This window comes from Equus przewalskii, chromosome 16, assembly GCF_037783145.1.
Source record: "Equus przewalskii isolate Varuska chromosome 16, EquPr2, whole genome shotgun sequence".
NCBI lineage: Eukaryota > Metazoa > Chordata > Mammalia > Perissodactyla > Equidae > Equus > Equus przewalskii.
The window spans coordinates 51252624-51324712 of record NC_091846.1 but is presented as its reverse complement, the minus strand read 5'-3'; the positions used below and the strand labels follow the sequence as shown (position 1 = coordinate 51324712).

Genomic DNA, 72089 nt, shown 5'->3' with positions numbered 1-72089 from the left:
CTTGAACCCAGTCTTTTCCCCCAAACATGCATTGTTCTTGTTGAGTTCCTATGTTTATGTGCACCTTGATGAAAACGAGCAATTGTAGATACCTGTTAAAAACATGAAGACGGCTGCACAACAAGCACGTTCCTTGTCTATATTTTGTCAGTCATCACCACTGTTTCCCACAGCATGCACAGTCGCCAAACGCTGAAAGCAGCTCTTTTATCTACTTGTAATATTTACTTTATTTTACCTCAAAACTCTTGCAAATAAGGATTAATTGTACCCAGACTACATAGATCATTTTTTAATTAGCAGAGTTCACTATGTTTAGAGAATATGGTGATTAAGCAGGACAGCAAAATGGCTAATTTATCATAAAATTTATAAGTTCCTCATCCCCCAAAATTTCAACTTCGGATGCTTTTATTCATTTGAACAATTCAGCCTTGCAGTAAAAGACAAGAAGGCAACTAATGTGAGCTAAAGCCTCACATTTGCATTAGCATCAGTCAATAGGAAAAAACAACAGAACCTATTTTTAATTATATTCAAGGTGTTCATCCTATTAATCTGAAAATTAAACATGCAAAAATGAATTCCATTGATGAAATATGACTTTCTAGCGTATTAGAAAAAGAAATAAAATCGTTCTGAATATAAAGCAATGTGTATTGAACCCTTCTTACAAACTCTTGCGTGGTGGTTTCCCAGGAAACCTAAACTCTGCAGATGTACAAACTAAAATGCAGATGTGTGCATTTCGAAGAACTAAATCCAGTTTTCATTCCTAGTGAAGCCAATTCATTTTCAGAGCTTTACACATAATGCCATGTCCCTCTAAACTGGAATAAAAATTTGATCTCCTAAGCATGAACACTGATGATATTTGAAAATTAACATTTATTCAATCAAATTTGATTTTTAAACCCATATAATATATGATCTCCATAGACTGGCAACTAGTGAACCATTAGGTAACCTTGTTCTTTGGTATCTCACCAGGGACCCTGCTGAATCATCGCCTTACAGGTTGTGTGCCAACTCTGGAACAAACTCAAATGTATATTTCCTTTCCAAATGTCCCACTTCTGCCAGGAAACTAACAGATGCACCAACAAATGTTGCAAGTCTGCCTATTAAACATGGAGCTCTTTGAATTTCTATTGCATTTCTCCAGCACAAGTGCATTTGGAGCAAAGAAAGAAATTAAAATGAAGTCAGGTGTCATTCAAGAAAATTACAGTACCATGGAGGATAGTTTTGACTTGCAGCTTTGAGTTGCCATGCTGTGCCTTTCACAGCTGCCTACAGTTCTCGTCATTAATAATCAGTAAATAAGATCTGCAGGTGGGCCTGGAAGGCACCCTGAGCCAAGAAGATGGTAGTTAAGGCTTCTGTCTCTAAGATGGGTGGCCAGGCTCATTTGCACAACCCAGCTTATGTTTCCACAAAAAAGTGCAACCCTACTTAGCATAGCTTCAGGGAAGCTGCCACAATATAAGGAGTGCTAATTACTGTAACCAACTGGCAACGATGCATCCAAAATTAAATGGCCTGTGACTGAGCAGATGAACAATTTTTATGGCCCAAAGATCAGGGAACATGGATAGTTTGTTAAATTAACTGACAGCCTCTTTGGTCTAAGTAGGTGAGTTGAAGTCAATTGAAAGCCGTGCTTGCATGCAGTTCCATACCAGAGTCTCTCCTGCCTAAGTACAGTTCCCCCTGCAGTTTTATGTGAGACTATGGCTACATTTAGTACATAAAATTCAAAAAGTTCCCCAGTTCAGTTCATAAATGACCAGGAGAAGCTATTCTGAATCCTTGTGGGATTGGTTTTTCTCACACAAAGGTTTGATCTTTTTAAATTCACCTGAAACTAATTCAAATAGTTGCATAGAGAGGTTTTTAGTAAACCTACAGAACCCTGCATGAACAACAGCTTTTAACTTCTAATTTCCAACATTGGTCACACTTAGAACCAAACCGTTTCACTAGCATATCACAAATTGCCATTTATTATAAGTTCATTCTTAACTGTTAATGCAAATCTAAAAGTCTTCCTGAAAAACAAATAACGTAGAGAGGAAAGCATAGCCTCTAAAATTTCCAATGCATTGCTTTTAGCAAACAACGCTTTTCCATATCACAATTTAAGCCAGGATTTCTCAGCTTAGGCACTCTTTACATTTTGAACTGGATAATTATTTGGTCCTGGAGTAGAGAGGTGGGAGGTGGTGCTGTCCTGTATGTTCTAAGATGTTTATCAGCATCCTTGATCTCCACCCACTAGGTGCCAGTAGTAATAACACCCCCTGCCTCCGCAACACACACAGAAGTTGTGACAACAAAAATATCTTCAGGCACTGCCAAATAAACTCTGGAGAATAATATCACCCCCACCCTCCAACACCCCTATTGAGAATCACTGGCCAACAGTTCAACAAACATTTATTGAATGCCTGTGATATTATACTAGACTCTGTGTGAGGCGAGGGATAGGGGATGGGTAAGGGTTAGGTTGAGAAATAACCCGTGTCCAAACATAACACGGCTGTGACCTGGAGGAGCATGTAGTTTAACAGGGAAGAGAGGCACATGAACAGAACATGTTAACAATATATGACAAGGGCTAAAATAGAAGCGTGAACAGGGTGCTCTGGAAATACAGAGGAGAGGCAAGTTAACTCCTGAAAGTTCTGATGGGATTTTCTAGAAAGAGGACTCTGAGCTTGGGCTTGAAGAATGAGTTAAAGTTGGCCAAGTAAAGAAAGAGGGAAAGGGCATTCCAAGCACAGGGCACTGCATAAGCAAAGACATAGAAGTGTGAAACAGCAGGGCATATGCAAAATACTACAACCAGTTCTAAACAGTTCTATTCATTGGTATTACAGTTTTTAAAAGCACATCAAAAAAAGAAAGAACACTGAGAGATGGGAGTGGAATATATCATGTTTTCTGATGTTACAAGAAAGTTCTTCCTAACCGTTAATTGAATAAATATTAATTCACTGTCACCTAAGAATTCAAAGATGTCTATGAGACTTCTTGCTGTCTAGATGCTCACCATCTGGTGAGATATGAGAAGTACAGGTATGACTCAGATATGTTCTAAACTGCAGATTAGAGTATAATTCTGTGTTACTCTAGTCTCTAGAATCTTCTTTTCATATATTGAATTTCACCAGGAAACATTAGAATTGCTAGATTTCTATGACAGCCTTCTAGGGGAATGTGAAGAAGTTGAAGACATATAGCCTACAAGAAACTTACAATTTGGGTGGGAAGATAAAACTCATGAAAAGATACAAATTATGAAATTACAAATTATGAAAAATGAAATTATAAATTATGAAAAATGCCAAAGAAGAGGTACAGACTCTTAGAGTAGCAGAAGAGGCAGAAATCGTGGTAGACTTCCATGGTTAGGCAAGAACTTGAGAAAGATGTGTGATTTATTCTAGTCTTAAAATAAGGTTAGTGTTCAAATAGTAGAAAGGGGAAAAACATTTTAGACAATGGGGAAAAAATGCCAAGTACAATGAAATGGACGCTGGCCTGTGCCTGGTATTGAAAGGACAGTGAGGAGACACCAGGGTAAAGCAATGAGTTCCCACAGGAAGGAGGAGTTGAAGGTAGACTGTAGCAAGATGTGGAAAAACTTCAAGGTGAATGAGAGTGGGGCGATGGGGATGAGATTAGATGGTCCTTGATATTTATGTCTATCATTGAAAGATGAATAGAATGTTGCTAAGAGTCAGGGTAAAATACATAGCCAATGGTGAGGGGGTGGGGAAGTACAGTGTCCATCCAACAGAGCTGCCAAGTTCTATTGGCTGTGGATGGTCTCACGTGGTGGATGAAGGCGAGGTCTTACATGCCCGTAGTTTTTTGTATTTCATGATAAATACCATTTCTTTTTCCAAATTGTGATAACATACTGATTACCACAAACAAGTACAAGAAGGTTTGTATTTTGTTCAAAAAAAATTAAAAAATCATTCTTTGACATGTGTTATACCTCTGCAGCCAGATGCCAAACCTCTAGGAAATGACTTCTGCCATTCTCCTCCACTTCTTCTGACATCAATAAAATGACATCCACTTTTCTCAGCCCCACAGAATAGGCAGTAAATAATGCCTCCCAACCACAGATGCCTCTGTCCCACACCCCTTAGGGACTCTGTTGCCTGCAGCCAACAGACTGAGGTGCATTCCTGCCTAGAGCAGGTAATAATCCAACCCTACTAGTTAGCATCCTGCAAGTTAACTCCTTCTCTCCCAGAGGCAGGTGTGGGAATCTATTCCTGTTTTCCTTACATTTTCTTTAGAAGCACATAATTTTGATTGTAAAAGACATGAGATTGGATATGAATTCTGCCCTCCTATGACCCTTTGACCCCAACACGGAGGGTAGCATCCCTGTTATATAATTGACCAAACATACAAGAAAAGACATTTCTGCTCATGGTTCTCAAATTTGTGTGCATGTAAGAACCACATGGAGACCCACAGCCTAGAAAATCTGATGCAGTAAGTATGCAGTTAGAAACAAATGGAAGCGGTTAGAAACAAAAATATGCTTTTACTTAGGTAGTTCTGATATAGGAACACAGTTTTAGAAACCGTTTTTAGAGGAACGTGAAGTATAGTTTTTTAAAGGATATTCTAGATATCTTTCTGGAAATTAAGGCAAGTTGTTCTTAGCCTTGACTTTCTGTCCTCTCCAAATAAATATATAAATTGTTTTAGGTAAAAAGCAGTCTTGTTGCCTCTGAAATGTCTGGGTCATGATGAAAATATATCAGGAGTATTCAATATTTTAAAGTCACTTGAGGTGTCCTTCAGGAAATCTACTACCATAAGTCACAAGGTTCAGAATCAAATCTTCTCTTCTTAAATAAGTCATATTTTTCGAGGGATGCAAGGGACTCCAAGAGGACATTTGTCAAGGAATCTGCCTTCATTGAATAGAAGAGAAACTTCCTCAAAATCCTTTGGCGCGAGATGAGTACCAGTCTTGGGTGAACTTAACATCTGATGATAGTTCCCATAAAACCTCCAATTTACCCAATCCTCCTTCACTCTATCCCTCTATTCTTTGCCAGAGAAACCATGGAATCACAAACATATAGAATGGAGAATGCTTGAACTAAACTTGGGAACAATTTGACATGGCCCTGCTCAAACATCTGATGGGTCTAAAGAATGCGCCTCTCTCCTGGACTTGAAAGAATCAAAGAGATAAGGGAAAGAGAAAGCAAAAACATCATCAAAATTAAAAACTTTCCCTCTTAAAACATACCGTTAAGAAAATAACAAGAGAAGACACAAACCGGGAAAAATATTTGCAAAGCATCTATCTGACCATAGACTTGTATCTAGAACGTATAAAGAACTCTTAAAACTAAAGAACAAGACAAGCATCCAATTTAAAAAGTGGGCCAAAAATTTGAGCAGACACTTCACCAAAGACAAGGTATGATGGTAAATAAGCACATGAAAAAATCCTTTAAGGAAATGCAAATTAATACCATAATAGACACCACTACATACCTACTAGAGTGACTAAATTTGTAAAAACCGGACCACATCAACTGTTAGGATAGGCTGTGAAGCAACTGGAATTGCCATACACTGCTGGTGGGAATGTAAAATAATAAACCACCTTGGACAAAATTTTGGCAATTTCTTAAACACACTAACAAACTAAAATCTGTCAATTGCAGGAGGGTTGCTACATAGATAGCAATGGCGTATAAAACCTAAGAAACTCAAAATGGAGCCCCTTGATCTCCTTTAGAAGCAAGAAGGATAATCTGCTGGCATTTTTCGTTCCTGGGAAAGTGAAATACAATAAAAGTCAACTAGTGGAAAGAGGCCTGCCTTCTAATGCGTGTCTCAGGCTTGGCCTGCAAGGCCTGATGCCCCAGTGCTTAGCCTTGCAGATTTCATGTCACTTCTCCTAGTACTGAGCACACCTCCCCTGCTGCTAGCAGCAGCGTGCCAGCAGGGGCTGTCAGTTGCATCTGTTTCCCAGCTGTTTACAGCAGAGCTACGTTGCTTCAGGCTGAGCTTCTGAGCTTTGTCCAGCCACCTGGTCTGATTTCTTTCACTTATCCTCTAAAAGTCTAATGATGATTGTTTAAGTTTTGATCCTACTTGGAATACCATAAAGTCTGATATTCTCCTTAAGAGTTGAATTACAGTTTTGTGGCCCCCAGAGTGGTGTTAGGCATTCCTTTTGGCCTAAACTTCCCTAAGATTAGGTCATACAGTCCAGCAGGCATATCTGGCCCCTAATTTTGCATCCTATGTTTATTCCAGAGCTTTTTGAACCCTTCAATTCACTCTGGCGGCACTCCTGTTTATTCACTTTGCTGTTCAAGAGCATATGTCTTTCTATTCCTAAAATGACCAGAACCCTGATGTGAGTGAATACTATAATCTTGCTCATCCTCATCCTTATTCACAAAGACCTCTTCTTAACAAATCCGACCATTTTTCTAAGCCCAGACCAAGTCATCCCTGCTCCAGGAAATCTTTCAATATTCTAGCCTGTAGAGATTCATCTCTCCTATTCCTGGCTGCATGCAGCATATATAATATTCTGCCTTTTTATTCCACAATCCAATCCATTTTATACACTGTTGATAGGCTGGATTTTCTGAAGCATCCTTTTTTTTAAAAAGATTTAATTTTTTTTCTTTTTCTCCCCAAAGCCCTCCAGTACATAGTTGTATATTCTTAGTTGTGGGTCCTTCTAGTTGTGGCATGTCTGTGGTCAGGATCCAAACCAGCGAAACCCTGGGCCGCCGCAGCGGAGCAAGGGAACTTAACCACTTGGCCACAGGGCCGGCCCTGAAGCACACTTCTGATCACACACTCCCTTGCTCAGAAATTTGTGTTGTCTCCCAAGAGCTTACAAAGTCAAGTGCAAAGTCCTTGGGACCTCCACCATTGGCCTCAGCTCATCTGACCAGCCTCTCTATTGCTGCCCCTAGCCAGCTTAGGCTCCAGCTAAACTGAACTGTGGGATGCTCCTAAATGCTTTCCTATTTTCATAACTTAGCTTATGCTATCACTTCCACCTAAAATACCCTTCCCCTACTCCATATATGACATGCTCAGATGGTGTTTTTATAAGAAGTCTATGCCCACTTAAAATAATCTTTCCCACCAATCAATTCCCATTGCCACATATTTGAATCTCTTAAAACCCTTGCTATCTTACTCCTTTTTAGGACTTATTTGTGTATAGGTATTCTCACTCTGCTGAACTACAAGTGCCTCAAGAACAGGTAGAGTCCATGTTCAATTTATCTTTGTTTATAGTGTCTAGAATATAGTATGAGCTTAATAAACAATTCTTTCCAAGATAAGCTCAATCTCGTCTTCCAAAATCAGAGAACAGGGCCAGAATTCCTGAAGAAAGAGGAATTTGAATCTTTGCCCCAATGTTTGTTACTTTTGTGTCCTAAGGTAAGCCACTTCGCCTGTCTTCTCAAATATAAAACTGAAATAATAGCATCTTTCCAATCTGTTCACCAGGTCCTTATGATGAGCTAATCAGATAATGTATTGAAAGTGCTTTGAAAACTGCACAATCCTACACAAGTCTTACATTCCTCAAAGTTAACATCTGGCATATGCTTTTGGAGTATATACATTTTTGACACTGCATCTAGAAGTTTTAGACACATAGAACCATCATAAAATTAGAGTAACTCAGTGACATTTCATCCAGTACCCATAAGGCCAGAGTAGCTTGGGAACTTGCTCCTACATAGGGTCAGAAACACAACTACAAGGATGCCTGACTCTCAGTCTTGTGTTATTTCCTTAAGCCATGTAGAATAGACACTCAGAAATACTTACTGAACCAAATAGATTCTATGACATTTTGACTTAAAGTCCAAAAGGCATTATAGATTGAGGTTCCCCTTGGAACTTACATGACCGAGAAAATAATATTGAGACAGTGGCTAGGAGCACACGATCTATGTCTCACCAAACAATAACTGTCCTATCTTTGGCAAGGTCTCAAAACCTCTCTGAGCCTCTTCCAGAATGTAAACTCTAAGACGGGGGGGACATTGTGTCTATTTTATTCATTGCTGTGTACCTAATCCTAGACCAATGCCTGGCACATAGTGTGTCTCCAATATTTATTTGTTAAATGAACAAATTAGCCTCAGTTTTCTCAAAAGTAAAATAGGAACAATCTCATAGGGTTGCATTGTGAATTAAATGAACAGAAGAACTTAAAGCTCTTAACAGTGACTGGAGTCTAGTTAGTGGAATCCTGTAAGCTGGCTATTATTATTATCCTGAAGATAAATCTCTCAACATTCCTTCAAGTTGGGGTTGAGTCAGGGGAGGGGACTCCAAAAGAATGGGTTCTCTAACCTGAACATCCAATCTGGGTTACTAGAGATCACAAATCTAGAGAGAATTAGAAAGCACATTCTGGCAAATGTTGATTGCCCAGAGATCCTTCTACCAAATCAAGCATTATCACTAAGATCAGAACTTGGAACAACTAGAGACAAACATAGCTAGAGAATTAAAACTAGAGAACAAAACACTAAAGAAGAAAAAGTGCCTGCTGATGCTGTTCTAAAATTATATGTTGAGTTTTTTCATAAACCAAAGAAACATCTTTATCCTATCAATGCCTCAAAAATTTAATGTGGAAGCAACATAAAAATAAGAGAGTAGTAGGGCATCTAAATTACATTCTTTTCTATTAAAGGGATGTCTTTTTAAATGCCACATTTACACCCACAACTGAAGACAAGTTATGAAGCCAAATGTGCATGTTAACTTACTTTTTCACAAACATTCACACATAGGAAATTAAAATATAGTTTATTAAATATTTAGGTCAAATGAAAGCAACAAAGTATTACACAGAGATAAGCAATATTCAAATAATATCATAAAATATAATTAATAATACTAACCTTGACATAATTTAATATACCCTTGAGGATTCCAAGGCATCTCAAATCCTTCAGAGTTGCAGAATTATCATTAAGAATTCCAGGGGCTGGCCCCGTGGCCGAGTGGTTAAGTTCGTGCACTCCGCTGCAGGCGGCCCAGTGTTTCGTTGGTTCGAATCCTGGGTGCGGACATGGCACTGCTCATCAAACCACGCTGAGGCAGCGTCCCACATGCCACAACTAGAAGGACCCACAATGAAGAATATACATCTATGTACCGGGGGGCTTTGGGGAGAAAAAGGAAAAAATAAAATCTTTAAAAAAAAAAAAAAAGAATTCCAATTACCCTCAACAAAATATTAGCAAATTGAATACAATACATTAAAAGGATCATACACCACAATCAAGTGGGATTTATTCCAGGAATGCAAGGATGGTTCAACATCTGCAAATCAATCAACGTGGTACACCACATTAACAAAATGAAGAATAAAACCCATATGATCATCTCAATAGATGCAGAGAAAGCATGTGACAAGATTCAGTGTCCATTTATGATAAAAACTCTTAATAAAGTGGGTATAGAAGGAAAATACCTCAACATAATAAAAGCCATCTATGACAAACCCATACATAACATTATACCCAATGGTAAAAAAGCTGAAAGGTATCCCTCTAAGAACAGGAACAAGATGAGGATGCACATTGTTGCCACTCTTATTCAATATGGTATCAGAAGTCCTAGCCAGAGCAATTAGGCAAGAAAAAGAAATAAAAGTTATCCAAATTGGAAAGGAAGAAGTAAAGCTGTCAGTATTTGCAGATGACATTTTATACATAAAAAACCCTAAAGAACCCATCAAAAAACTATTGGAAATAATTACCAAATACAGTAAAGTTGCACAGCATGAAATCAATATACAAAAATCAGTTGTGTTTCTATACACTAATGGTGAACTAGCAGAAAGAGAAATCAAAAATACAATCCCACTTACAATTACAACAAGAAGAATAAAATACCTAAGAATAAATTTAACCAAGGAAGTGAAAGACCTATACACTGAAAACTATAAGACATTGTTGAAAAAAATCGAAGATACAAAGAAGTGGAAAGATACTCTATGCTCACGGATTGAAAGAATTAACATAGTTAAAATGTCCATATCACCTAAAGCAATCTACAGATTGGATGCAATCCCTATCAAAATCCCAATGACACTTTTCACAGAAATAGAACAAAAAATTCTAAAATTTATATGTAACAACAAAAGACCCTGGATGGCCAAAGCAATTCCAATAAAAAAGAACAAGGCTGGAGGTATTATACTCCCTGTTCTCAAAGTATACTACAAAGCTATAATAATCAAAACAACACAGTACTGGTGGAAAAAGAGATTAAAAAATCAGTGGAACAGAATTGAGAGACCAGAAATAAACCCACATGTTTATGGACAGTTAATTTTTGGTAAAGGAGCCAAAAACATACAATGGAAAAAGAAAAGTCTCTTGAATAAATGATTTTGGGAAAACTGGACAGCTACATGAAAAAGAATGAAAGTAGACCATTTATCTTATACAATACGCAAAAATTAACTTAAAATGGATTAAAGACTTGCATGTAACAAAATTCCTAGAAGAAAACATAGGCAGTACGCTCTTTGACATCAGTCTTAGCAATATATTTTTGGATATGTCTCCTCAAGCAAGAGAAACAAAAGCAAAAATAAACAAATGGAACTAGTTCAAACTAAAAAGCTTCTGCACAGCAAAGGAAACCATCAACAAAACTAAAAGACAACCTAACAATTGGAAGAAGATATTTGCAGATCACATATCCAATAGAGGGTTAATATTCAAAATATATAAAAAATTCATAAAACTCAACAACAGAAACAAATAACCTGATTTAAAAAAGGACAGAGGATCCAAATAGACATTTTTCCAAAGAGGATATACAGATGGCCAACAAGCACATGAAAAGATGTTCAACATCACTAATTATTAGGGAAATGTAAATCAAAACTACAATGAGGTATTGCCTCACACCCATCAGAATGGCTATTATGAAAAAGACATGAAATAACAAGTGTTGGAGAGAATGTGGAAAAAGTGAACCCTCATACACTACTGATGGGAATGTAAATTGGTGAAGCCACTATGGAAAACAGTATGGAGGTTCCTCAAAAAATTAAGAATAGAACTACCATATGATCCAGCTATTCCACTTTTGGGTATTTATGCAAAGAACATGAAAACACTAATTCAAAAATATATACACAACCCTATGTTCACTGAAGCATTATTTACAACAGCTAAGACTTGGAAACAACCTATTTGCCCATTGCCAGATGAATGGATAGAGATGTGGTATGTATACACAATGGAATACTATTCAGCCATAAAAAAGGATGAAATCTTCCCATTTGTGATAACGTGGATGGACCTTGAGGGTATTATGCTAGCTGAAATAAGTCAGATGGAGAAAGACAAATACCATATGATTTCACTCATGTGGAAGATAAAAAACAGTAACAACAACAAACAAACACAAGAGATATGGAGAACAGATTGGTGGTTACCAGAGGGAAGTGAGGTGAAGGGAGGGCAAAAGGGATAAAGGAGGACATTTGTATAGTGATGGATGGAAACTAGACTTTTGGTTGTAAACACAATGTAGTTTAAACAGAAGTCAAAATATAATGATGTACACCTGAAATTTATATAATGTTATAAAGCAATGTTACCTCAATTAAAAACAATTCCAGTTATAATTAGGTAATATTGATACTGGTTATCTAAGCCTTCTAGTTATTTGAATTCTGCATAACAGATATTTGTTAGATATGAAAGCAGATATATGGGGGGTCTATGTACATATATACAGCATAAATACAGTATGTATACAGAATATCCACATTTCCTTCCTTTTCTAGAACGTTGCTTCCATTTTTCCCCAAAAAGCACAGCATATTCTAAATAAAACATTTTCACCAGTTTAAAACAGGGCTTTAGGCAGTAATTTTAAAATTTTCCATTTAACACATGCTTTGACTCCCAAAGACTTGTGCTTTTGTACTTTTAAAAGTTTATTTCAAAATAATGTTTTATCCCTTGCAAATACATCCAAATAGCGACTAAAATAAAGTAATGACAGAGTTATCCAGACATCAATAAATTCAAATTATATTTTTAACTGTATCCTGTTTTCATTCCACAATACTGTATCTTCTGGGTGATTACCTGTCCATTATCCACCTACTGCATTGATTTCTCATAACTATATAAACATTCAAAACTGAGCCCTCCTTTTTCATTAATCTTTTAGGTATAGATTTTAAATTGAGACAACAGTCCTTCATTGAAAGGTTTGCATACTGAAGTATACCAAGATATATTCTGCTTTTCAAAATAAATTCCTGCAACAACAACAACAAAATCTCATTTTAATTCGGTCAGCTTTTCCCACAACTTACTTATTCATGACAAATATAAAGCTAGCAGTGTGGAAAGTGTTAATGCTTCCAGGCGGTGATTATCCATGTTAAGACCACAATACTGAATCTTGAGCGAACTTATAAAATTCAGTAATCGCCTATATTCCACCTGCCACCTTGTTGTCCAAGTAGAAATCCTGGACTATTCCTGACTTCTTCCCCCACCCACAACCAACCTTTTGCATGCATCCTGATAAAAAAAGGCTCTTTCTTACCCAGTCAGTTCCCTTGCATACACACAGTTCCCACTGTTCTGAGGGGCCTTGCTGTCCCCCTGGCTGCTACATATTCTAACTATCCTTTCCCAGGGATGGAAAAGCTCACCTGATCCCTACCTTGAAAGAGACTTTCTCCTCAGAGTCCCCACAGCACTGTGCAGACCTCATGCATGGCCCATAATACGTGCTCCGTAAGTGATGGCTGTTATGGCTATATTTGATTGAATTTTAAAAGTATCTCTACCCCAGAGTGATTTAAGTTTCTTGAGGGCAGAAGCCATGTCTTGCTCAGTTTAACAATCTCCAGGTATAAAATGTGTTTTCTGGAATATAGTGTATCATTGACAAATGATTGTTGAATGAACAGCCACTGGAACATGAGTCAGAAAATCCACTTACGACGTTTAATAGCTGTGTAGTTTTGCTACCTCTCTGAACCTCAGTTTTCTAAATATGAAACAGGAAGAATGGTAGACTATCTATCAAGGTCGCTATAAGGAACATGTAGTACACACTCCAGAAACTTCCGCTGGGCTGAACCACTATTCTCATTGGGTTGTCTTTTTCAGCCCTGCTAGAGTTATGTGTCTGAGGAAGAAATTACCGTGAAAATCAGACCCTTTCCTTTTGCTTCCCCTCAGTTTTTGCAAAGCCAGTGCAATGAGGTTGAGACTATTTCACGAAAATATATAATGTCTAACTTTGTACTTTGGTGGAGGAGTAAGAAGAGGGAACGGGGCAGAGAAGGAAAGTGTTCATCCAAGTCCCTCTGGGTTGGTAAAATTTCTTCTTGCTTAGGGTTGAGGAGGGGAAAACTAGACCATTCATTTGGCCCACGTCATACCCTTATCAGATGCCTCAAATTCTGACTTTTAACATTGTCTCAAAAAGCATGTAAATACTTCATCATGGAGACACACTGATGACATTAAAAGCAGACATCCATCATTTGCCTAAACTTGTACATTAAGATACTAGTCTGGGCCGGCCTGGTATCATAGCACTTAAGTTCAAGTGCTCTACTTTGACGGCCTAGGGTTCACCAGTTTGGATGCTGGGCATGGATCTACCCACTGCTTATCCAACCATGCTTATCAAACCCCCACATATAAAATGGAGGAATATGGGCACAGATGTTAGCTCAGGGCCAATCTTCCTCACCAAAAAAATGAGGAGGATTGGTGGCAGATGTTAGCTGAGGGCTAATCTTCTTCTTCAAAAAAAAAGAAACGAAAGAAAAACAAAATCTTTAAAAAAAAGATACTAGTCCTCAAACTTTTTAATATAAATCTCAGTAAGAAATCTGTTTTACATCAAAACCCAGCAAAAAATAATACTTACCGTTACCACCTGCAATGTATTGTGTATTTGTGTTCCATTGCGTTCAAATGAAAGTTTCTTAAAGTGTTGGTTGCAACCAGGACAGATGGAGTGGAAGGTGAGGGGATGGGGACAGTGTAGAAAGTCAGTATAAATTACCGAGGCCCTGCAGGCTAGAAGGGGGCAAACACAAATCCCACCTAAGAATTTTCAGCCAATTCGCCCTGGCTGTGGGGAGAGAAGGTGGAGTTTTTACACCTTGGTTGCCCTGCTTTTCACCCACTAATTGATTTCATGATGCCCTAATGAGGACATGCCCAAGGATTGAAAAGAAAACAGAAACAAAACAAAAATTTTACAAAACAATACTGCCTGTAGTGCCAGGAATTAATATTCTATGATGAATCCTATAATTACTTTGGGCAATGTGAAAGTAATTATATTGCATTATATTTTTGTGCTAAAGAAATTAATCTGTTAAATGCAAATATCCAAAATATACCACAATATTTGTAATACTATCTTGGCATTTATTCATTTTTCAATATACTGAGGAATCTTAAAAATAAATAAGAAAAACTGTAGTGTCCTAGCCTCTTATTTCTGAAAGGTCCTCCTTCTACCTGTAGGTGATAAGGAGTTTTCCCCAACAACTTTAAACAAAGAAACCAGGTTGTCTTTGGAAAGTTAAAGATAGGTCACGTGTGACATATCTATTGGAAAAAGGTAGACGGTTTCCGAGGCCCACAGAAGAGGTTAGCTGCAGCTATTCAGTAACAAGGGCCTATCTATAGAACAAATGGGTCTCCAAAGGAGGAAAGTGGGGAGACACCACAGCACAGAGACCCATCCGCAGTATATGTGTGTCCAAACTGCTCCAGTAGGGACCCTCTGATCCCAAAGATCAGAGAGATGTTTTCTGGGTGATATCGATCCAGGATTCTCCACAGCCAGGAACAATGTCCCTCCAGACCTCTCCACCTTCCTTTGCTCCAAAGCAATGATCACTAAATGAAAGATGCATGTCACTGGAAAGGGATTTCCCTCTTTGCAATTTCACGAATTTGCATTCTTCTTTATGTATCAGCGTCTTGAGTTTGAGTAAGATGAATCTGCTAAGTATTGACTGAATGAATATATCCCAGTTTCAGGATTTTCAAGGCTAAGACCAGAACCCTGAAGCAAGTTAAGTTCATCAGAATAATGCCACTTGTGAAGCCCTGGGACATATTGTTTGCAGTACTCCCCTTGTGCTTCCATCCATTTCACAGGTCTCTGGTGTACCACTGGTCCCTTGGAATTCCTCAGCCACTTGAATCCTCCCTAGAACCATAGGAGGAATTTCTATGTCTGATAGTTATTTTTATACTATAATTAGATTTAACGATTAGATCCAACATTTTCGACCTTTTTTGTAAAACCCAGAAGACTCTTTAGAGAATATTTATCCCAATAGCCTTCACATGCAGATGAGAGAACTGAGGCTCCCAGAGGTGCAATGACTTCTCCTATGTCACACAGTCAGGTAAGGTGCAGTGCCAGGGTTGGCGTCCACCCCTTGATGCCCATGTCATCCGTCTGTGAGATTACTGTTAATCAAATGTGTAGGCAATAATCTTATGGTAAAATATGTTTAGATCATCCCAATGTGGGGGCCAGAGAAATATCCTACAGAGGTAGGATATTTCAATAAAATAAGGCAAGTATGGGAGATTAAAGTCCCAAATCAGACTCATCTATGTAGAATCTGGGACAGTGGGAAGGGAAAGAACTTCGGGGTGAAAACGCCCCTCAGTTCTCTCTTAATCTCTCTTTCTTTCCTTCTTCTTTCCTTCCTTTCTTCATCCTTCCTTCCCTCCTTTCTTCCTTTCCTCCTTCCTTTCTATTGTTGTTTCTTAAACCCAATAGTTTCTTCACAGAATAATTAGGAAGATGTCCATGAAGCCAGGAATAGATATACACAGATAATTAAACAGACATGTCCATTTACCACAGAAGCACATGCACACACACACACACACACACACACACACCCTCTTATTTTCCTTAAAGATAGCCGTGTTGTCACAGGTTGGGTTCTCTGGGAAGAAGACTTTAAGACAGAGTTGAATGTGCTGGGGGTTTGTGAGGAAGTGCACTTACGATCAACATCTTGGAAAGGAGGAGGAGCAGGTAGGATTGGGCAAAGGAAGAAGTCCAGCTGAGATGTAGGCCCATCAACACCTCAGCAGATTCCACAGGGAGCTCTAGAGCTGAATGGCCCATCAGAGTTGTCCTTCATTGACCTTAAATGGCCCAGCCTTTACACCCCTCCCTCCATCAGCTACCTGATGTTGGCCAGCCTAGGAAGGATATGACCTTGGTTGACACAGTCCTCTATAGCTGAGGCAAACCGAAAGAGCTGAGAGCCAAAGGATGTCTTCTGGCAATACTCTCAACAGCTGAGGCAACAAGATCCCCAGAAAGGGAGAACAGAGTGGTTTATCTTTGTGCCTATCACACATGTAGCCCTAAGAAAGGGCTAGCCTCTGCTGTATGTACAGACACAGACACCACACAGAGGCTCAGACAAAGTGAGCATTTAGAAGGAAGAGCTGTTGTAGTGGTGAGGATGGGCTAAGATTTGCAGCTATAAATGCTGTTCCAAAATTTCAGTGGCTTATAATAACAAAGACGTTTCTAGCTCACGTTTCAAACACATGGCCTGAGGCTCTGCTCTACAGTATCTTCACTGTATCTTCACTGACCCAGGCTTAGAAAGAAGCTGCGACTGAAAGACTTCCCTTGGCAAAAGGAAAAGAGGCGTGAGGAAGCAAGCACAGGTTTTTACAGCTTTAGTGTGGAAGAGATCTATGTTACTTTTGCTCACATTTCATTGGCCAAAGAAAGTCATCTGATCAAGGCCAACTTCAATGGGACTCTAAAATATAATCTTCTCCCAGAAAAGGGAGGGGAGGCCAATTTTGGTGTAAAGTAATATGATTTTACCACAGTTACATTAATCTCAAGGAACACTCTAGAAAGACTGAGAACAATTCCACAAATCCACCACTTAAGTTCATGAAGTGCAGAAATGATGTGTGTTATCATTAAAAAGTCTGTAACTGCAGAAAGGGAGATAGATATTTGTGGGAGGCATTAAGGATAGCAGCCATGAGAGCTGTGGCTGGACACAGTAGGCCCTCAATCCATTTCTGTGAAATTGAATTGAATTTAGGTTTTCATGTGGGTTTCCTCTGAATTTGGTTCATTATAAAGATAATCTAGGTAGCACATACTAAAATATATGACAAAATGATGCATGCTTTGAAGGACTTTTCTTAATGTTGAAACTTTTATGGTTATAAAAGTAATATTTTTTATTGTTTAAGAAAAGCACACATAAGAAAAAAATCATAAGAAAGAAAAGAGTTTAATTAAGTATAAGTAGGAAAACATATAAATAAATATAAATAGGGGGAAAAAAGTGTCTTAGTCAGCTCAGGTTGCCGTAACAAAATACCACAGACCGGGTGGTTTACAACAGAAATATATTTTCTCACTGTTCTGAGACCAGAAGTCCCAGATCAGAAGGCCAGATCTGGTCAGGGTCCGGTGAGAGTTAGTTCTTTTCCCGGCTTGCAGACAGACAGCCTCTGTCTTACTATATCCCCACATGGAGTGTGTGTGTGTGTGTGTGGAGAGAGACAGAGAGAGAGAGAGTCAGAGATAGAGACAGAGACAGAGACAGAGATAGAGATAAAGGTAGAGAGAGAGAGAAAGAGATCCTCTTCTTACGAGGCCACAGTCCTGCAGGATTAAGGATCCAACTTTATGACCTCATTTAATCTTAACTGCCTCCTAAAGACCCCATCTCCAGATTCAGTCACATTGAGGGTTTGTGCTTCAACATATGAATTTTGGGGAGACACACTTCAGACTATAGCAAGAAGTATAAACAAAATAAAAATAAATCATATCCCCTAAAGGTACTATATCAGGAGAGACTAGGTTTATGCTATGGTAACACATTTTAATCACTTATAATAATAAAGGTTTAGTTCTCTTTCAGGCTATTTGCCAATTACGAGTCAACCGAGGGCTCTGCTCCATGTTGCTTCACTCTGGAACTGAAACTAATGGAGAGGGAACCATCTTAATTGTTGCTGGTCACCACAGCACAGGGAAAAAGAGCTCAAACCTCAACAAGCAAGGAAATGCTCCAGCCAAGAAGTAACCATATTACTTCTACTTGCATCTTATTTGCCCAACTAGACCCCGAGCCCCACCACAGACAAGGAGGCCAGGGAGGGCAGATCAACCATGTGCTCAGGAGGCAGGGAACTGGACAGCATCGTAAACAGTATTCACGGCCACTCTTACCAACTGAATTGTGTCTCCCCAAAATTCCTATGTTGAAGTCCTAACCCCCATTACCTCAGAATATGACCTTCTTCAGAAATAAGGTGATCACAGATGTAATTAATTAAGATGAGGTCATACTGAAGTAGGGCAGGCCCCTAATCTGACTGTCATCCTTATAAAAAAAGAAAATTTGGACACAGACATGCACACAGGGAGAACACCATGTGAGGGCAGAGATCAGAGTGATGCTTCAACAAGCCAAGGAATGCTAAAGATTACCAGAAAAGCAGCAAAAGCTAGCGGAGAATCGTGGAACAGATTCTTCCTCGCAGCCCTCAGAGGGAACCAACCCTGTTGACACCTTGATCTCAGACTCCTAGCCCCTAGAACTGTGAGCCAATAAATTGAAGCCCCCTAGTTTGTGGTACTTTTTTATGGCAGCCCTTGCAAACAAACACAGCTCTCACAGGAATACTTGTTCACTGCAGAAACTTCCAGTTACACTGTTAATTTATGGTGAATTAGAGTGCCTATTTGCTCACACCCTTGCCCCAGTGGATATCTTCTCTAGTCACAAAAGTTAAACTCTAATAAAACAGCCATGCCTTCATTATTAGAAGTCACGCCGAGGACTGAGAGGACTCTGGATAAGAGTTCTCAGATAACTATGATTTGATCATTAAATTACCACAACCTCACAATGGTTTTGTGTATGTGATAGTTCTAAAGTGATCACATAATTTCGTGCCTTCCTTAATGGCAATCAGATCCAGCTACTTGGAAGGAGTCCACTGGCCTTGTGGAGGCCACTTCAAGTTCTGGGACTAGAAGGACAGCACTCTCTAAGGCAGGGAAATGAAGATAGTGGAAGCAGTTGGCGGAGTAAGAGTGAAGGAAAGCTGCTTTTATGCTACAATCCCCCAGCTGTTTTGGAGAAAATATCCTTCATTATCTTTCTGCGATATGGATGCACCTGCCCCTCTAAGTTGAACTGAAATGCTGTATAGCAGAAAAGGCCATTGTCCTAGCTTACCCCACAGAGCTCCCACCCATGGCCGTGCTACTCTGGGCAGATCCTGCTATTTCTTGCAAAGAAATATAAATTTGTATGATGGTTTGAAAACATCATTCTTAAGTAAGAATACATACACATACACATATACCACTTGTTCTTTCTAATCCTAAGAACAACAGCTCAAATAAATTAATACTCTAAAATGGTGATATGGAAATAGAGATAGAAAGAGATAGAGCATTGCCAATCATTTAGCAATTGCCAATCATTTAGCCATTATCTGCTGAGACCCACTGTGCATTCAGCACTGTGTCACATATGAATAATACAGGATTCCCTATGCTCAGGGACCTTCAATCCAGTTAGGAAGAGATTTTTCAAAAATGTAGAGCCCAATAGAAGTTATATGCCTCTGTGCACGGCTGAGTTACATGCTCTCCCTCTCTACTTCCGCAGGAATTAACTCACTATGTAATTAGTGGCTTATTAATATATTTGCCTTCCTGCATTTAGACTGTAACCTTCATGAAGAGAGGGCTAGACCTGTCTTTCAACTTTTTAGCTTTAGCATTTGTCACAGTGTTTGACCCATAGTAGATGTTAAATAAGAGTTTGTAGAGTAAATGCATGAGGTACAAAATTGGTTGATATAGCTACGTGGTAACGAATTTGAAAGGGAAGGGGATCATGAGGAGGCTAGAGCAGACAGGAAAAGCATCATGAAAGAGATGAAACTTGAGACTTGGTCATAACGAATCATGTGCGGGGTGGGGAGAAAGAAAATTCCCAGATCAAAGAGTTGAGGATGGTGATGTGGGGAAATGAAGCCATATCTTAAATAACACTTGTAATAAATGATTCAGCTGCTAAAACAGTGACTGAGAGTGTTGAGTGTGTAAAAGAGGTGTTGATGCTTTACCTAAAAGAAGTAAAGCAACTTGGCAAGACTCCCACCAGCTGCTGAGGACTTCATAGCTAAGTGCAGAATGCCTTTGTGGGAGAGGTGCCCTCAGATAGAAGGCTATTATTTATGGAGTTTCAGTACATAGGATAAAAACAGGGGCCTGGCTTTGAGTTCCTACGGGAGGATCTCCCATTGGAAGGTCTGCTCACACCTAAACTAAGGGCAGGAAGGAAGGAATGTGCTTTGTCGGGCAACTTAAGGACAAAAACTGTCAGGATCTCAGAGCTGGGTTCCCTATTCTGCTACTTTAGCAAATCCCATAACCTCTCCATCTTTGTGCTTCCTGTTACACTGATATTCTGGGAGGTAATATTTCCTTCATTTATTCTATAGCATTCCACAAACATTTGTGATGTACCACCTAATCTTGGGTGGAACTAAAATATTTTTTAAAAAATTACCTAATTTAAAACAATCACCCAATTTGCAACATTTTACAATACTTCAAGTTATAACTTGCTGTATCACAATGCCCAGGGCTAAGGAACAATAAGAACATCCAGAAGAGAAATTACTGTAGAAATAGGCATTTTGTGGTGGGGTAGAAAAGTTGGGCTCAGTAGTTGCATTTATAAAGCGGCTCATTAATAGTACAGTGGCTGGCACATCATTGGTAAGCAATAAAATATTTGTTGAATGAACAAATGCAGGTAGGGACCCTGTCTGTCGGATTCACAGCTGTATACCCAGCCCTTAGACTGGTGTCTGGCACATAAAAAAACATTTAGGGGTCGGCCCTGTGGCTGAGTGGTTGGATTTGCACGCTCTGCCTCCACAGCCCGGGGTTTTGCTAGTTCGGATCCTGGGCGCGGACCTACCACCGCTCGTCAGGCCATGCTGAGGTGGCATACCACATGCCACAGCTGGAAGGACCCACAACTAAAGTGTACAGCTATGCACTGGGGGGCTTTGAGAGAAGATGGAAAAAAAAATTTAAATGTTGGTGGAATAGCGAATAACTAATTAAATGTATTTATTCTGCAATCACTTATATTGTGATTATACACAAATGTGATGCGCAGATTCAGTATTAAAACCTCAACTGCTGCTCAAGAGGCCCGGATTTGGTTCCAAGCCAGTGCAGTGAAACTTTTCCACTAGAATGTAAGCTCCATGAGACAAAACTTTGTCTGAGTTAGTTGTTTCTTAATGTTTTTAATAAAAATACATTAGATGAATGAATGCTAACTTCCAGCAGTCTATTCGGGAAAAAACCCACAAAACACTGTGAAAGAAAAACCCAAGTTCCTCTGCTGTAGTAACAAGTATCTTTCATGCCACCATTTTGAGACATGTTAGCTCAGAATTCCTAGCCTGTGAGAAGATGGTACCATGCCTGATGTCCATGCAGCTGGGCCAGCACCTCTGATTAATTTTTAATCCAACTTTTATGAGTTTTCTCAGTGTTAACCATAATCCAAGTAGGGGGTGTATAAATTTAAAGCAACAACAACAAAAAGATTGTCTTTCAGGAATGAAAAATAAATGTAATCTGAAATCAATATTTATGAAGTTGTGATTAATTGACTGATGACCAAATGATTACAAAACGTCTGTCTGAAACATCTACTCAAATTTATTAGCTTTGACCAAAAAAATTAAAAAACAATCTGAACTGGGTCAATGAAAGAATAATGCATTCCTAATCAATTTTTAATAGCACTTAAGATTTTGTATTTTTTTAAACTTGCTTTTAAATAATTTATCATAAAAATGAATCTGATTTAAACAAGGGGTAAAAGGTGTTCCATTGCTATTTGATGGTTTTCTTAGCAAAGAAATTCAATTATGACTGACTTTTTATTACTGAACTACTTTATTAATAATAATACATCTTGCACTTACACGAAGGCATTGGGCCAACAATCTCAGAGTCCAAGTGAGACTGAGGATTTAGCTCCAATTCTACCACTACCTGGTAGTTTCCTTATCTAGGCCTCAATTTCCTCATCTGTGACAGAAAAGGCCTGCATAAAAAGCTCTAAGATCCTTTCTAGCTCTAAAAGTTCATAATTCTAAGGATTTAGGAGGTTTCAGCCCATCCCAGGAGCTATATCTGATAGAACTCCTCAGATCACAGGATTTCCCATAAGGCTACTAAGAAGTTGAGAAAGAAATTAAGCAGAAAGTCAAGGAGCTACGCAATCTTTGTTTTCCTATTAGAGTAAGTGGCATCATTATTTAATCATTTTGGCCAAATGACATCTATTTAGAACATGATTTGTCGAAAAAGGAAATCCCCTTCGTAGAGTAGAGGGAAGAGAGAATTTCTGGGCTTAAACTGTTTGCATTATTAAAAGCAAAGCCTGGGAATTGGCCTGGAATCAACCTGGACCAAGTGAGAGTCCTAATCAGCCTGTATTGCTAACAATTTTATCTAGATGTGTATTTGTGTGTGTGTAGGTACTTATCCACAAAGCATTAGTGAGCAAAGAAGGTACGTTTATGGTATGATCCTATTTGTGCTTATGCACGCAGTAATATATGAATTAAAATGTTTAAGGATATGCTCTAGAATGTTAATAGTGATGACCACACAGGGTAGAGAGACAAGGCATAAGTAGAAAGCAACCTTTGCTTATTATTTTATAAATTTATAAATAGCTTAATTTTAAGATAAGCCTTCTTATTTTTACAAGTAGCAAAAAAGCAATACAGTCTTCCATTTTGAAGTGAAAAACAAGTAAAGACAATGTTTAAAACAGCCTGGGGGGGCTGGCCCTGTGGCCGAGTGGTTAAGTTCGCGCGCTCCGCTGCAGGCAGCCCAGTGTTTCATTGGTTTGAATCCTGGGCGCGGACATGGCACTCCTCATCAAACCATGCAGAGGCAGCATCCCACATGCCACAACTAAAAGGACACACAACGAAGAACATACAACTATGTACTGGGGGGCTTTGGGGAGAAAACGGAAAAAATAAAATCTTTAAAAAACAAAAAAAAACAGCCTGGGTCTGTAATAAAGGTAGTTTGCAGCTAAAGAAAATATTACAGTTTGTGGAATAGTTACTTAGTACCAGACAGCAGAAAAATCAGATACAATCCCCGACCTCAAGAAACAGAGTCTGTTGTGGGGGCAAACACATAAACAACCAACTATAATGCAAAGTGATCAGCACAGAAATAGCTATATGGACACCACATTAAAACAGCACTGAGAAGCTGTGACAGTGAAAGTAAATGTGGAAAGAGATGTTGGAAACAGTCTAGATTTTAACATTCTACTTAAAACGTATGTTATAATTGTTAAAATTTATCTTTGTGACTGAGTATTAATGCCAGTCACCAGGATGACTAAGAAGAAGTGAACCTGCCCTAGTAGCAACGAAAAAGTCTGTCTTTTTTGAAGAAGAAGATTGGCCCTGAGCTAACACCTCTTGCTAATCTTCCTCTTTTTGCTTGAGGAAGATTGTCACTGAGTTAACACCTGTGCCAATCTCCCTCTATTTTGTATGTGGGATCCCGCCACAGCATGGCTTAATGAGCAGTGTGTAGGTCCACACCCGGGATCCGAACTCAGCACCTCTGGACACCAAAGTGGAGTGCTCAAACTTAACCACTACACCACCCAGCTGCCCAGGAAAAGTCTTTTTTTAAAAAAATTTGTTTTCAACATCTTCCTGCTGCACTGTTTCCAGGGATGGATGTGAAAGGCAGAATATTCTCAGATTTACATCCCACCCAATGGGTGGGAATGACAGGCCCTAAAATACTACCTTAGGTATAAGTAAGGTCAGAACAATGTGAGAACAGGAAGAACAGAGCAAAGTGGGGAAAAGGTGAACTTCAGTGACAGTGCATCATGATCTAGAGCTTTCTCATTCTGAAGCCTGAGATCTACAACCAGGAACGTGAAAGATGCATTAGCAAAACATGTGAATTCTAGACTCCATAGAAATATGGTTTCAAACAGCCAGGAAATAGCCAAACCAGAAGACTTTTATGCCAGACATTGTGAAAAAATGGCCATTAAGCAAACAATCAATACGATTATTTTGCCCAGTTCTCCAATTCTAAGCATATGATGTTCTCCAATACCTAGGAAAGTAAGTTACTGAGCTGTTTGGAAGAATTTTCAGTCACCTGTGAGTTGATTTTGAACTGGTCTTGGGCTTCTTCAAGTGAATTACTAGCTGCTCCAATATCATTATTGTCTGTTCCTTTTATATACATGATAGTAAGCATACACGGACCTCATTTAATACGCACACACACACACACACAAACACATTTTACCAGGGAGAAAGCTAAGAAGCAGAGAGATTAAATTGTCTGAAGCCAGTAGAGCCAGGAAGGCGTTCCAGGTGAGATTTCTACCTTCGCACTCCAGGTCCAGAACCCCTTTCTTTTAACCATGAGGCTGCTTCTTGTGATTATATTGCCTCTTTTTCCAAAAGATTAGTAACAGTAATTCCATTGGTTTTGTTACTAAATCTCCCTACTCACAGAATATATTTGTTTGCGTAAATGGATCATATTGGCTCTTCCTCTCTTAAAGTGAGCTGCGGTTAAATTCCAAAGCTGTTATATTCAAGATTCATTTAGGAACTTTTAGAGTTTTTCTTTTCATTGGTAGGAAATGCTAACTTATAAACTCACTGACTCTCCTTCAGAGTTCAACAGCACAGTAGTACGTTTCATATCCAGCATGCACCTGAAAGGAAGGCTTTAAACCCTGGTGCAACCGCTTTCTGGGGTGTGGATGGCTCGCACTATTTGCACCCTTGTCACTTGCGGATGTAAATCACAGTCAGTAGCGCTGACCCTTAAGTCTCTTTTAGATAAAAACCACAGAAGGACCAGCAGTGAAACCGTGTCGTCAGGGAAAGCTGCGATTAAATGTATCCCAAACGTCTCGGAAACAGATAAACAGTCAATCACTGTTTGTTGTTTTTAAGTGACTTACATCATTTAATAATGGGAAGAGAGCTGAGAGCAGCAGAGTGTTGCTTTGAAAAATTAAAATGTATCGATAACGCCTTTTCTCTTCCTGTTTTGACGGCGTCGTATGTTTGCAGACTGTGTAGGGTTTAATCTGTAGGCGGAAAACTATTCAGCAATCCCACCCTCCCGGAAAGATTCATGGATTTAAGATAGCCTTTCCGCATCTTTCTTTTCTCGCTCCACTATTACTCTTTTTCATTTAAACTTTCAAGATCCTCGATGCCTGTAGTAAACTGCCTTCCTTCCCATTCTCAGGAATCGTTCAGCTCCCGAACAGGGGAAAGTTTTTTAAAAAATGAAAGGAAGGAAGGAGCGTAAAACCCTCGGCGACCGCGCGTTTCAAAAGCGCGTTTTCGTTTCCTTTCCCGGCGGGCTGTGGCCCTGCAGGGCTGCCGTAGCCGGCCGCGCGCGGCCCCAGTCGCAGCGAGGAGCCCCGGTCGGCGGGACTTCCGTGTTGGCGGGATTCTGAACGCTGCCATGGCTCAGACCGTGCAGAACGTTACATTGTCGCTCACTCTGCCCATCACGTGCCACATTTGCTTGGGGAAGGTAATGGGTGATTCCGGGCACGGCTACGAAAAGGGGTCGGGTGTGAAGTCGCCCGCCGGAGCCAAGGGCGGTCTCGCTGTGTGGCGGGGACGGGGCGTGAGGGGCCGAGATGGGTGAAGACGCTACCCCGCATTCTCCTCAGGCGCCGGGAGGCAGCGGCCAGGGGGACGGAGGGAGCGCGCCGTGATGAATGGGTCCTCTGTGAGCCTTTTGAAGGAGGAGGACAGCAGCCTGGGGGCTGAAGGGAGGGCGGCGAGGCGACTTTGCCACCGCCGGCGGCCGCGCCCGGCCGACTCCGGGCCTGGTCTAAAATGAATCGCAGCGCTGTTCAGGCCCCTGTGCAACCCCGTGCGGCGTGTGGTGAAGCCGGTTAAAGCACGTTTCCTGGGAGCCTCGCCTAAGGCTCCTCCGTCCCCTGAACAACTCGAGTGTCACGTTCTTGGGCCTGCAGTGCCAGTTGGGGAGCCTTTTCTGTTTCCAAGATCCTTTCCTTTGCTGCACCCGGCTTCCAGAGTGGCCTTTGCTCTGGGTTCCAAATTTGAAAAATAAGTAGTACGTGCCCCTGAGTGGTGTTTACAATGAGAGGCATGGTCTGTGATTCCAGGAATGGATCAGTTACGAGACAGAATACCCTCTTTGTGATGCAAGAGGTGCCTAACATGTACGTGAAACAGGGTGGAGAAAGTAGTTCAGGATTAGAAACAGAGTCTTGAATGTTCTAATATATTCGTCTCTTTCATTTCCGTCTGTGCCTCCCATTCGGTTTGTAAAAGAGCATTTCTTTACCGCCTAGATCAAGAAGGGAGAAGATACTGTGAATAATCAGATTTTTTCCCCCGCCCTGAATTGTTTTTACGTTTGTAGGGGTGTTTGTGTGTGTTTACTCCCACGTGCAGACTGAAACTACAGCCACAGGCTTAAAACTGAGCAGTATAAACTTTCTAGAGCAGACATTGAGTGTCAGCCACTACAATCGTGTGCCTTAGGTGTTTGGGGTTGTGTGAATTTCTTGAGTTCAAGCAGTAGTAGGAAGTCAGGCTTGGAAGTAACTGATAACTCTTATGTCCGTCAGAATGAAATGCCAAGGAAATAGCAAATGTGCTGTGAGACTATAAAGGGGATGGCTTGATCAATTCTGACTGGAGAGAGCAAGGATGCCCTGGTGGAGGGTGTGTTTGAGCTAGAATTTGCTACTACTGCCTACATACATAGCTGGGAGGACGAAGAGATGATGTTTCCCTTTGCTACAGTCTGCAGTTGGCTCCTGACATGAAGTTCCCATAAGTATGTATTAAATTCTGGGTGGATTTCCTCTCAACAGTAGCCTTTAAGGCTGATAAAAATATCCTTAGGAAATAATTTTCACTTGGTCTTAGTTGTACACATTATATCTAGTTTCCATTAGTTAATAGGCTGTCTTTTGCAATTGTGTCGAAAATGTGTTGTCCGTGGTTGGTTTCCCATACCTATACTTTTTGTTTTTAACCAAAATGATACCTAATAGGATAGTGTGCAGATTACAGAATGCTTTTGTATGCATTTAATTATTTCATTTACCCCCCTTGTCAGTGCTGTGAGATGGATAGGGCTGGTTTCCCCATTTTTTAAATAAGAAAACTAAGGCTTAGAGTCACTGGCGTTTGAACCCCTCTAGTTAACCATGTGTGTCTTCAGTAGATTACTTCCTAGAAACTCATTTGAGCTAATCCATGACAAAAGAGGCATTTTATTCTGACGGACATCAAGAGTTAGCAGTTACTTCCAAGCCTGACTTCCATCACCTTGACAGATAGCACCTCTAGCCACCTCTGAGATCTGCCTTAAGATTCTTCCTTCCTAACCCCCTTCCAGATCATCATTCTTCTGCTGGCCTCACCATTTGTCTCAAAAATCTCACCATTAGTAATCTTCTCTTTTGATTGTTCAACAGGATTAGGGGTCATTATCCCTGGAAAGTCATTGTACGAAATATATATATATATATATATATATATATATATATATATATATATATATATATATAAACGTTTTATATATCTGTAAAACCTTTAAAAAGCTAGGAGTAGGGGAGACCTTAAATCTGAAGAGAGAAGATAGATGCTGTTTGGGATGGCGATGGGGTAGAATGGAGAGGAAAGAAGTAGTGGACCTAGCCTAAGTATGCACATGGTCGGTGCTTTGTCTTTTGAATACAGATGTACTTAAAATTGGAAAGTTTTGCATTTACTACCTCTGTCTCTACCTCAGTCTCAGAAATGGATTCTGTCTGCCCAATAATGTTTAGCTATCGTGCCAGTATTGTAGTAAGAGCTCTACATGGCCTGAAGAAGTTAGGTGCACATCCTGTGGGAAGATTTATGTATAACGTATTCTTGCCTATTCCTCTTTAATTTTTTCCAATGCCTTGGACTAGTGGGCCAGCAAACAGAATATGGGAATGATCTAGCCCAGGATATCTGTTATGTGACATATTGGTACTGCCACCAGAATGCTACAGATCAGTTTATCTCTAGACAATTCCAGTCATTTATCGCATCAATTAGGAGTCAAGCTATGAAACCAAATTGTTGTTGCATCTAATGTACTTTTGTTGACTGTGTCTGTGTTTTGCCATGAGTGACAGCCAAATGTGGCCCACAGTTAGTTTTATTAAAGGATAAAGGAGGTTCTCGAGAGAAGTGCCAAGCAATTAGACTTCTAATGCTGTTTAACATTAATATATCATATTCAGTTATTCCTTAGTTGAGTGTGAGTACAGTTAGAGGTACCACACTTTAAGATAAATATAGAGTATTTTGAAATCATTTCAAAGGGAGTTGAAATTGAGGTTGGAATGTAGGTGGAATGGGATAGTGTTGGAATGAATGGACATGATTGTGAATCTTTAAATAAAATATTTTTCATTTGTAAGAGAATCAAGCTTTTGTAACTCTGCAATATTAAGATTTGTACTTAATATAAGAGGAAGCTTTCTGGCTGAAATAATCAGAAATAAAACCAGCTTCCTTAGGATGTGGGGTTTCTGTCTCTTGAAGTGTCCAGGAGTAGGGTGGACTGTTTCCCTCTAGGAATACTATGGGGAGGGTCTCTTCTTTCAAGGAGGACTTCTTGCTTTCCTTTCCACCCATATTGTTGATTAAAAATGTTTGAAAGATTAGGGTAGGAACAAAGCCTTATGTAACTTAGAATCCTCACTCTAGTTTGACTAAATTCATTAATCATTGTTCATTGAGGGCTCTTGATTGGCCAGCAAGTTATCCACCTCAGTCTGTTGAGTCCTCATTTGAATCCTGATTGCCTCTTAGTGCCCGGGAGTGGATTTAAGAACCAGCCTTGTACAGAATTGTCACAAGTAATTTGCTTTGAAAAAAGCCATATGGAGTACAAGCTTTACATTTTTCTCTCTTTTCCACATTAAAATAAGTTTGAAGAATGCAGACATTTTCAGAAAAGTATAACAGTGTTGTGTTTTTACATACTTAGTGTATAATAAAAAAATTAACTCAAAAAAGTGTTGATAGTTTTTAATACTTTTCAAAGTTGGTATGTAATAGCTGACATATTTACTTCACAAATAAGATTCCAGTTTATCCTTAAAGCCTTCTAGTAGTGATAAAGGTGGAGGAGGGGAGGTGTATTATCTCTCCTTTTCCCTAGACAGGAATAGGGACCTAGACCAATAGGCATTAAGTAACTTATTTCTTAGGATCATACAGTTTTAAAGTTCTAGGACCTAAATTCTAGCCCAGTGCCAAAGATTTCTTAAAACATAGCAAGAGCAATCCACGAGTTTTATTTTGAAAAGTTTCCAAATTCCCAAGGTTGACTAGGGGACCCATATTACAGTCATTTCTATACCTCAGCCTTCTTTTTCACAGTCTTTCTAGGTTTTCACTTAGTAAAACCCATAATGTTTTGAGATAGGTGCAAGAAAGAATACTCTTTGAAGAAGAAGGATTAGTTCTAGTCTCTAGCAAAGGTGACAAAAGGGCCGAGAGTTGATTTTAAGTGTAATTGCTAGGCCAGTTGATAAAGTTGATCTGTTGCCTTTTCCCTCCTGTCACCTCCTTCAGTGCCCCTTTTCTGCAGCCCCTACTGATCCCAGTGCCTTGATCCTAACTTTTTGCTTCTTTTAAGCACATATACTCTATTTCTTATTCCGAGATTATTGTTACTAACCCTGCTCTAGAGAGGAAAGAGCTGTTTCTTAGTTGAACGAGCGCTCAGTTTGCTGTTGAATCACGTTGAATGGTAGTTGAGGGGTGACTGCTCCTTATAACCTGAATCATTATTTCCTTGAGTCTTAGCTTCCACAACTGAAAATGAATCTGATACTAACCACATTAGATTGTTAGGGAAGTTCATGTGAATGTCCTAGACCAGTGCTTCTCAAAGGAGTGTGAGTGGATTTCATCTCCCAGGGACATTTGGCAATGTCTGGAGACATTTCTCATTGTCTCCAGGGTGGGTGCTACTCACATCTAGTGGATAAATCCCAGGGCTGCTGCTAGCTGAACGTCCTACAATATCCAGGACAAAGCCCTACAACAAAAGCTTCTTGGATCCAAAATGTTGGTAGTGCTGAAGTTGAGAAACCCTGTCCTAAACCAAGGTATAACTACTAGTAGGTGAGTCTAGGATGATATGGATATTAATGGATAATACCTTTAAACATGACTCCTCCCAGCTACATTTGTGTTTTAAGAAAGGGGTTTTGGTGGTAAAGTCAAGTCTCTTAAAACTGAAACATCTTCAGATAAAGAAATGAAACAATGTAGGATTATTATAGATTATAGGGTTAATCTTTCTGTTCCTAGGATTGTCCCCTCAGCGCAGTCTAGTGAGAACAGCCCATTTTTCATACCTTGTTTTCTCTTCTCTTCCTTCCCCTCCTCCTCCTCACTAGCCTCAGGGGGCGTTACCCTAGGATATCACTTCAACATGCTTACTCCAGATGAGTTTGGAATTGTACGTGTCACTTACCCTTGCTGTTGTCATCTTGCATTTTTATTTCATAACAGTGCTGTTTTATTGCCACATATCTCATTTGAGAGTAAATTGGATATAGAGTCTAATAACCATAGGCAAATTATAACTATTTTTGTATCTTGAGAAGCTCTCATTAAAGAAAATTGTGTGTTTTGATGATGTATATGGCAGGATCTGGATAGAGGAAGATGGGTGGAGAGGAATTGAGGGAGGGCTAGATTCTTTGTATTTTGCTTTTGTAGGTTACAGTCAAATAAACAGCAAGTTATTTGTTTTAGTAGTTCTTTCTCTTTTATAGGTTTCTGTTCTCCTAAGCTAAATTTAAAGCATTGTGTAGAAATCATCACCTGATAAGTACTTGATCCAAAGAAACGAGTTTATCAGCTGTTACAAGAATCCAACACAATGTCAGTGACAATACCAGGTATCGAACAGTGAAAATGAATCTTCTGTGGGTGACATTGTCACAAAAGATGGCTCTTAGTAGACAGAGCCAAGTAGTCTGCTTGTGGTTGTTCTTTATCATTTTGGCAGATTAAATGGAAAGGTTAAACTTTTGCTTTTTCACAATTTGGCAGTAGCTGTTGACCTTTTGCTTCTTGAGATGCTTTTAGGAGCATTATCTCAGCCTTTCATTTTAATACATCAGAATTCACTTTTATTAATCTTAGAGAGTTCCAGACATTGTATCGGGTGCTGTACCAGGTGGATACTAAGATGAGCAGGCCCCTGCCCCTGACCTCAAGGAGCCTGAAATCTAATAGGGAAGGCAGGATGTAAACAGTTTTCTAAGTACAGCACAATGCAGAAAAAAATGAACATTAAATTAATGCATAAGTGGTACTCTTATGAGAATCAAACAAAGACCCAGTTCTAAAAAGGATTAGTGAAGGCCTTTCAGACGAAGTAGCATTTGATTTTCCAAAAGGTGGAAGGCTTTTTATTTTGAGGAAGCTGGAGGCCAGCAGGACATATCAAGCTAAGAAGTGAGAGCATAAACAGGGAGCCTCTACTGTTCATATTCTTTTCAGTGAACATCAAGTAGATCTGTGTGGTTGAAGAGTAAGTTATGTCAAAAACTGAAATAGCAGATCAAGGGAAGTGGCTGTTTAAGAACCAGATTATGTTGTTATTTAAATGCTGTACTTAAAACCATGAAGAGGAAAAAGCCATTGCCATCTCGCAGGAGAGCAGTGAAAGCTGCTGATCCATATTTTAGGGAGTAGCTCTGGCATCAACATGAAAAGCGAACAAAAGTGAACACTTGGAAGGAAAGAAACTTGGGAGATCATGGCAATAGATCAGGGTTAAAAGAATGAGAACTGGAACTCATTATTGAGGTGAAGATGGAAAAGAAGGGATAGATGGTAGGTAAAAGAACATTTAGGAGTAGTTTGCCATATTTCAACTATTCTGGGATGTACTTTTGGTTGCATTATAACACATATGAAATCTGGTTGTATCTTACAACTGATGGCATCTTACAGTTGTAAGTGGCAGCATTTTTCATTCTTTCTTTTTTCTTAGTGGTACATAAATATTGATGCATCTTAAAATCTATGGCTTCTTAGACTTGATATATGATACCAGGATTTAGTGACAGATTGGATGGGGAAGGTAAGTAAAAAGGTTGAGTCAGAGGCAGCTCTGAATATTCTAGCCCAAGTGGTGAGGTAGTAGTGCCATTAACTTAGACAAGAGGGAGTGCAGGAGGAGGAGTGAATGAGTGGAGGAGGCCAAGTTTTGGTTTTGGACATATTAAGGTTAAGGCAGCTATAAGATCCTTATACATAGTTGGCACCTGGGCATATGGACTTAATATTGTTACTTTTTATTTTCCTTTTTTTTGAGGGATTACTATGTGTAAGTCTCTGTGCTTACAATTTTACATTATTAAATCTTAAACAATACCTGAATGAAAAGTGTACTGGGTTAAAAAACAATTTTCAGAGGTGGAAACTGATGCCCACCAGAACTAAAGGGCTTACCCAGGGTCGAACAGCTCAGTAAGTGGCAGAGCTGGAGTTGGCCCCAGGTTTGTCTCTTGAAGCCTAAGCTCTGCCACTTAGGTCCAGTTATAGAGGATTCTCAGAAGTTGACACGTGGAAAAGATGTTAACACTGTGCGATACGTGAGATTAAGAGAGAGAATAGAACTGTCAGATAAGATGGCCCAGGACAAAACAGAGAAAGCAGCTATACTGCCTCAAGTATTTTGACTATAAGCATCTCACTCTCTCATCCTTTTCCCATCACACCCGCTCTCCAGCATTACTTCAGCCTTATCAAGACCCATCCGTTGACTCTGTGACTCTATCACTTTTTCACTGTCATCATTACTATTCACATACTCATTTCCCTTATTAGCTGTGGTCATTTATTTTCATCAGTCATTTGTCTCTCTCTTTCTCCTTGGCAAAACGCCAACTCTGGATAAGCCCAGCTATTCATTTACTTCCTGTTTGAACCTGAGCAGCTAAAAATTGGTAAGAAAAATACACACCTGTGCTAATTGGTCTGTCTTTACACTCAAAACCACAGACGTCAAGTAGGAGATCAACAGTGTTTGGCCATCCTGCTACATGTCCCTAGTAAATTTACTTCCTCACTTTTCAAAATAACTGCTTTATTCTCCTATTTTCTCAAGTTGATATCACCCCCTGCTTCTCATTTTCAGCTGGTAACCTCACCTCATATTTAGTGACGCTACGAGCATTGGAGCAGTTGCAACTTGAGTTCTCTCATCTTTCCATCAACACATCTTCCATCCCCTTTGTATTTGTAGTCACACCCTCAGTCTTCACTTTTGTTCCAATGGAAAACATTGTATGAAGTAATGAAGACATTACTTCTGTGTAAGCCAAAATCTCCCTCTTGTACTTTGGATCTCAATCCCTTCTTGACTTCTTAGGGACTTTGCTATCTATGGCTCTAATTTCTCCCCCTCTTCCTCCATCATTAATATCCCTCTTTACTGTATCATTCCCATTGGCATTCATACCAGGGCCTCATTTTTATGCTCTCCTTTACAGCAAAACATGAAAGAATTGTCTATATTCTCTGTCTTCTTCACCTTTCCTTGTCTGTCAACTTCCAGTCAAGTTTCCACCCGCAATATTGGCTGAAACAGTGCTTTTCAGTAGCAGATTACAAGACTTCCATGCAGTTAAATCCCATACTCACTTCTCTGTCCACATCAAACTCATTCTCTCCTCCATATTTGACGTACTTGGCCACTGTGTCCCTCTTGAAAAACTTTCTTCTCTTGGCTTCTGTGAGACCATACTCTCCTGTCCTCCAGCATAGACCTCTGCTTCTCAGTTTGCTTTGCTGGTTGCTGCTCCTCTTCCTCTTCTTGGTAGAATGAGGATCTCCTCCAGTCCTGTGAATTTCAATACCATTATATAAAGCCAGTGATTCTCAGACCCTGTTTTGTCCACTTAAAAGTCAGCTTGGCGTCACAAATTTAACATAGCCAAAACAGTATTCTTGATTTCCACATGTGAGACTTTCTTTTCCTTCATTTTTATCACATTAGTTAATGATAGCACCAACCACTAAGTTGTTCAGAACTGTGTTTTAGATTGGGGAGGTATTTAACCTTTTGTTGTGGGAGCAATTACATAGAAAATACTGATTGCTTTTAAATGTGCTTCTAATGAGGGCAGCCTATACTGGGTGGGAGAGCATTTTGAATCCCCTTAAATAATGTGCACAATTTTATGTTTTGAGTATTGGCTTTCATCCATTTTCAGATGAGTTCGTGACTTAAAAAAAGAAATTGTCATGCTCTCAAAGTCCAAGAAGGTAACTCTTCTTTCTTTAGCCAGGCGTCTTAGTTGGGGGTTATACATACTTCTTGGAGTACTGCAGAAATGTGGTGTGTGTGCTTGTGTGCTCATGTGCATGTGTTTGGGGGAAGCTACAGGATAGATAACGGCAGTATCTTCCTGGTACTTAGTTTGAGAATTTTTTTGGTCTTAAAACATTTCATGACTTAAAGATTAAATTAAAACACACATGAATATATTATGATCTGGACTTCTGAATCACTTGAATTTTTAGGAAAAAATAGCACCTGCACATGAAGTTCGTGCTTGTCTACCTTTTGAGCCTCTGATCAGGAATACCTCCCAGATAAGCATTCACTCCTTGCTGTTAAGGAAAACTTTAGAAGAAAAGTTTGAGAAGCTGTGCTTCACGGTCTTACTTATTTATTTATTTTGATCAGTCCTGTAAAATCAGTTGAACTGAATGAATTAAAATTGATTTCTCCAAGAGGAAGTGTAAATCCATACTGAATTATCTTCTCTGATTAGTTTTCTTATGTTAGTGTTTGTAATCAAGGGAGCACCTAAATGTTTGGGAAGCCAGACTGAGAGCAGAGAATTCTTTGCAGTGAGATGTAAAATGATTACCTGCCTGTCATGAATTGCCTTATATCTGTGATTTCTTTGAGGGTAGGGACCCCTTTCAAATTAATGAAATTCATGGTATCCTTCTGAGACAGGTATAGAGTAGCACAAGCATTTTCTCTGGAGAAAGTGGTTTGTGGTGGTTCTGTCTCTTCATTCTCCCTCTAATTCCTCTGTTTTCCCTTCATCTTCTGGTCCCTAGTGCAGAAAGACTCTACAATGGTATTGTTATTATTAGAACAGGAAATTATTGAAAATGGCTATAAAGTGTTTTGAGTCCCACAGTAAAAGTACCATGTGAATCAAGTGAAAGCCTAGGCGTTTGTTCTTTATTGTTAAATTTGTGCTATCTGAAGAATATTAAGTTATTATTCCCTCTGGCAAATTACCCAACTTATTGAATGTAAAATGCTGTCTTAACAGCAGTTCCTTCATTCAGCAAACCTTCATTGAGTACCTCCTGTATACTAGGCTGTTTTCTAGACACCAGGGATTTTGGAATAGGTGAGGTGCAGGAAGTTCTTGCTCTCATGGGGCTTCCATTCTAATAGGGGAGATAGACAATAAATAGTGTAAACAAACATGTAATATCAAGTAGAAATCTAAAGCATTTTCTCTCTTCTGTTTTCCCTCTGATAAAACATCTACACGAAATCAAAACACCTAGTTAACCCTGAGCAAGCCACCTAATTTTTTCACACTTTGGTTTCCTCATTTGTAAAGTATATTTATTCTGCTTGCCTCACAGCATTATTTAAAAAAAAAACAAAAAACAGAGAGAAAATGCACGTGAAAGCCCTTTGTAAAATATAGGCTATATAATTGTAAAGTATTACTATTTGTACTTGTTTAAATGGAGTTGAAGTTTTGTGTATTTGGTATATGTCAGTATTTCTGTCAGCATTGTTTGCTGTTTAGATTAGAAACCACTTGGGAGTGGGACTCCTGTCTTTTATGGTTGTTTTAGGTTTCATGCCTCTTTGGTTTGAGGGACTGTCTAGTAAGATGTCAATGCTTAATGGTTGATTGTTGCTCTATAATATAGTGGAATGAATTGAGGGAAAGATTCAAGCGTCAGAGGGATGACTGGACTAAATGTTCTTTAAAGAACCTTCTAATCCTGACATTTTATAATTCTGAAATAGAATAGCTGAAGAACAATTGTTTCAGTCTTAGTAGATCAAAATGCATTTTCTTTTTGGCCATGAATGTGGCTTGGAACAAAATTAATCCATTACAGAGTATGTCAAAAGTTTCAGTCTCTGTGACCAAATATCTCACATGTCTCTGTTATACGTATATAAAAACGATGTGGTAGCAGTAGCAGCATTTTAATAAGTCTTAGATGTCTCTTCTTAGAGCACCGACTGCTGTACTCTAGAGAAGCAATTTGTTTGCTCTAAACTAACTTCTTGGGTTTCTACTTATGATTGTTGCCCTGTACTAAAAGTAATGTTTCTTTTTTCAAAGGTACGCCAACCTGTCATATGCATCAACAACCATGTATTTTGTTCAATTTGTATCGATTTGTGGTTGAAGAATAATAGCCAGTGTCCAGCTTGCAGAGTCCCTATCACTCCTGAAAATCCTTGCAAAGAGATTATTGGTAAGGGCCTATTTTATAAACACAGAGAAATAGATTTGAAACAATCTCTAAATAATGTATATTTGGAGGAAGACTGAAATAGACAGTTTTCATTGATGTTATTTTGCCAATATCATACTGTATAGATTCGTCATTTATATAACCTGTAATTGGAGCGACTGAGGGGCACAAGGCACTATGAGAAGTCTTGGAACCTCATAGAATTACATTCTGGTAGAGGCTGTGCGTGTGGACCAAAATATTAATGGTTTAAAGCAACAGATGCTAAAGGCCAAAAAACGGCTCACAGAGTTCAGGCAAGGAAGTTCAGCTGGGAACATTGAGAAGGGATTCATGAAACAGATGGCCTTTAAGATGGAGATTTAAGGATGGATAACATTTCAACTGGTAAAGATTAGGGAGGGCATTTCACGCAAAGGTAGTAGTATGAACTAAGGTTTAGAGTAGGAAAACACAAAGTATGTTTTTGGAAATGATCAGTAGTCTAGTTTGGGTCTGACTACTGAAATAAGATTGAAAAGGTAGATTGAGATGTTAGTGCAGATATCTTGAGTGACAAACTAAATCAGGGACTTGCTCAATGGGTGAGAAGAAGGGAGAAGTGGGCATGATGGTTGTGAGCAAGGGAGTGGCATAATCCAAAATGTGCTTGAGGAGTCTTACTAGGGTGATGGTATGTAGGTTGGGCTGTAGAGGAGAGACATGGTGTGAGTAGGTCAGGTGAGGTTCTTGCCCAGGTGAGGGAGAATGTGGGTCTGGGTTAAGGGTAAAAAAGAACATTCAGTGCCACGCTAGTGTAGGTAAGAGGGGGCTTAAGACTTTAACTAGAAGATCCTTGAAAAATAAAGCATTTAAAGAACATTTTTAGTGTTTGGTTTTTATTCTGCTCATATAAATTATTTCTCTTAGATTGCAAAAATTAAAATGACTTTTATTTGTTATTGCTTTAGAAAAAATTGAAAGTGAATTAGTCATTAGCTATGTATAGAAAACACTTCTCAGAAAACTTAAGAAGACATTGTAATAGTCCCAAATTAGGAAAAATGGACTTAAGATTTTTACAGTGGAATTGGAAAGTAAGATATATGCCAGAACAAAAGAACTAGTGGGACTTTGGAACTAAGAAATCCAAAGGGCAAGTCAGAGATGCCTCCAAGGTTTCTTTCTTGGGTGACCTGGGTGAAGTCCAATAGAGGAATATTTCTCTGCCATGCTGCATAGTGTAGTGTTAACCTCTCTGCCTCTAGTTTCTTACCTGTACTGAACTTCACCAAGGACTCAAGTCTTTTCTTGCAGAAGATGAGCTCTGATGATTAAAATAATATGAAAGTTTTCCCTCAGCTTCTCTTCTCATTCCTTCTCCTGCCTTCATTCATTCATATCTAAGTGATATTTCATAAATTATGTCAAGTAAAATAGTTCATCCGTCCTTGTATTTGGATAGAACACCCTGAAAAAGAACATCTGTAAAATGCCTTTGCTATCATGATGCTAAGAAGTACAAAGGTATCGACAGCGTAAGTGAAGAGTTCTCAGGAAGAATTCATTTTCAGTGTATTTGTAATGAGTCCTTATGGGCATACAGTTAATGCTGTGATTCATAATCCATTGTTAACTGGATTGTTACAATGAAAATCAGTGAAAAGACACATTAATCTTTTCAGTTGTGTTACCAATAACAAAGTATGTTTGAATGAAGTCATTGGTTATAATATATATCATATATAGTTCATATATATAGATATATATTTGATAATTATATCATATATGAAATATTGATAATATGTTTATGTAACATTGGTTTAATATAAATATAATCAGTGCTATTTTATTGCTATTTGACAATAGTCTAGGATTCAGAATTTGCAGTAGTTCAGATGTGATAATTAATAAAATATAGCCTTTGCCTTATTAAGTTTATTATAATAAGATCCATAAGTAAGTGTTTGATATTTTTACTGCAGGTATTTTTTATGCTGTTGTTTGATATTTATCTTTTCTAAGGATTGAGTTAGAGAAGAAGCCTGGATGGCAGCCCCAAGTGTGTACATAACGGAAAGGGTAGATGTTAAGCTGGAGAACTATAGAAGACAATAAGAAAAGGGTTCATTTTCGATTTAATTCTGCCCAAATCAGGATGAAAAATTAGATTTTTTTTTTCCCTGTAGGAGGAACAAGTGAAAGTGAACCTATGCTAAGCCATACAGTCAGGAAGCACCTCCGGAAAACTAGACTTGAGTTACTCCACAAAGAATATGAGGTAAATGATAATTAAAATTTAAAATGACGACAGCATTGAATTCAAGGTAAAACTGAGCTATCTCAGTCCCTGAACTTTTTAGCGTAAGCATCTAATGAAATCTTATTTTAAATGCCAATTTTGAGAATATCTTATTGGTAAATTTTTCTTTTTCCCTTTCCTGTTTTAAATAGGGGAAAGGAACAGATGGAGCCATTTCCTTTTTTTCCTTCTTTTAATTTAAAATTTGTTCTCAACAGTCATGTCATTTTGTAAGTGTTTGTTCCCTCAAGAAGTTGGGAAATAAAGGAAACTCTCTTGTGAAAGTCAGTCTTCCAACTCCCACAGGGCGTTATGAATGTTCTGGTAACAGTGGCTATAACTTTCATTCTGTTTTTGTTTCTGCCGATAAATTCACTGATAATTACAAGCCTAGTCAGTGTGGTAAAGTAAATATACCTATGTCAACTATCAGCAAAGAGATTTTGGTATGAAATATGCTATTTCCTAATTCTTTTTTTTTGCATCTAAAGCAGTGAGTTTTTTAAAACAAAAATTGTGTGTATTTAAGATGTACAGCTTGATGTTTTGATATACATGCACATAGTGAAATGATTACTTTAGTCAAGATAATTGACATATCTATCTCCTCACATAAGTACGCCTGAAATATACTCTCAGCGAGTTTCCAATATACAGTACAGTCTTATTAACTATAGTCATCACACTATACATTAAATCCCTAGACATATCTATCCTTCATGACTGCAACATCGTGCCCCTTGATCCATCTCCCCTTTTCTTGCACCTCCCCATTTCCTCCACCTCCCCACCCTTGGTAACCATTGTTTAACTTTCTGCTTCTATGTGGTCAACTTTTTTACATTCCAATTTAAGTGAGATCATGCCGTAGTTTTCGTTCTGAGAAGGTGACTTAACAGGGTGATGGGATTTTTCCAAATTAGCTTTATGCTAATGGAATACTTACACTTTTGAATAGTAAACCTTAAGCCCTATTGTCGTTTTATGTTGGCTAAAGGCGGGATATTACTGATCTCTTCTTTTGATACAAAATATCTTTGTTAAACTATATACATGGAAACTACTACAGGAGCTGCCTCAAAAATTTTTTGAAATAAAATAGGGCATAAATAAATGACTGAATCATTCATATATGTGTTTTTTCTGTTTATATTTGTTTATTCACTATTATATTCAAACAAAGTGATTTTCTCATTTTATAATGCTATTTAACTTGGAATGTATTACAGTTCAAAATAGTATATAATACTATATGTTAACTCTAAAATGTACTCTTACATATTTAGTGAATATTTATCATACTTAGGTACTAATCAGATTAATCCTTTATGAGATGACTGGCACATTGAGCTACTTGGAATTTATTTTCTAACAACAGAATTTCTAGTTTAAGATGAAATATTCGTTATAGATGAATAAATGGTATCACAGAAAAGAGTTGTAGCCCAAATGTTTAGTAATTGGATTTAAGATAATAAGCAGTTCCAGATGGGGAAAACTAATACTCGGAATAGTCATGGTGGTAATTAAAGAACCAGAATGTAGAAAGGTTAAAAATGAACTACAGGTATTATTCTGAAATGGAAAGTGGAAGTGGTATATGGTTTCACTCTTCAAGTACAGAAGCAAAAATATAAACATCAAATGAAACTGTAAGAGATCACCTTGATGAACACTGTATTTTTTAATTCCCCTCAGTAAAGCAATTAAACATGCCTAAGAATTTTCTTTTGAGGAAATCTACTTCCTTGTTGAATTCATGTGACTTTTTTTGTTTTCTGGCTATCTTAAGTAGAATCAGAGATTTGACATTTTAATTTTTTTAAAACCACAAACTGTCATTGACTTAAAATGAAAGCAATGAAAATGCCAATTTTTATCAAAGTCAAAATATGTTTTCAGAATTTGAACTGTAGGTGACTTTCTGACTACAAAACTATTCTGATGGGTAAAGAATCTATTCATCTACCAAACTTTGAGTATAAAATTTAAAAACACATTAGCCTCAGTTAGCATATGAATGTGTTTAGTGTCTGTGTCTACCTAATGGCTATGCAATGCTTTTCAGGATGAAATAGATTGTCTGCAAAAAGAGGTAGAAGAACTTAAGAGTAAAAATCTCAGCTTGGAGTCACAGATCAAGACTATTCTGGATCCTTTAACCTTGATGCAGGGCAACCAAAATGAAGACAAACATCCAGTTGCAGATAATCCAAGTAAAATTGACCCAGAAACTGTAGCAGAGTGGAAAAAAAAACTTAGAACAGCTAATGAAATCTATGAAAAAGTGAAAGATGATGTGGATAAGTTAAAGGAGGTATGTCATGGTTGTTTTGAAAATTCTATTATAGTTGTTTTTAAAATTCTATTGTGTTGTTTTTAAAATTCTATAATATTTTAAGTACCTTCAAAGGTATAAATAGCCATATTATCTTGACTCATCATTAGATGATTTGTGCAGGAAGGACAGAAATCCCTGGATGAGCGTTTATAAGCAATACGAAAACTTTTTCTCCTTAAATGTCATTAGCTGCCAAGACATATCAGATGGTTCCATTTGTAACTATAATTGGAGACTCTATAGTGCTTCTATATGAGTTTGCATCTTCTTGTAGAAGTGACATCAGTTTAAAGGATGTGTTTCTATTTCCCCTCCTTGTGGTTTGCCTTAATTTTTTTTTAAGCTTTGTCAGTGATTGCCTTGTATGCATAAAAACAAACACATATCCATTTCCCTACCTATAAAATGCAAGGTTTGGACCATATCTTTTCTGGTACTACCATTCTCTGATTTTTAAGTTGTAAATAGTTAAAGGCTTAATGACTAGTTCCAAGAGAGCTGTGGTAGCTGCTTTAGACTACTCTCTGCAAAAGACTGTTGTGGCTTATGAAGTGGGTTCATTTTTTTCAATTATTCTTCTATCCATCCAATAAGATAGAGAAAGCATAGGTGAAAAAGGCAAACCTCTAGGATTTTCCAGTCTAGGAAAAGAGATGAGATCCATACCATCAGCACTAGAGGCTATCATCAAGTGCTGTAGAGCTTTCTTGGCCAAAGGGACCAGCCTTTAGCTTGACTTCAGGTTTATCCATAGTGGAGTCTTGTTATGCTGAATGGAGATGGTTTTGTGGTATCCAAGTCCTGAACCACCCATTCAACCTATCTACATGGTTAAATGCTGTTAAATACGTAATTAAAATACTGTTCCTGTGCTAAATTACTAAATCTTGCCTCCTGAAATCATTAATGAGTTACTATGATATTTTATAGAAGTACCACCACATACGGTCCTCAGATCCTCAGGGAGGTTAAGTAGCAGAAAAATATCTGCAACTTAGTGTAAATACTAAGCCATCTTCACATACCCACATATAAAATAAATGCTTTTTGGGCTCAGAAAAGGCCGAGATGAGACAAAGAAGGGAACTTAGTGCTTTCAGAGGAAAAAGAAACTACAGACATGATTGCACTGAGTTTGTTACAAGTTTAGGGGAAGTGTGTAGTTTTTTTGCGTATTAATGGCCAATGTTAGCGTGTTGGTTTGTCTAAGAACTGAAGAGGGCGGTAAAAGGAAAGACAGCTGAGAAGTTACAGTATATATCAATCTACCTGTCCCTTTTAACTTCTCTTTCTCTTTTTGAGCCATCAGTAAGTTCTATACGGTCTCTTTTGTAGTTATTAAACTTCATTTAAATTTTTGGCAATAAATGTTTCTTAGAGTATGAGGCACTGTATGAAAACTTTACTCTGGGCTCATAAGAGTGGTATCAGGGATGTATGTAAAAGAAAAGTACATGCAAAACAGTTTTTCTTTGCTATTTTAAAGGTCACATGTTAAATTCAATACCCAAAGCCACTCTGAGACCTCAGAATTATTAGCGTTATTTAAATAGCCCATTTTGGGTGCCTGCTGATGGTATTATGTAGTACTAGGCAATAAACCGGGACATAAATGAATTAAAAAACATGGACTGCAGAGGCAAAACTTGAATATGAGTACAAATTAATAACATACTATAAATCAAATACAGGAGTACAGAAGATTCAGAAAAAAGGACTAGTTAGAATGAGTGAAATAGACTTTTTTTCTGATGTTGCCAGAACTAGGTGAGTTGAACTGTCATGAGGCTAGTATCACCCAACCAGTGTTGAGAATGCAAAAAAGCTGAAGTCTTCATTATTCTTTTAGGTACAACAAATAGGCAGAACTCTGCCCTTTGTAACTTTTACCTACCAACCCTCCTGAACTTGAAAATATCTCTGCTAGTTGAGGAACTAGTCAGCCCATAATGAGAATATTCAAGAGCCACAGGACTGGTGAGGGACCTTGAAATATACGATATAGTATGGAGGGGATGGGGAAAAGAAATCAAATGAGTTTCTAATTTAAGCTTGTCATCATCATCAAAAAGCATTCACTAAGTGCCTCCTCTTAGGGTGCTAGGCTTGAGAGCTTAATTCATTGTCTGTGTATATGAGGAAGTAAATGTCTTTCCTTAGATCTTCAGAAGGGCAGTAATGGTGTTTATCAGTCATTTAAAGAATTAACCCTCCACAATCCTGGTTAGTTTGCAACCATGAAGATAAGCAGGTGCTCAGAGCCCAAAAGGAACCTGGATGAGTCTAAGTGAGAAAGTTAGGCTTTTTGTGCCCAAAAGAGTGTGCTCTGCCCTGCTTCTCTTGTCATCCTCTTGGGGTGTTTGTGTATGGGTGGGCAAGTAGTATAGTTGCTAGTCTAGAAATTAGTCAAAAACATTCGTCAAATTTTTGAAATCTATTTTTAAGTCTTCTTGGTTTAAACCTTTTTGTTGACAATAGTTCTTGTACCCATTCACTTTGAATGTTAATATTCTAGTCAAAGAGAATTTCTCTTGACAGGTTAGTGAAATTGGTTTCTCATCTAGAGAGTCATTTTTCTTTGGAATTCAAAGATGCAGTGACCAGGGAATTTAAAGAAAGTAGCTGTTAAGAAGACTCAAATGTGGGCACACTGCTTTTCAGGCTGTCCAGAATCAATATTTAGACTCCAGATTTTTCAGCAATTAACATTTTGTTAGGCAATTTTTAGGTATCGTACAATTCAAAAAAGAAAGTCATACTTGGAATTTTTTCTCATCAAAAGAGGATCCATAGAATATGTTAGAAAACATTAACCCAATTTTGAGAGTCCCAGAAGTAACGAGCGAGGGCATTTAGGAAAACCATTTTGAAGAAGGAAAGCAAGTGGTTTAATGGGGGTAGAAGGAGGGTGAAAGGTAAAGGGGGCCGTTTGTACAGTGACAGACGGAAACTAGACTTTTGGTGGTAAACATAATGTAGTCTATACAGAAATCAAAATATAATGATTACACATGAAATTTATATAATGCTATAAACCAGTGTTTCCTCAATAAAAAAAATTAAATTTGAAAAAAAGAAAGTGGTTTAATCATATTAGATTTGTTATCACTAAAACACTATTTTTAAAAAGCAGCTGAAAATCAGTCTCATAGCTCAAGAATTGACTCTTAGCATAAGTTTTGCAAATAATTGCACATGGTATAATGTTACCGTGCTTAGAGAATTCAGTTATGTGAAAAAGGAAAAAAAACCATATTTGCCATTAGTATAGTCCCTTAATGACTGTAAGCTAACTAACATAGCTTTGTTTATTTCCCTGGATAGGAGATTTGCAAAGTGCTTGGGGAATATGGATTAAAAATTCTTGGTTGTGTTCAGTTTCACAAGTCATCCCTAGTGGTGATTTTAAGTTTCTGAAGGCCATGTTCTGGTATTCGGTTTTCTGATATTATCGCTCTAAAAATTACAGATGGCCCATATCATAATTTTTACAAGACACTTTTGTTTTAGCTTGTGCTTAATTATTTTCAATTCTTTTTTTAAGGCAAATAAAAATTTGAAATTGGAAAATGGTGGCCTGGTGAGGGAGAATTTACGACTGAAGGCTGAAGTTGATAACAGATCACCCCAGAAGTATGTATTTTGCTCATAGAGCAATGTTTCAGATTATATCAATGTTTTAGAATAAGCTGGTATTATAGTATGTGTTTTTCATTTGACTCTGAGTGAAGCATGTAGGTTTAAGTAGAATATCTTGCCTCTAAAAGTAAAGTATGTACTTCTGTTATTGGTTTAATCTTAGTCTCAGTTAAGGCTAATTTTGGGGAAAGGATTTTATTTTTATCCTTTTTCTTTATCTGATTAGCAAGAGGATTGTTTTATGTGACCTAAGACAGGTCAGTCTTCACTTGGTTTTGTGTATACTGTTTAGTAGTACTAACCAAGAGTAGGGAGATTAACGTAATGCCTTTTAGATGTTTTCTGAAATAATCTTAATAATAGTTAATATTTATACAGTGTATTCTCTTTGCCAGGTACACAATTTGGGATATAGAACTATTATTCTCCATTTACAGATGAGGAAACAGAGCATAGAGAGATTAAATTAATTTATCTAAATCTGCACAGCTAGTAAGTGGTGGAAATATAATGTAACCTCAGATAGTCCAGCCCAGAGTCTGTGCTCATTACATTACACTGAAAACCTTTACACTATTATACTACCCATTATACTAAAAAGCCTATGTAGAATAGGCATTATTTGTTGAACTTTGGACTGATTTGAACTATACAATTAAATGAATTTAATCTTCCTTTATGATGGAATAGTTTTCATTCCATTCCAGAAGGTAAAAGATTACAAGTATTGACTTGCTCACCGTTAGTTTGTTTAAAATTATAAGAAACAGTTGAGAGTTAAGAGTTCAAGTTGGAGAAAAGATGGGAGACAGCGCTTGCTCTTTTTCTTCTTCTAGGAAAAAAAATAAGTGAGAAGAGAATTTGGCCCCCATCCCTCTCTGAGGGGTAGCATATCAGAACTCCACACTTTCTTCTCATCCAACCGCTAGATGTCATTTCTTCCTAGTCGGAAAGGACAAGGCAGGCGTAAGCAAACAATGGAAATTTATCCTGCCAGAATCGCTCTCTCTGTTTGTTGTTTGGAAAAAAGAAAATGTTGCCTTCAGTAGAACCAAGTGTGGTATCAGGAAATGGTAGAAGTAAACCATAATTACTCAAAGCAGGGATAGCTAACCCACAGAGAAAGAAGCATAGCTTTTAGTTTTAAATAGTTCCTTCCCTTGTGTCCTCCCACCTCATTTTTCTTTCACTTCAGATAATGTCCTACTTTGAAAAATTAGTAAAATAAGCTTAGGAAGTGTTGCTGTTATGTGGTGGTTTGAATCTTTGCTCCTCTCGTTTATTGGCAGCTCGCCTTGCCAGTCATAGTAATGCTTGTCCATTAGCCATTTCCCACAGCATGCTGAATGAACTAAAGCTATTTTGTTTGTAGCTTTTATTTCTTGAAAATTTGCCCATCACATTTCAGATTTAATGCAAGCCACCAGGATGTATATGTTTAAATATCCATGACTCCAACCTGATAAATAACTGAGGAATCTCACCTGAAGAAACCTGGCCTCTCTATTCTAGCAAGCAGCCATGCTTCTGAATCCCTTATAACTTTAGGATTTGCTATCTTTAACTTCCATTCCTTCTCTTTAGGGGAAGGGAATAGTTTCACTTAAAAACGATTTGAACTGACCCCCATTCCAGATCAATTTGCAATGCATTGAGGTATTAAATGCTTGCATTTGATTTATAGCTTTGTTTGCTTTGCATCACCAAACCCAAGTGGGATTCAGAGAGAAGCTGACCACAGCTGAAAATACTGAGGTCTGGTTCACCTGAGAAGAGTTCCTATTTGTATTGGAAAGAATATGAAACTTTAAGAGTTTAAAAGTAAATGCAAGCAAATAAAACCTACCCATTTCATTTCATTCTCTTGATTAGGAAGTGCATTGACCAATTATTTTTCTCTTGTCTACTTGGTTAGGTGTCAAAGTATGCTTTTTATACACATGGCCTTAGTTTCTGATGTATCCTTCACGTTGTGCAACATATTCTACAAATCATGCAGAAGAGAGAGCTTTAAAATTTAGACACTAATGGGAAAAAAATTAGGATGATGTATTTGTCAGCTTGGTCTGCCAAAACAAAGTAATATAGTCAGGGTGGCTTAAAGGTTAGATAATTATTTTCTCACAGTTCTGGAGGCTCAGCAGTTTTAGTTTCTGGTGAGAGCTCTCTTCTTGGCTTGCAGACAGCTGCCTTCTCACTATGTCTTCACATGTCAGAGAGAGTGAGCTCTAGTTTCTCTTCCTCTTATGGGGACACCAGTCCTATCAGATTAGGGCCTCATCCTTATGATCTCATTTAACCTTCATTACCTCCTAAAGACCCTGTATAGTCTAAATATAGTCACATTAGGGTTTAGGGCTTCAACATATGAATTTGATGGGGGGAGAGTGGGGGGTGGGGAACACAGTTTAGTCCATAGCAAAAGGTCTTTCTTTTCAAGACACTCAAACAAATATCATTCTGTTGCCCCAAAACAAGACTAACATCTGGTGTGAAAAAGGGGGACTTAAACATTTACATTGGTCTCAGGTAGGTAGTATTGTATAAAAGTAACACATTTCATAATATTTTAAGAGCAGTGCTATAATCTTTTAAAATGAAGATCTGGTTTATCATTTATCTTCTCTCCTACTGTTTTTCTCTTCTGTCTTTTACCCTCCATTATATCCAATCTGAAAGTGTACCTAGATATTTTTCCTTCCTCAGCTTTAACTTAAAAGCCCTTTTGAGCAGTATGGCAGATATCCTACTAAGCATGTTCTTCTAGGTTTCAATAATGTCCATTCTGTTCCTTGTCAAAAATTCATTGTTCTGGGCCAACCCTGGTGGCCTAGTGGTTAAGTTTGGTGTGCTCCACTTCAGTGGTCTGGGTTCACTTCACAGGCATTGACCTACACCACTCATCTGTCAGTGGCCATGCTGTGGCAGCAGCTCACATACAAAAAGAGGAAGATTGGCAGCAGCTGTTAGCTCAGGGCGAATCTTCCTCAGCAGAAAGAAAAAAAAATTCATTGTTCTAATATCTAAACTGGCAGTTCAGAAACTGTGATCCTTTTCTTGACTTTATGTAGCCACTTCCTGAATAATTCTTTTTCTTCTAAAATAATTTATTTCACCCAGAGGAAACCATCTGTTTGCCCTTTCAGTTTTCTCTAACATTGACTCCTGAGAGAATCAGATTTGATATTCAGAACTCAAGAGGTGGTGATAGTCCTTTGATTTACAAGGCTGATATCAGAAAAAAACTTAGTTTGCCAGCCAACCCAGAAATGCTGAATGTTTATTTACTTAACACTGTACTAGGTGCTTTGAACTATACAAAATAAATGCTCTTCGTGACCCCTAAAGTAGGTTAGGTTTCCTTGCTATAATGTCTCTTACTGCCTTGCACTTTCCCTTCTTAGCACATATCACAATTGCTAATAATTGATATTGTATGTAATTATTTGTTCATGGCTTTCTTCTGTTTGAGCCAGGACTAGGGTTGTATTCACTGTTGTAGTCGCTGCATTTTCTAACATTCTAGCTCATGTTCTGCTCCTAATATATAGTTGTTGAATAAATGAATGAAAAACATGGCTCCTAAGACTATGAGGAAGCAGACAGACAAATCTACGATATGGTACACTCGATAGGAAAAATAACTAGTTTTCTTCATTAAATCATTGTCCAAATGAGAGGAGGAGCCCTGCTTTATAATGAAAGAGAACTAAGAGAACTAAGGTCTTGTTTGGATATTGATTAATAACAAAACAAATGTCAAAAGTCATTTTTGAGGGAATCACATAAATTTGAATATGAATTAGATGTTAGATGATACCATTTTGTTTAGGTATTGTAGTTACTTAAGAAAATGTATGTATTTTCTTTTAGAAATGCATGCTAAAATATAGATTATAGAATATTTAACAAAAAAGGATATATATAAGGAAAATGAGGCAAAATCTTGATAATTGTTGAATGTGGGTGATAAGTATATGAGGGTTTGTTATACTATTCCCTATACCTCTGTGAATGCTTGAACATTTTTATAATGAAAAATTAAAACCAAAAAACATGGTCCCTACCTCCAGGAAGCTCATAATCCAATGACGGCAAGAGACAAAAACATATGAAACAGTAGTAAACAGATGCTAAGCCAAGTAGCAGAGACAGCAGTACGTTGATTCACAGAATGGCAGGTGGGTTGCAGTGATGAGAGTACAGGCAAGACTTGAGCCGAGTTTTGAAGGATGGAGATTTCACTGAGGAGGAAGGGATTCTGAGCAAGAGGAAACAGCTTGAGCTGTTAGGAGTACTCACTGGTCCCCTCATCTTCATTCCTTTGTCTCCAGTAGTAGCCACACATCATTCTCAAGAAACATGGTGGCTTCCTTCTCAAACTCATCAGAGCAGAAGTCCTGTATGTAATTTGCACTTCTCTCCATTGTGACCATCATCACCTTACTTTAATAGCTGGTTAGCACAACTCCACTACATCCATCAATCTCTGCTATAAGCTTTTTGCCTTCTTAGTCTTGTATTTAGTGGGGAGTGCCAAGAGTGTCACCCCTCCACGTGGTAAGAAACAACAAGAATGAGAAGCTGAAGGGAAGACTTTAGTATTGCATTTCTCATATTCCTAAATTCCCTTGGCTTTAATTACTGTTCCTAAACTGTGACAGGAAATGTGGATATATTTGTCTTTGATAGAGTTAGAAGTGTTCCTTAGTGATTTTTTAGCTTGAAGAGGTATGAAGAAGTGACTTGTAAAGCATTTGGAAGTTCCATGCCCTCTCTCCGAGATCTCTCTGTTCACTTGTGCCATTTTTTTTGCCTTGGGCATGCTATGCAGGGTTGGTGCCATGTTGCCAGCTATTATGAGGCTTTAGCAGGGCAGCTTTTCTTCCCCTCAGCTGCTAACTCACCTTAATAGCATAGGATATAAAGCTCCATGTACAAAACTCCATAAGTCATTTACATCAAACTTGGTATAATTGGATTAATGGCTTTCCTTTCTATAAATATGTATTCGAGAATGTTATGTGTTCTTGTCATTGTTCCTTTAGTGAGATCTGTGGGTTTGATAATGTCTCCCAGCATGCAGCTCTTTTACTGCACAGCAACCCCCAGGCTTGCATTATGGACCACTCTTCACCCATGCTCCAGCTCCTTCTTGGGGGAGGTAAAGGCTCCAGACACTCTCTAGACAATAAGCAGTATTTCCTGTTACTAGTATATGAAAAGAAGTCCACTGAAGAGAACGAATAGACTTCATAGATTATGACCTAGGCCTTCTTCCCTTTTTACTGTATTTGTGTTCCTTGAGCCATCTCATTTACTACCATGGCTTTAATAATCATCTACTTGTGTGTCAGAGATAAGAAAATAAAGTATAAATCTTTGGCCTTGCCGTTTCTCCTGAACTGTAGATTCATGTTTCCATCTGTCCATTTTATAACTTCACTGGAGATCCTATACCTTAAATTCACCACAAAGCATAGTGGTTAAATAAATCCTTAGCTCTGGAGACAGGTACCTGGATTCAAATTTCCCTGCTTCCACTCTGCCCCTTCTTCCCCTACCCAATTCATTTTCACCATAGTCAAAATTGTCTTTTTACAAAATATAAATAAAATTATTTAAATCTCCTACTTAAAACTATCCATTGTTTTCCTAAAATAAAATCCAGATTTTTCACAAGCTAGTCTACACTTACCTGTTCCGCTTCATCTCGTTCTTATTCCTCCAGCTCATCCTGCACCAGCCATGCTGGCTTTCTTCTGTTTCTAAAATATGCTGGACTTTTTCCCTCTGCTGAGAATGTTCTGCTTCCAGATCTTTATGTGGCTTTCTCCTTCTGTCAACAGATTCAGAGAGGCCTTTCCTGAACATTCAGTCTAACAAGCCCTCTGCTTCAGCACCTTCTCCTTCCTTTCTCTGTCTTATTGTCATATCATCATAATAAAATCATGGTGTGGTGAAGCAGTATAGCATATGATTATGAGCACAGGCTCCAGAGCCAGACTCCTTAGGGCTGAGCTCTGGCTTTGTCTACTCAGTAGCTCTGTGATTTGGGGAAAGATAATTTAAGCTGTTTGTGTCTAAGTTTTTGTGTTTGATGAAATGGAGTCAATAGTAATACCTGTCATACAGGTTGTAGAGAGGGTTTAATGAATTAAAACTTGACATGCTCTTAGAGCCCATAGTTAATACTCAACCAATGTTGTAGTATTATTGTCTTATTAACCCTTATCACTGTCTAAAATTATCTAGTTTGTTTACTTGTCTGATCTGTTTGTTGTCTGTCTCCTCCATTCCAAACTCTAAGCTCCACAAGGATAAGGATCCTGCTGCCTATCTCCTTCACTTGCAAAACCTCAGTACTTGATAAATATTTGTTGAATAATTAAATGAATAGATAAATATTTGATAAATTACTTAACCTCTTGGAGGCATCGTTCTCTTTATGTAAAATGTGGATAATGTGTAATTGCAAGGAATAAAGGAAATAATTTTATGTCCTTGGCACAACATCTGTAGCACAAGGAACTGGTAAAAGTGTCTCTCTAAATAATTGTATCCATTATCCATCCCACACAAAACCTTGATTATCCTCTTGCATTGTTCCGATCCTCCTTAATGGCTTTGCTACTCATCTGGTTGCCTAAGATAAAAACCTCCGTCTTCCTATGTTTCTCCATCCCTTCTTTTCATCCCACACCTGCTTATTCATTATTTTCTCTCCATCCTACCTCTTAAATGCCTCTATGATCCATCTTCTTCTCATTCCCACTAGTTTAGATCCACATGATTTCTTATTTAGCCTATTTTAACAACCTTCAACTACTTGCTCTTCTTTTCTACTCAACTCTCAAGCATCTGCCTTATTGTTGCCTGAATTCTAGAATATAAATTTGATCATCTTACTCCTCTGCTTAATAACCTTTGGTGACTTCCTGTTGCCTACAAATTAAAGCTCAGATTTCTTAGTGCAGTATGTAATGTGACTTCAGCTTAGCCTTCTTGCCTCCTCTCCAGCCTCCCCCTTCTTGTCCTGTTTTGGCCATGAATTCTCACTGGGCCAGATTTGCCATGTTGTGACATGTCTTTGTACCTTTGCTCATGGCTTGCCTGGTCCTCCCCATTAGCCTCTCCTTTTTTATTCTGCCTGGTTAGTTCCTATCCATTTTTTGAAATCTAGTCCAGTTGTTGCTTTACCTGTAAGGCCTTGCATGATTTCCCTAGACAGAGGGAACTTTCCTCTTGTTATTCCCATTGTTCTTATATCATGTTGTTTTAAGGAACGCTTTTTATACTGACCAGTTACATGACTGTCACGCTCAGTTAATACACCACCTCCTTGAAGCTAAGACATATTTTTTAAAATGTACACATATATAAAATACATATACGTGTGTGTGTGTATGTGTTTCTTTGGGGCCTGGCAGAAGGAAGGGACCCTTATACTCTAATACCCTCTGTTGCTGCTTGAAGGGAACTGACCAGAGAATTAAGATTTTGAGCTTGCTTGAAACTTAAAGTACTAAAGGTTTAAGAGGGCAGAAAGTCAGATTCCTGGCATTTTCTCCAGTCTGGAGAGGAGAGGGATTTCCGGAAATTTTCCTAAATTGTACCAGAGATTGACAGTTAGAAAGGGGAAAAAAGAAGGCGATGTTAGGGCTTGCCTGGCTCCTGGACAAGATCTTGTCTGATCTCCTTACTTGAACTGGGTTTTCCTGCCCTTATGTGTCTCCGTACTTACTGAGTCTGAGCTGTGGCACCTTCCCGGTTCACAGGCCTGATCTTCCTAAACTGTGTCTCTGGACATGCCATTACCATCCTCAGCAGCACCTCTGGTCTTGCTGGCCTTGGCTGTTGTGGCTTCTTGACCTATGCTGGCCTTTTCTGTTTCTCACGATTCTGCTGTGACAAATGCCATGATTCCTAGTATTTGACCCCAGCCTGATCCATGACTGATTCCGCTATGCCCTTTGGTTTTCCCGGAAGGGGAACTTATAGACTGTCAGGGGAGCCTGATGTTACCCTGGGGCCAGACTATGACAGCTAGGTGTGCTCAGGCTCCTCAGCCGCCTGAGGGGCCCTTCTCTGGATATTCAGCTAATTGGGGATGGACAGTTACTGCAGTTTTCTGTCAGCTTGTCTTTATTGTATTGATAAGATATTTCAGGAGCCTGCAATGCATGCTAATGACTAAGCAACAAGGTTGTCAGAAGGATTATCAACTGCTTGAGAACAAGGATAATGTCTTCTATTCCTTTTGTTTTCTTTCCTCATAGCCCCTCAGCCTACATTAGTCCTCAGTAACTGTCATCTGAGTAATATTTACAAAGTGGCTGGTTATTTTTTTGTTTTGTTTTGTTTCAGACTATTCCTCATATTGAGAGAGACAAAGAGATTGATTTAACTATAGTGAAAAATGTATAGATGCTAGGCCTGAGGTTTTTAAATATGCTTTTTTTACCCAACAGTAGTTGTAGTCTTTTAGACTGTTGAGACTTTGTTGTTGTTGTTGTTAAGGTTATTATATTTTGGGAAAAGGTGTAAGTCCTTTATTCCTCTTAGAACTGTAAAGAGATACAAAATAACACATTTAAGCTTCTCTCCTTCCATGAAAGATTAGGATCCCTGTTGATGTCATGTAAACTTCAAGGCTGATCATTTCTTTTGGGGCAGAAAATTAGGGAATTTCTGCATGGAATTGAAATGAAATATATTGATGAAATAGAATGGAATTTATTCCGCAGTAGAAAGAGTAGTCCACCTTCACAGGCAGTGAATATATATATGGTTCAGCCCTTTTTACAGACTTACGCAGAAGGGAATCTGTCCCTCTTCAGTTATATGCTGCCCAACACTCAGGTGGTTTTTATTAAGAATTTCTAGGTATCTCAGTAGGAATTTTCAGCACTGCAATATTTAACTACAAGTGCCTGGTTATAACACACAAACTTCCTTTAAAACTGTGTTAATAATATGAGCTATTATTTTTATTTATATTTATTTTTTTAAAGGTATGTTGTTTTTTTTTTATGGTGAGGAAGATTGGCCCTGAGCTAACATCTGTTGCCAATCTTCCTCTTTTTTTTTTTTCTCCCCAAAGCCACAGTACATGGTTGTATACCTAGTGGTAAGTTGTTCTAGTTCTTGTATGTGGGATGCCTCCACAGCATGGCCTGATGAGTGGTATATAGGTCCGCGCCCAGGATCTGAACTGGTGAACCCCAGGCCACTGAGGCAGAACACGCGAACTTAAGCACTTAGCCATGGGGGCTGGCCCCTGAGCTATTATATTTAAATTCTGCTCTCCATTTGAAAGCTTGCAAAGAAGCCTCTACCTTACTTTTTAAACAGTGCTTTGGGAGGTAGAGGGAGGAGAAATGGTTCCAAGGGCTTTAATTCTTTGTCTAGTTCCACTGTCCATGTGATCTTTGTCTCCAAGGGGGAAACTGTGGCATTTTTTTATTCTTGCAAATATTGAAGTACTTTCTGTTTTGTGAGACAACTAAGATGCAATATAACACAGCTTGGGTTTTTTTCTTCTTCAGTATTAGACTCAGAGACAAGTGCCTGTTTGATGGATAGGGCCTAAAATTTTGCATTTAAAATTTTGCTGATGTCTTGTAAGTAGCATCATTTCCTTGTAGTTGAAGATGCCTGTTGATTGTGCATGAGGTAAAGTAGTCATCTATGCTTTCTATACTTAGCATTCTTAAACATGGAACTTTCGGTTCATGGTTCTGGTTCAGACTTAGTCCTTATATCTCTGGTTAAAATAGCCACCCTTTGGGCTGGCCTGGTGACATAGTGGTTAAGTTTGTGTGCTCCACTTTGGTGGCCTGGGGTTTGCAGTTTTGGTTACTGGGCATGGACCTACACACTGCTCCTAAAGCCATGCTGTGGTAGCATCCCACATACAAAATAAAGGAAGATTGGCACAGATGTTAGCTTGGGGCCAATCTTCCTCACCAAAAAAAAAAAAAAAAGGAAAAAAAACCCACCCTCTTTAGTTGGCATTTGCCAGGGTGATCTGTCTGTGCTATAGTTTCCTGCAAGGCCACATTAATAAATAATCTTTGGAAGTTTCAAAATATTCTTGAACTTGTGTCTAGAACATAGTAGGTGTTTGATAAATATTTATCAACTTTTTGCATATATATCTGTATGTCTTTCCACATTTTGTTTTCTTATTTCCTCTCCATGTTTCTGTTAGCATATATATGTATTAGTTAATATTACAAAACTGCTAGTCCCTTGGCTGTGTATACAAACTTTGTACTTGGTAAACCTAGCTTGCATTTTACACTATTTCATAGTATAAGCAGTTACTGATATTACTTAAGAAGGAATCTCATGTTCAAGCACTTCATATGATTTCACACATAGTGTTTGGACTCAGACAGACTTGAACTCAAATCCTATTCCTGCCACTTACTTTCGGCATAGCCCTGAATGAGGGACAGACCTAGATGGTATAACCTACTATGCATCTCAGTAATATGGTACTCATCTTATGGGACCACTGTCGTATATGCTGTCTGTTGTTGACAGAAACATCGTTATTTGGCACATGACTGTAAACACTTGCCTTCTTATCATGTAGCTTATGACATATCAAGTTAATGAACCTAGCATCTTTTCTAACACCTTGATGAATTGTCATACTCTTAAGTTTGCATCAGCTTCCAACATTTTATCCTTTGTGCTTTCAGTGTCATGAAATATCTCTATTTACTTTAATGTGAAGTTTTTTGCCTGTCATTTCCTCTAGACATCTTTATCCTTTTCATAACAATTGCTTTTCTCATTTGTCAGTAAGTTTGCCTCTCCCGAGTTCCTCTGGCATGCCTAGGGTCTCTTGAATGGTGACAATTTCAACATTCCCACTATCAGCTATTCTTCTATAAACTACATTTACATTTCATTCTAATGTCACTTCTAGTGTTAATCACTTTTCATTTCTTTGCTCACCTTCCTCTTTGTTGGCCAGTTCTGTCTTTTGATTATCCATTTTTCTAAAATGTCTTGTGGCAGCACAAATACGTGTTTTACTGTCTGTGTGTGAACTAATAACAAATGCACAGTGACTGATTGGTCACTGATCATGATGCGTATTTGTTACTTATATAGTATTTTGTGAACTGAAAAGCTAGCTGTTAAGTTTTTTCTTTATGCACTTACTCACAGTTAATATAATGTGGTAAATTTGAACCATGTTGTTAAGTGACTGGTGTTATTATTTAACTAAACTGTGGTAACTGACATTTGTGCCTATCGGACCCACATACAGCAAGGACATCACCACTGAAAATCTATCAGGTAAGCCAGATCACAAAAGCTGGTTCAGATACAAAGATTGTTTTCACTGTTACCTCAGCGAGCAAGTAAGGAAAAGATATAAAATCAAAGATACATGGGAGGCAGTGGGCTCCCCTCCCACAAAGTGTTTCTGTAGTTTGGTGATCGCAGCAGCCCACTGGGCATGCTGCATTTATCCCTTTTGTTAGGAATGCTATTGTGAACTAGAGAGGCAAAATAAATTGTTCAAGTTTTCACAGCTAGTTAATGGCAGCATAGCACTAAAGGTTAGTTCTTTTGATACGTGGTTCTGGCATTCTTTTATCACATTTCCTTCTTCTCACCCCCTTCAGACACAGACACATCCTGTTTCTCCTGTATGACAGGCTATGAGAAAATGTGGTCTTGGGAACTTTTTGTTCTTAGAGATGCCCTTACTCTAGTTATAATACCTCAAAAGTCAAACCAATAAGACTTTCATTGCTCTTACTTTTAGTGTGGACAGGAACAATCTTGTACCTCTGTAGCTTTTTGGACAAGGGGAGCCCTCAACCAGAATGCATACATCAGCTAACATGGCAAGATGAAAAATTCTTTAAGCTTCTCCTAGATTCTAACAGAACACACTTCCCATATCACTTGCAGCTCCCAAACTGCACTACGATGTTTTCTCTTACATAATGAAGGCTTTGACCATCACTGCTACTTTGAAAATCAAAGCCTTTTGGTCTCTAATGGAATGTTTACAAAAAATACTCCATTTTGAAATTTGCTCAGGAAAAGGAAGTGTAGTAAATGATGTTAGAAATCCCTCCGGCTTGCCTTGGCATTGATTCATTTAATGTTATGTACTTTGGAAACATCCAGAGTTAGTGCGAATAACAGATTATTAAAACCCAAATTAAATAAACTCTTATCCTCATTGTCTTCTTCCTTGGAAGGATAGCATCATATGTGTCCCTGATTGTTGTTTCTATATGATCAAGTAAATTGCCCTTTCCAAATTTAATATATAGGTATCTAGGGTAAGCTGAAAATCCCTAATACCTATCTCAGAAATTCCATCTGGTTGCATTCTTTTGCTAAGGTGAAAGTGGAAGTTCTTTTGGTTGGAGCAGTGTAGAGCAGCAAGCCTGAATTAAAAAAACCAACTGTATTGTGTATATGTCATTCTCTTTTGTTTTCCTTGGGTCAGTGAAAAGAAAGAAAATAAACAGTCAAATGTATGAAACACTTAATTTAGTAATACAGTGACTCATAACTCAAAGATGTAAAAGCTGCCTGAGGACCTTGGCTTATCCGGTTGGCTCTGCCTTGATGTAAGGCATTGATGTATCTTAAAGTAAGAAAATAACATTTATTCAAGAAATATTTAATGAGGGACTGCTGTATACCAGGAATTGTTCTAGGGAGCTTGCAGTAAATATAAGATGGTCGTACTCCCTGCTTTCCTGGAGCTTATACTCCGATGGGGAAGAGAAAGACAGAAAACAAATAAAATACATGAATTGATTAATTGATCAGTTCCATGGCTTTCACTATACATTTTCGTTAGTTGCCCACCAGCACAGATCCCTTATTAGCATGGTAAAAAGGTCTGATCACTCAAAGTATTATAGACTTGTAAAGTATTGCAATAGAACTTTGGGGAATTGAGGGCAGTGACCTTTTAGAAAACACCCAGCTCCATCAGTGACTTCTGCTTGCTCTTGGCTCTCATATTTTCCTCTCATATACTCTGTTGCTAGCCTTTGTTGTTAGTTCTCATGGACTTCACTTTTCTCTCTAAGTAACATAAAAAATACAGTTAGGGCTATCATTTTGACTTCAACTCAGAACTGTTTCTTTTAAAAACATTATTTAAAAAAAATTAGGGACAAATGTAGCATCTTAAAATGACATTATGTTTGAAATTCCAGGCTAAAACTTGAAATAGAAGCTGCTAATATTTTGGGAAGCATTTCTTATTTGTTACTAGTCTTCCTTATGTAAGGCTCTGAGTTCTTAAGGACATCCTTTGGTAGCAGCTGACTTACTATCTAGTAAGATTCTTTGATTTTAAATTTTTTTATTATTTTCATCTGAGGGTACCTTCATTATAAAAATTGCACTTAAGCAAAGACAAATTTTATCTTAGCAAATTTAAGGCTGCCACTTTTGCTGTTTGCATTAAATAAACATACTACACAGTTTTTCCATTTAAAAATATATAAGTTATTTCGTTATGTTAGAGTAGTTACAATCAAGAGCTCACAAACATTTTTGCTGAATGCACTTAAGGATCTTTGTCCACTTTTTAAAATTTGTTTGTGGAAACTACAGCTGTGTCAAATGCTACATTTACAAACCAAAACTCTTTTCTTTAACAAAGAGGGAAAAACTCCCTTCATTCATTTAACCAGATACTCGTAATAGTAAACTTTGTTGTTAAAACAGGGAAGTTTATTATTGTAGCTGCTGTTTTTGTTATACCTATGGTTTTTACTTTTTTTTTTAGAGGTTGAAGGGCGTGTGCTCTTTCTGGGAGTTCAGTTAATTGCAGTGAGTAGATCAATATTCAGTAACATGTCTTTAAAGGCCCTTTTAACCCTAAGATTTTATGAATGTATATTTACCTTTGCCCCTGCTTTTTTCCATTAGTGACAAGAGCAGGGATCGTGTCGGGAGTGAGCTGCAGACTGCATTGGGCTACAGCTTAGGAGGAGGTGGTGGGCATTGAGTGCTAGTCATAGAATATATAGTGGTTAACTCTAAGAGGAGCAGTTACTGTTGGTTCCTTCTCCTTTATAGTTTTCTTTAATACTTAGTACATTTTCTTAACTGTAATTGTTTTTAAAATTAGGGAAAAAAGAAAGAAAAAGATAAACCCATAGATAAAAACAATTTTTAGAAGTCAGCTTCTCAAGTACCTTTCTCCCAACAGACAATCCCTGAATTCTTCAAAATGGGTCAGTATTTAAGTCATCAAACAGATGATTAAGGGGTTGGCCCCACGGCCAAGTGGTTAAAGTTCCACGCACTCTGCTTTGGTGGCCTGGGGTTCCTAGGTTCGGATTCTGGGTGCGGACCTGCTCCACTCATCAGCCATGCTGTACAGGCATTCCACATACAAAGTAGAGTAAGATTGGCACAGATTTTAGCTCAGGGCTAATCTTCCTTAAGCAAAAAAATGAGGAGGATTGGCAACGGATGTTAGCTCAGGGTGAATCTTCCTCTCACACACACACAAAAAGATGATTAAGAAAAGACTCTTTAAAAGAACTTTTGTGGAGAGAAGTTATTTTACATGGGGTTATAACATAAGGCTCATGTTTATTGTCTCATAAGAAGCATTTTCCTGAAAAATGGAATTTTCCTTGGTGGTCAATTAGAATTTGAGGTGGACATTTTATGTTCCTTGGACCTGGGACAGTCTTGTTGATCTTTGTATTCCCCAGCTCCACATATACCACCAGCCCATAGTAGGTGCTCAAGAATTATTTTCTCAGCTGAACCCAGTATTTGTTTTTAAGGGAATAATGAAAAGAAGATAATCGCAAGTAAAAGGAGTGAGTTTTTGATATATTCTTTTTCAGTTACTCTCCAAAATGTTCTTTTTCAGAAAATGTGAAAATGTTCCTATGTATAATATATTGGAATCACAAGCACTGACTTTGTATTTCAAAGTTGGAAGAAATGAGATTGATGTCTCATACAGTTGTAAAATGCCAAAAATAAGTAGAGCTGAAATGAATTAAAGCACAGTGTTCAGAAAGGCCAAGTAAAAGCTTCAGATCAAGGGTGGCTATAATTGAAAGGGTCCAAATAAGTATTTAAAACCACCCCTGCTGGAACTGCTAAGATTTCTGAATTTCAAATTGGCATTTTATGTTTGACAAGGTGACATTGTATAAGAAATGTATTGTAAAACACTGCTGTACGATAGGAAAATGATTGAATGTAAATATTTCAAGATGTGGACCACTGTTCAAATGTTATCATAAATCTTTGCCATTGTTTTAGGGGATAACTCTTCATGCATATATGAGCTGAATTGATAGAGCTAGCTTTTGTAAGGGAAATCATTAGCGAGTTTCTGCCTCTCTGCTACCAGTAGTCTGATTTGACCACAAAAGTATTCTGTTAGATCTTTGCCATTATTATCATATGCTTATTATTATATAAGTGAGGAAGTATATTATCTTTTTGAAGATACTTCATCTGGCCTTGCTTTTGTCCTGTTTGTTGAATGGTCTGAAATGTCACTGTTAGATGAAATTTGAATGGGCTGAGACAATTTGCACTCTTAAACTTCAAAAAGGAGAGAGAAAAGCTTGAACTGTAAGTTTAACTATCCTTCCATTCCTTGCAGGTTTGGAAGGTTTACAGTAGCTGCTCTTCAGTCCAAAGTAGAACAATATGAACGTGAAACCAATCGCCTCAAGAAAGCCCTGGAACGAAGTGATAAGTATATAGAGGAATTAGAATCTCAAATTGCACAGCTAAAAAATTCAAGTGAAGAGAAGGAAGCTATGAATTCCATTTGCCAGAGAACACTTTCTACAGATGGCAAGGGGAGCAAATGCAGCGAGGAGGATATGGCATCAAAGAATCAAGGTGATGGTGCCAGAAAGCAGCTTGGCTCATCCACCTCGAGTTCTCACCTGGCAAAGCCTTCTAGCAGTTCTGCCAGACAGGAAGGCATCAGCAAAACAGAACCAAATTGTTCTAAGAACAAAGACCTATATCAAAAACAAGTGGAAATAATGTTAGATGTGACAGATACAAGTATGGATACTTATTTGGAAAGAGAATGGGGTAATAAGCCAAGTGACTGTGTCCCCTACAAAGATGAAGAACTTTATGATCTTCCAGCTCCTTGTACTCCGTTGTCCCTGAGTTGCCTTCAGCTCAGTACTCCAGAAAACAGAGAGAGCTCTGTGGTCAAAGCAGGAGGCTCCAAAAAGCACTCAAACCATCTCAGAAAATTGGTGTTTGATGATTTTTGTGATTCTTCAAGTGTTTGTAATAAAGATTCTTCAGAAGATGATAGAAGTGAAAATGAAAAGAAATCAGACTGTTTTACTTCCCCAAAGACAGGATTTTGGGATTGTTGTTCCACAAGCTATGCCCAAAGCTTGGATTTTGAAAGCTCAGAGGGGAACACAATAGCAAATTCTGTTGGAGAAATTTCTTCAAAATTGAGTGAGAAATCAGGCTCATGTTTATCCAAGAGGTTGAATTCTATTCGCTCTTTTGAAATGAATCGGACAAGAACATCCAGCGAAGCATCAATGGACGCAGCTTACCTTGACAAAATCTCTGAGTTGGATTCAATGATGTCAGAGTCAGACAACAGCAAGAGTCCTTGCAATAACGGTTTTAAGTCGGTGGATTTGGATGGTTTATCCAAGTCGTCTCAAGGCAGTGAATTTCTTGAGGAATCAGATAAGTTGGAAGAAAGAACTAAGCCAAACCTTTCCAAAGGTTCTCTAACTACTGATCAGTTAGAAAATGGAAATGAATGGAAACCCACTTCTTTTTTTCTCCTCTCTCCCTCTGACCAAGAAATGAATGAAGATTTTTCACTCCATCCCAGTTCTAACCCAGGAACTAATGAAATCAAACCCCCAAGCTGTTTGTTTCAGACTGAGTTTTCCCAGGGTGTTTTGTTAAGCAGTTCACACCGGCTATTTGAAGATCAAAGGTTTGGGTCATCTTTGTTTAAGATGTCCTCAGAGATGCATGGTCTTCATAACCAGCTTCAGTCTCCTTGGTCTACTTCCTTTGTGCCTGAAAAGAGGAATAAAAATGTGAATCAATCAACAAAAAGAAAAATCCAGAGCAGTCTTTCCAATGCCAGCCCATCAAAAGCAACTAAAAGTTGACTCATTAGAAAGCTGTCATTTATGTTTTTTGTCCTGAGAGGAATATAAGTTTTTAAAGTTACTGTTTTCCCCTCATAAAAGTTCTGTACAATTTTGAATTGAGTGTCAAATCAGAATGGTGGATTATCCTGTTCCCAGAATACTTCTGTTCATTTTGAAGAGTTCTTTTTCATTTGGGGGTCTTTTTGACCAGAAAGGATAGGGAGAGGGTTTCTTTTTAATAGTATATGTGTCTGGTTTGGTATGTTATGTTTTCTTGAATCTTGATTTAACTGTTAGATACAATGGCCTGTTAATGAGCCTCAGTTGTCTTCAGGACTTGGATTTCTTAAATAAAACTTTAGTGTTGTCTACACATGCTCATAAGACACTTGAGTTTCTTTAAAGCTTTTCCTGGAGTGGAAATTATTTTGCCTGGCCCTTTTTATTTATATTTAGTTATGGCCTAACTTTTATGCAAGGCGGTGGTGGAGAAATAGCACTCTAACCTTACTCCAGTATTCATTTACGTTTTTCTAGATTTTATGCATTTTTAACATTTGTCCAGTTTTTGTGAAAATTCATATTTTGCTGGTATGAAAGAATACATTTTCTATATGAAAATATTTGTTTTATGTCAGGTAGCTTTCATTTGTTTATCTTTTTGTGTGTGTTAACAATCAGAATTTGAGCCTACTTGGGAAGGAAGGCATAGAACGGTTGGGTCTGGAGAAGCCTAAACGTGGTAGCTGCATTGTTCTGGATATGCAGGTGCAGAAGCGCTCATTGCCAAGTTCTTGATCCACTCACACGCCTGGGAAGCTTGTTTTTGGAGTGATGAAGTTCTTGTTTGCATGTTACTGTCCTTTGTGGAAACTCTGTGTGCATGGTGGTAGCATTCTTGCTTGCACTGTTTTCCTTACTTAAGAAAAAGAAGTTTCAGTTGGCTAATAGAATATCTTTTATGTAGGACAAAATTTTTTTTTCATGAAGTGTTGACGAGGTGAGAGTAGGTGAGCTAAGCACAATTTTTAATTTAGGCTTTGAAAAAGTATATTATTCTAAACATGTTTGGTGTGCCTATATGGGCCTTTAAAAATGGTTTGTATGCTAATGACTTGTTTATCTAATGTGCACTGAACATTTTACATTAATACTGTACTGTCTTACATTAATACTGCATGCTTTTCTATGTGAATTGAATAAAAGATGTCATAAGCACTGTAATTCTTGATGTTGTCTTGCTATTGAATTAGCCTATAAAGACAAGTAAACCTTATCATTTTTAATTGATCTTATGGGGGGTTGACAAACTGTGGCGTATGGACCAAATCTGGACTGCACCTGTTTTTGTGAAAGTCCTGTGAACTAGAAATGGTTTCTACATTTTTTAGTGGTTTTTAAAAATCCAGAGAATATTTTGTGACACAGGAAAATGATAAGTTCAAATTTCAGTGTTTCTAAGTAAAGTCTTAGAACACAGCTACAGTCATTTGTTTACATGTTATCTCTGGCTGCTTCTGCCCTGCAACGGCAGAGTTAAATAGTTGTGACAGAGACCACATGGCCCACAAAGCCTAAAATATTTACTGTTTGGCCTTTTACAGAAAAATTTGCTGACCCCTGTTATAATAGACTCTAAGGATTCAACAAAACCATAGAAGTATAACAAGTCACTTTTGTGATTTGGAGAATCATGTCCTCCACTTTGAAAAGTAGTAAGAGCCAAAAATTCCCCTAGTTATAAAGCATAATTTTTGTTTTATCATATATATTTTCCAATAAGTATTAGTATGTTGTCTTCTCTTTCTGATATGTTAAAGCTAATGGATACCTTCAGAGATTTTAGCAGTTTATCTTTGACAGTGTAGTTATACATTTGAAATGCTATTAAGGGTAAAAATCTAAAATTTTTCTGAACTAATGGAGTAAATCTAGGTGTGAGCTTCACTCTTATTCTGTCTGTAATTCTTCTTTACCAAGAATGTGTCGGTTTGTAATCTAAATATGTACTGGCACTCTTCCATGGAAATCCAGAGTGTTAACATGATTTACTAATGCCTGACCGGAGTGAGAGTGCCTAGATTGGAGCAGCATGTTTCCCAGGTGCTTCAGAGACACTAATCCATCCTTCCCAACACAGGACTTCATATATTAAATTAAACCTATGAATTCCTCAGTTGAAGGGAATAATTTGTGCAGGGTCTGATTTTAATCATACATTCTCATTTGTACTCTTTACCATAATCTGTTATGTCATGTCAAGTATGATGGTCTCACATATTTTTAATTGTCTATTATATACACACTTTAAAAAAAACAAAAACTGCTTTTTATTGAAACTAAGTACTTTCCTAACCTGTATCTCATCTAATCCTTTTTTCAAACTGTGTGAGACAAGAACTGTCATACCTAGTTTACAAACAAGTGTGTTGAGCATTAGTGGTCACACAGCTGGAATGGAATAGAACCATGTCTTGGAGCTGGGCCTCTCACTCCAGAGTTTGTACCCTTCCTCCTCCATGCATGGGAGTTCACATTTGTAGGCCAAAGAATGAATGGCTTTGAAATTTCCAAGGGTTCTTTTTAAAATAGTAGTTTGGAAATATTAGCATGTTTCTTTTCAAGTAGCACTTAATTCCTGCCTATGTTCCTGGATCTAACTCTACTACTAAGTGGAAGCTCAATGATGGGAGTTGTGTGTGTGTGCCACTTTTAATTTTATAAAGATTCACATTAACTCTTGAGATTTAGATGAATTTAAAAATAGCACTAGGGGCCAGCCCAGTGGCAGTGGTTAAGTTCGCATGTTCTGCTTCGGCAACCCGGGGTTTGCCAGTTTGGATCCCGAGTGTGGACCTACCTACCACTTTCAAGCCATGCTGTGGCAGGCATCCCACATATAAAGCAGAGGAAGATGGGTACGGATGTTAGCTCAGGGCCAGTCTTCCTCAGCAAAAAGAGGATTGGCGGCAGTTGTTAGCTTAGGGCTAATCTTCCTCAAAAAAAAAAAAAAATCCCCACTAAATCTGTTGGAAAAAGATGCACTAGTGATAAAGGAAGTAGACACTTATCAGTTCATGTCTGTATAAAAACCATCTTGTCTGACTGTTCATCTTTCTAAAATACTATGGCTAAGGAAATGTGACAAGATGCTAGGTTTTTTTTTCTGACATGACCTTTGGTGTTCATCTTCTAATTTTCAAAATCTTCCCATCCAAAATGTCTTTTTCCTCTTCTAATGGATCAACAGACTAAAACAAAATGGTAGACTAAGATTTACAGTCCCTTAATATCAAATCTGCTGTGTTTTCCTGAAGTCTCATACTTACGTTGGTTTGAAACAACTAGAGGTACCACTGAACAAAGAAAGAACTTTGGTCTTGAACTCTAAGATGTTTGAGAAACTTCTTGTTTCCTTATACTTGAATGAGTTTCAATTATTTAAAGTGTAATACAGGCACTAGATTTTTTCCCCCCTTGCTTTTGTGTGTGTGAGTGAGATTTGTAGAGAACATCAAACTGAGATTAACAGTTGAATTTTATGGAGTGTGGCCTATTAGATTAGAAGGGTTTCCCAAACCTCATAAGACCCTTCATTCTTATTGGTGGGAGTCCTAACAGCACAGTCTTTGCCTATCGTGATGTAACTCGAGCTTTTAATCATACTTGGCAGAGAGAAAAACCTTTTAAGCAATGATCTCAGAGTGCATAGTGAACATTTATTGCCTAATTCTCGGAACCCCACTCTGACTGAGGAAGCATCTATTAAGATGCAGATTTAAGAACCCATCTGGAGCCCAGGCTAGGGTGATCTTCAGTTTTATATGAGAGAGGCAGTCTAGAATACTTTGAACTGAAGCTCTACTTTTTGAAATAAGGTAGACTCCTTGCTCTGCTGTGTCTTAGGGAGCAGACTTCTCTAATAAATGTTAGTTGGATTAACCAAGTGTGTGCCTTGTGTGACACTTGTAGTTTGGAGGTGTTAAGATCTACTCCCTGAGGGCAAGGATTTGATATAGGCTTTTATTGAGACTGTGACAGGAGGGAGGACCTAGTTCTGGTCCATTTTGATTCTTACAGCATTGGTGAGTAGAAGTGTCCCTGTTGGGGATAGCGTGAAGCAGAAAGGAAACCAGGCGTCTTCACGGAGGTGCCATTTGTATTGGGTCTTTAAGGATGAATAAGAGTTCGGTGCGGAAGAGGACTTCTCTTTTGAGTGTCTGCTATCCTGGAAGGAGCGCCTATTCAGCGGATGTCTCAGAAGAGATGCTGAAGAAACCATTCCCTAACGGCAGGGCTCCTGGTTGAGAAAGGTTTCCCGGTTGCTCCAGCCTGAGCTTCCCAGTTTGGCTTTGCTCTGCCTCCTCTCTGAACGTTCCTCAAGACTCTAGGCTCTCCGTCGCTGCCAGGGCCGGCGGCTTCATGGCGAGACGGTGACTCCCTGGGCGCTGGAAGGCTCAGGAGGTGGCAGGGCTGGCCCATCATCTGTCCATTAAGCCGAACCTTGGCGCTCCGAGGGCCAGAAGGCGCGACCTCGCCACACTCACAGGGTCATCTTCGTGCTAGGGGTGGGGAGGTGAGGTCTGGCCCGCCAGCCTCGGCTCTGAGTCCCCTTTCCTCCCTCTGATTCCAGCGAACCACCTAGCCTTCCGGGATTCCCTCAGCCAGTGCGGCTCTCCCCTCCACCTCCCCCACCCCCAGGTCTCCCGGGAAGACAGAGTCGCCGGTGCCCATCCGGCCGGAGTTTCCCGCGCTCTTGAGGGCGCCCTCAGCTGGTCCCGCCCGGGCCCCGGCCGCAGAAAAGACCTGCTCTGCGATTTCCTCTCATTTTATTACCGCTCGCGTAACCTGGCGATTAAGACGCGAAACCAACAAAAGAGTTTTCTTTCCACCTTAACCTTGCACACAATCCTTTAACAAATTAATTAATCCTAATGAATTAACACTTCATTTATTTAAACGCGCTACAGTCCATGAATTAAATTTTCATGCAGTGATTAAAGGCTGTTAAAATATGCATGATTTCGTTAAAATTTTATAATAAATCAGGGCAATGTGTTACATGACAAGGCAACTATTTCCCAGTCCCTCGAAAGGGGCTTTGATTTGCGCGGGCGGCGGGGTGGAGGGGTGGCTGGCGGCGGCGCCGGCGAGCGCTGGAGCCGGGCGACAGGACCCAGCTCCGCACTCTGGCATTTGGACTCGCGGCTTCGCGCTTTCCTCCGCGGCTTCTGGACCCTCTTGGGGATCCTGCTCCTGCCGGCAGAGCTGAGCCTGCGGAGAGCGACCGGCGCCTGCCTCTCGGTCCTCGGAACTGCACTCGTGGGGGGATGGGGGTCCTCTGCTGTGCATTTGCGCCAGCGGAGCTCCCTCCAACCTAGGCTTGCGTGCGTCCCGGACGGAGCCGCGGGCACGCGGCTATCTGCGGAGAGGGAAGGCGACAGAACTTCCATCTCATCGCGTGGGGTCACCGGCGGGCGCGTCTGTCGTAGAGTTGGTTTGTTCTTTGTTGTTTTTCACCTGGAAACCTTGAAACCCCGCCTCTGAGCAGCGCGCTCTTCCAGTTTTGAAGGGGCCTGGGCGGGGCGGGAGCAGCTCTGCTCCTCTTGGGACCTAAACCACAGAGGCCCGTGGCCATGTTTTAGTGCTACAACATTGTTCACGTGGACAGCGAAACTGGTTCTGGCAACCAGTGGGCGGGGGAGGCAGTGCCCCCGTTAGGACCGAGACCTAGTTGTCCTGCCCCACCCGTAGGGCTTTCACAAGTTGGGCGGGTTTTAAGTCCACAGAGAGAGTAGGGTGGAGATACACACATAGATCTCTATTTATGTAACGCCCAGAGGGATGATGACCCGCAGTGAACTTTACTGGGAGCATCATTCGGGTCGGAAGGGTATAAGCGACATGCGACATGGTCGACATCGAGGAAAATGTTCCCAACGGGAGTTGCATTTGAATTAAACAGCCAGAAGAAAGAAAACAGTGAGTTTTCCACTGGATTACTCAAGAACCTCTTCCGCGGGTTCCAGCTGGAACCCAGTCTGAATGTGGGGCCGAGAGCCTTACAGGAGGACATCCCTACGGGCCTCAATAACCCACCCACCCCGGCCTTGGGGACCAAGGGAGACCAGCGGCCCCGGATCCTGGCAGGGCGGGGTGGAAAAGGAGGACAGTGGCCTCCAGGAAATCTCCGAGCTCCGGCCAGCGAAAGTGTGGCTCTGGGCTCCCCGATTTGGGCTGAGCTGGGCCCTGGGTGGTGGCAGAGGGCAGAGCCATTGCCCAGGACCGGGCGGGGTGGGCGCCGCGGCTTCGATTGCTGCTTGGGGAGGTCTGAGGGCCCCTGGCAGGGCCAGCGAGGAGCCCAGTCCCCTCACCGCGGGAGGGACAGGCTGGGAAGCGCGAGGGGTAGCGCTAAGAGAGAGAGAAGTCTGCCAGGAGGGGAAGGGACAGTACTGCACCCGTCCCATCCTTTGGACAGAGAGTGTTCAAGCAAGAGGGCGCTGGGACCGCCCAAGTGAGCCCCTCTTCCAAGAACCGACCCTCAGCTCTGGGCCTGCTTCTCGCCTGCCTGTCCCTTCGCCCTGCTTAGAACAGCCCGCGTGGCCTCTAGAGCCGCGGCTCAGGGCGCTGGGGGCTTGCCATGCACGCGGGCCGCCAGCTCCGCGGTGAGTGTGCCTAGTTTCAAACCCGGCGGCTGCCTGCGGGAAACGTGCCGCCCCGAGCCTGGCAGGAGCAGAGCTCCCGCTTGGGCCACCAGAGCCCAAGGCGGCCGGGCCTGCAGGTAGGGCCAGATCCTCGGGTTCGGGAAGGAAGGTGGGCCCGATCTCCTCCACCTGCATACACACAACCTCCATGTACTTAAGTGGACATTCCTTAGGGCCAAACCCCTGTCCCTGAATCCGCACAAATAACTCGGTTCAATTCCGGGAGGCGGGGTGCGTGTAGGTAGCCGCTGCTCAGTCCAGCGCTAGCTTTCCCAGCGCCCCTTTGGCAGGAGAAAGGCTGCGCGAGCCGGCAGCAGCCGTCAGGCGCGCTCTCCCCAGCTGTGGAGGGGGTGGTTGGTCAAAGGCGAGGAGTGGTCACCCCCAACAGTGCCGGCCCTTGCACTGTCTCATAGGCCCTCACTCCGACCAAGGAATGTCTCTGCTCCTTGAGCTCGAGAAAGAGGCACTGCCGAAGGAAATGTGAAGTGGGGCCTGCCAAAGGAGGAGGAGAAAATTAATTAATGAGGGAAAGAAATGTGTCTCTGATCCAGATGATATACTCCCTATCCCTGGGGGCGGAAATTCCTTGGAAATCAATAGCTGTGCATTCATTATTCCCCTCTTGATAAAATGCAAAGCTATGAGATGAAGGGAGGGGGGAAATCTGTGTTGGTCATTAAGCAAGAAGAAGGAGAAAAAAAAACCTGCCCAGGAATCTATGCCAAGGCTCAGACCCCATGTGGGCATCATTAGCACAGGCAGGGGCCAACTAGTTACTGCACTTGCCAAACCCAGAAAACAAAGCAGTGACATATTGGTGGGCCGGAGCCTGGTCCACTACCCTTTCCTTTCACTGCCTTGGGGTACTTAGGGAAAGGCTTGATAAGGTCCAAGAAACTGCCAGCAGATCTGACACTGTGCCCCACTTTTTGGCCTGGGGCTGATCCCAGCAGGGATGTTGCAGGATAACTCTCCAAGCATGGCCTCCACCCCACATTCTGTACAACTCCTTCTCATCCCACCTGTCACACTTGTACCATAAACACCTCTTCACCTGTATCTGCTCCACTCTCAGAGACTGCCACCTCCTGGAGGGCAGATATTTTATACCTCGTTTGATCTCCAGTGTCTCACCTTGGCCCAGACTGGTGCTCAGCAAGGATGTGAGGTAGAGAGGCAAGGTACAAAGTTAATGAGGTAGGGATGAAATAACTGACCTCCAAAAAAGAAAAGGCTGGAATCAAGATTTACAGCTCTGCATGGGAACAGCATACCCTCTGGCCCAGTCTCCATCTCCTTTTTAGGGAGAGAGGAGTCTCCTGCTTGCCCCCAATTAGCCCTGGCTTGTTGGACTGTTTCTGGCTTTTGCTCCTGGCCCCTGGCCCTCCCCATCTGGCTTCTCCTGCGTTCTAGACACATATTGCTTTATAGAGCATTTTTACTCTGTGGCAAACACTTTGTTAAGCGTCATAGTGGACACAGGTGTGCCCTAAATGGGCTTCGAATCCATGGAGGGAGGGCGGTGAGGGGATTGTATCCACAGCCTTCATATATCTAGACCCAGGAAAAGCGAGATATTCTGGGCAAAAGTCTGGCCCCACCCCAAGGTAGGCAGGGACTCCAGTCGTCCAAAGAGAGGTAAGCTAGGAGAAGAGTCTCCGTGCTTTCCAGAATTGGAGGGTAAACCGAGTGAGCTTCCGGTACTCAGGGGCCCACTTCGCTCTCAGGGGGTCCTCCTGGCCGCAAAACTGTGCTGTTTTCGTTTCTGTCCCCCTGCACCCTTCGGAGGTCCCCAAAGGCCAGCCTTTCTCTGGGGGGAGGGCAGGATGTAGGCGTTCGCCCTCTGCAGGGCCCTTCCTTCCTCCCGCGGGAGAGCTCAGGGAACCGCCACGATGGGTGTCAGGAAGGATTAGGTTAAGCCAGGACACCCGGTGAGACGACTACAGTAGGACTCACTCTCCCTCTCCAGCGCTGTCCTGCTCATCGTCCATTCCCCACGGAGATAAAGTTGCATTTAGCACTCCCAGGGGACCGCGTAATGGATGGAAATGCGGCTCCTTCTCGCACCAGCAAGTGAACATACTTCTTACTCCCCTCTCAGGCTGTAGCCGCGCGCAGGGCGGGGGTGGGGGTGGGGGAGTAGGGGTGGGGGGGCGTGGGGGGGGGGTAGTTGGTAGACAGAGGAGAAAAGAAAGAAGAAAAAGCCAGGATGACGCCTGCGGACTCCTCTTGGAATCTGAGTAGTGAGTGGTATGCTAAATACGCACGCATTTATCCAAAGAAAAGATAAAATCCGCTAGAACGCAAACTTAGGTTTATAGAATTGAGATCTGCTACTTGGTGGAAACACAGACCTCCTTGGTGTGGGAGAGACCAGAAAGATTATTTATCTGATCTCTGCCTCCCATAAGCAGCCCCTCGCGGGTCTCCGGCTCTCTCGCCGCAGATGTGATAACATCTGGGCTGTTATTATCACCCCCGGCAGGCGCTGCGTCCCTGGGGACACAGGCACCTGAACTGTGGTTCCCCAGGAGGCCCTTGATCTGCCTGCCACATAAGGGCCATACAACGGGTTGGCTAATTGATTTATTCTTCTTCTTAGCTTTTGATTTCATAATAATAAAAGTAAATAAATAAAGGCCGGACGAGAGCTTGGGCCCATTCTTTCAAATTGGTTTGAATTAATATTTTAATCATGGTTTCCTACAAACTGGCTTGGTCCTGTCTCTTTTTGAAGGAAAAAAAATATATATGTATATATACACACACAGACAGAGATAAGAAGCAAAGAAACCAAAAGGATGGAAGGGAAAAGAAAGTTCTCTTTTCGACATTTTATTCCCTTTTCTCTGAAGCAGTTTCCTTTTCTTGGAGTTTCCAGCATATAGTGTGTGTGTGTGTGTGTGTGTGTGTGTGTGTGTACGCGCGCGCCATGCTGAGAGGAGGAAAAGATCCCATCTACACCCTGTTAACTATTTTTTCCTTTTGATTACTAGAAGCCTCAGATCACCCGGAGCTCGTTTGAAATGTGGGTTTGTACACGGTTAAAGGAGACAAACAATAAGAGAAACGCACAATTTCATTTCAACAGCCGTTTCCAAGTAGGAAGCACACGCTCCTTGTGGCTCCTAAGTGGCTGTCACTGTCGGTGCCTGACACAGTTATATTCACAACAACAACAACAACAAA

The 72089-nt window shown here is 39.5% G+C and overlaps 1 protein-coding gene across 1 annotated transcript; it reads left to right on the top strand.

Annotated features, from left to right (window-relative positions):
- The first annotated feature begins 25595 nt into the window (after window positions 1-25595).
- OBI1 (ORC ubiquitin ligase 1) lies at window positions 25596-63420 on the top strand. Its single transcript, XM_008527579.2, has 6 exons — window positions 25596-25779; window positions 36653-36788; window positions 38957-39048; window positions 41138-41386; window positions 44955-45043; window positions 60699-63420. Exons 1-6 carry the CDS (start codon window positions 25708-25710, stop codon window positions 62212-62214), a joined length of 2154 nt encoding a protein of 717 aa, XP_008525801.2. The 5' UTR covers window positions 25596-25707; the 3' UTR covers window positions 62215-63420.
- Window positions 63421-72089: the final 8669 nt, after the last annotated feature.

Excerpts from the sequence above, each read along its gene's own strand:
- OBI1 (XM_008527579.2), top strand. The coding sequence starts at position 25,708 with ATGGCTCAGACCGTGCAGAACGTTACATTGTCGCTCACTCTGCCCATC. Across the intron at positions 39,049-41,137 it reads TACTCCACAAAGAATATGAG|GATGAAATAGATTGTCTGCA; the intron begins GTAAATGATAAT and ends AATGCTTTTCAG. Across the intron at positions 41,387-44,954 it reads ATGTGGATAAGTTAAAGGAG|GCAAATAAAAATTTGAAATT; the intron begins GTATGTCATGGT and ends TCTTTTTTTAAG.